Here is a 50,477-nt window from a genome sequence, read left to right on the forward strand (position 1 = left end):
ACTTCCCTATTTCTGTTCTTCCTTCTCCAATTCCACCACCACCATTTCTCTCCCCATTTCTCTATCCTCCCCTATTTTCCTTATTTTCATTATCCTCGCTCTCGCCTCTATCTCCTCTAACAATTTTTCGGCTCCCTCTCTTCTTTTCCCCTCTTTGACTAATAAGCCTTTTATTACTATATTCTTTCTTTTTTCCTCTTTTTCTAATATCTCCCATTTCCTTTCCATTTCCCCTACTCTCTTCTGTAAACCATTCCCTGTGTGCTCTCTTCTTTCTCTCTCTCCCTCCTCCTTTTCCTCCATCTTCCTCTCCAGTCCCTCTATCCTCCTCTTCAAACCTTCCATGTTCTCTATCATTTCTTTCTTCTCTCTTTTCCATCCTTTCCATCTGTATCTTGTAATCTCTTCTTATCTCCTCCATCTCTCCTCTTATCCTCTCTCCCTGTTCCTTTATTTCCTCCCTGATCTCCCTCATTTCTTGCCACATATCTTGCAACAATCTTTTGATCTCTTCCTTCTCTCCATCCTCTTCACCACCTTTTTCCGGTGATCTCGTTGTCTTGTTGCTTCTCTTATCGAGAGAAAAAATTATTTATGTTATACCCTCTCGTATAGCCTCTCGAAAAAAATTATTTATGTTATCGAAAATAAAGGACTTATGGAAAATTTCGTGACTATTAAACTAGAGCAGTTAGAAAAAATTGTTATGGGATTGCCGAAAAAGAAAGGTACGGAAGAGGGAATAACTAGCGATATATTGAGGACAACTTTTTCTGTAATAAAAGAGGAATTTGCGAATATAATAAACAATTCTTTAAGAGAAGGTCTCTGTCCGGAAGGTTGGAAAACCTCTACGATAATACTGATTCCAAAGATAGATAAAGCGAAAAAAGCGAGCGATTATAGGCCTATAAATATGTTACCAATATTTGAAAAAGTGTTAGAATTAGTAGTAAAAGAACAACTTGAAATGTATTTGGAAACTAACGATATTATAACATAACATCAGTCGGGGTTTAGAAAATATTACTCGTGGGAAACAGCGATTCAAACTGTCATTGACAAATGGAAATTAATAGTAAGCGAAGGAAAAATGGTAGGTGTAATTTTCATGGATCTTAAGAGAGCGTTTGAAACAATAGACAGAGAAAGATTATTAGGAAAAATGTATTATTATGGAATTAGAGGAATGGCCTTAGAATGGTTCAAATCATATTTAAATAATAGGAAACAGCAAGTGCGTTTCAATCATACATGGTCTAAATTATTGACAACAGAATACGGAGTGCCACAAGGCTCGGTACTAGAACCTTTACTATTTATAATATATATAAATGATATAATCGAAGGCTGTCCAGAAGGGTGCAATATACAAATGTTTGCAGACGACACGCTTATATACGTAAGTGGAGAAAGTAGCACGGATATAGAGATAAAATTGAACACGGCTTTTAATATAATCGAACGTTGGATGAATATAAATAAGTTAAAAATGAATGCAAGTAAAACGAAGTATATGATAGTTAGAAGTATTCGAAAAGAATTGAGAGGTAATACTATTTTGAAATGTCTGGACGGAATTGAAATAGAGCGTGTAGAGACTATGAAATATCTAGGTATAATTATCGATGACAGACTTCGATTTCAAGATCACTGTGATTATATGTTAAAGAAAATAGGTAAAAAAACGAGTTTCTTAAATAGAGTAGGTAATTACATATCAGTGTATACTAGATGCATTATATATAAGACAATCATAGCTCCTCATTTTGAGTATTGCGCGACGATATTAATAGGCATGGGGGAGACGCAGATAACCCAACTGCAGAAGGTACAAAACAGAGCTATGAGGATAATACTTCAATGTGATAGATACACCAAAGTGGAAGACATGCTAGAGGCGTTGCAATTTATGTCAGTAAGACAAAGATTACAATATAATATATGTATATTTATTTTCAAGATATTGAATAACCTGTTACCAATTCAGTTAAGAGATAAGTTACAAATAGTAGGGAACAAATGCGATAGGGAAACAAGACAAGCGGGTAATATCGAAATTCAATTTCGAAAAACAAGGAGTGCACAGAAAAGTTTGTTTTATGAAGGAAGTATATTGTATAACGTCCTGCCAGTAGAAATTAAAACTTGCGATAGGCTCGAATTATTTAAAAGAAGATTAAAAGCGCATATCTTACATATGTAAATGTTAAAATGTATAAGAAAATAGCTGAGAAAGCTAAATAAAAGCTCATCAATCAATCAATCTTAAAGATCTCACCGCTCCCTTCTCCCGTTTTTTCCTCTAACTCCCTTTTTTTCCTCTTCAGTAGATCTTCTATATTCCCTAGACTTCCACTTCTTTCTTTTCCCTTTTTACCTACCGATCCTATTATTCCTCCTCCCTCCGCTCCCTTGCCTCCCTCTTTCTTCCCGCTCCACATGCTTTCTAACCCTTTTAATCCAAATCCTCTCCGCTTTCCTCTCTATACTCTTCCTTTCCCCTGTCCCTCTCTTTGCCTACTTCTCGCCACTCTACGTTCTTCCTAATCCTTGCTTCTTCTTTCCTAAATTCCCTAGCTATTCCCTAGCACCTTTACTCTATTTTTCTGCACCCCGCTTTCTTTCTTTATACCCTATACTCCCTGCCCACTCTCAGCTGTCACCAGCCTCCTATTTCTCTCTTTCCTACTTTCTCTGTCTAACTATCCTCTCTCACACTACTCTCTCACCCTCTCACTCTTCTCCCTCTTCCTTTTCAAACTATCCTCTCCACTATCTCTGTGCTCTAACCCCTTTAATCGCCCTCAACTCTTCACTATCACACACCACGTGTACTCTAATTCTGCACCGGAAACGGAAGTCCAATAGTATTTTTAGTTATGTTTATGATTTTAATATTTTTTTTTCTTCATTAAATTTAATTATATTTTATTTAATATTTGAATTAAGATTAATTCCTACTTTTATTATAATTATTTATTGAGGTATAAATTATGAACGATTAAGTGCATCATATTATTTAATTATATATACAATATTTATTTCTTTGCCATTATTTATTTATATTTTAAAATTATATAAGTTTAATAATAGATTAGATTTTAGTATATTAAATATAAATTTATTAAGAAATTATATCATGGGATTTTGGGATTATTTAATTATATTTATGGCATTTTATATTAAAATACCAATATTTATATTTCATGTTTGATTACCAAAGGCTCATGTGGAGGCCCCAGTTTATGGATCAATAATTTTAGCTGCTATTTTATTAAAATTAGGAAGATATGGGTTGATTCGGTTTATAGAAATATTTATAAGAAGAAGCCTTAAATTTAGTTATATTATTTTTAGAATTTGTATTGTCGGATCAATTTTAGTTTCTTTAATTTGTTTAGTTCAGATTGATATAAAAAGATTAGTTGCTTATTCATCAGTCGTTCATATAAATATATTAATATGTTCTATGTTAACATTAATAAAATTGGGATTTATTAGAGCATATATTATAATAATTTCTCATGGTTTATGTTCTTCTGGGCTGTTTTACGTGGTAAATTTATATTATGAGCGTACTCATAGACGGTTAAGGTCATAATAAATAAATTGAATATTTAAATAATAATTGTTTAAAGAAAATCCAGTTATTAATGGATATCAGTGGATGAATCTTGCAATGATTGCAAATACAGCTTCTATAGATAAAACATAATGAAAATGTGCTACAACATAATATGTATCATGAAGAATAATATCAATTGATGAGTTAGATAATATTACTCCAGTTAAACCTCCTATAGTAAATAAAAAAATAAATCCTATAGCCCATCAGAGAGAAGAATTATTATTGATTTTAGTCCCATGAAGAGTAGTAATTCAACTAAAAATTTTAATTCCAGTAGGAATAGCAATAATTATAGTAGCTGATGTGAAGTAAGCTCGTGTATCTACATCTAATCCAATAGTAAATATATGATGAGCTCATACAACAAATCCTAAAAATCCAATAGCTATTAATGCGTAAATTATTCCTAAAGATCCAAAAGTTTCTTTTTTTCCTCTTTCATTTATAATAATATGGGAGATTAAACCAAATCCTGGTAAAATTAAAATATAAACTTCTGGAAAGTGGTAAAGAATTGGATCTCCACCTCCTGAGGGATCAAAGAAAGAAGTATTAAGATTTCGATCTGTTAATAATATAGTAATTGCTCCAGCTAAAACTGGAAGGGATAAAAGAAGAAGAATAGCTGTGATAAAAATTGATCAAACAAGAAGAGGAATTTTATCAATTGAAAAATTTTTGTGATGTATATTTAAAATTGTTGAAATAAAGTTGATTGCACCTAAAATTGAAGATATTCCAGCAATATGTAATGAAAAAATAGCTAAATCAACTGATGGCCCATTATGAAAAATATTAGATGCTAATGGGGGGTATACAGTTCAACCTGTTCCTACACCGTCATTAATAAAATTTCTTAATAAAAGTAAGGAACTTGAGGGCGGTAATAATCAAAATCTTATGTTATTTATTCGAGGGTAAGCTATATCTGGTGAACCTAGTATTAAAGGTACTAAAAAATTTTCAAATCCACCAATTATAAATGGTATAACTATAAAAAAGATTATAATAAAAGCATGTCTAGTAACTATTGAGTTATAAATTTGATCATTATTAATTAGAGGATTTGGTGATCCTAATTCTAATCGAATAATTATTCTTATAGAAGTTCCAATTATTCCTGCTCAAATAGCGAATAAAAAATATAAAATTCCGATATCTTTATGGTTAGTTGAATATAATCATTTATTCATAAATAAGATTTGAACTAATAAATAGATAATTATATATAAAAATATTATGTCTGATATAATAAATTGTAAATTTATCTAAGAAAATAAAAAATTTTCTAATATTAATGTCTATTTTCATATTATAATAATTTTAATATTTTTATTATGAGCGCTTCTGGCATTATTATTTTTATTATTCTTTGTATCACTATATTTGACATGATATTATTATAATTTGTATAATAGATATAATTTTTATAAAATTTATAATTTTTATAAATATTATTATAGATATTATTTCTTTCATTATAATAAATATTATTATTATAATCATTATGAATATTATTGTTATTTTTATTACCATAATTATCACTATTTCTTAGGTTATTACTACCATTATTTTAATTATATACATGGTTTTTATTATAGATATTATATTTTTTATTATTATGTAACTTTTTTATTATTTATAATTATTATTTTAGTTATTATTCTTATTGTTCTTTTAACAAAAAAGAATAATAAATAATATTTTATAACTTATAAGAACATTAAGTTATAAATTTTAAGAAATTAATTAAGATAATATTTTATAGTTTATAAAAATATTAAATTGCAAATTTAAAGAAGTTAATTAAAATTTAATTAAAATATTAAAATTTATAATAGTAAAAATTATATTATAAACTTTGAAGGTTTAAAGTTTTTAAGAATTAACTTAAAATCTTGATGTTATAAAATAATAAAATATAAAGAAGAAAATAATCTAAAAAATAAAATTAAGTAAGTATTTTTTTTCATGAAATTATTATTCATTATATTAAATTTGAATTTATTTATACAGAAAAATATTATTAAAGATAATAAATTTACATAAATATAAATGAGAATAAAAGAATTAATCATTAATAGAATAAAAATAAAAAATATTTTTGAATTGAATAAAAAAAGGTAAATTGAAAATCATTTTATTAAAAAGAAAGAAAGAGGAGGAATTCTAGCTAAATTAAATATTAAAAAAATTGATAAAAAATTAAAATTTAACTTATTGATAAAATTAATGTTAAAATTAAATGAAAATTTAAAATAATTTAAATAGGAAGAAATTATTAATAAAATAATTCTATAAATAAATATATATATTAATCAAAATATATTTTTAAAAAAAATTAATATTAATATTCATCTTGATTGATTAATAGATGAGTAAGTTAAAAGGATTTTAAAGTTTAAAGTATTGAATATTTTAAAAATAGGAATATATGAAGATAAGATAATTAATAAAATTAGAATTCAAATATTAATTTTAATTAAAGAAAATATATAAAATGGAATGATTTTTTGGATTGTTAAAAAAATAAATAAAATTTTTCAAGGTATAAAAGATGATAAGTAAATTATCCATAAATGAAAAGGAGGAATACCAAGTTTTTAAATTATAGATAAATAAAAATTTAAAATTGAAATATTATGATTGTTAATTAAAAAAAAATTATTAATAATTAAAGGAAAAATAAGAAGAAGTGATGCTAGAACTTGAATTATATAAAATAAAAAAATATTTTTTTTTAATTTTATTTCCATGCATATAAAACAAATAAATATAAAGTTATTAATTTCTATAAAAAATCAAATAATTAATAGATCATGAGTAAATAAGGAAATTATTGTTAAAGAAATTAAATTAAATATAATAAAATATTTAATAAATAAATTATTGTTAGCAGAAAATACACCTTTTACCTTTATCTATATAACTCAAAGGATAGGTGTATATGAATAACGCAATGACTTAATACATATATGTTGTACTTTAATGAATGCTTACGGCTATGCGTAATAATAGAAAAGACACAAGTGAAGAAAGAACAAAAATGGACGTTACATCCATATCGATAGTACAATCGATAATAGTTATATCGAGATCTAATGTTCGATACGTCTAATATAATTGCAGTGTGTATCAAACACCTATCAAATCCCCCACTATGATCACTCTGCAATTAGTTGTAATCCCAACTTCTCAATATGTTTATTTATTACAGTATGAGGTAATGGCTTTGTGAAGATGTCTGCCACGTTATCATTAGATGAGATATATTTTAATTCAATTAAACCGTTTTCATGCATTTCTCTAGTAATATGATAAGCAATATCGATATGTTTCGTGCGTGATCTCTCTATTCTATTTCTTGTAAAGTCAATTGCCGATTTATTATCACATCTAATGACATATGGCTTACATGGTATGTCTAAATCAATTGTCTGTGATAATTCATTGAACATCATATCCAACCATATAACTTCTTTTACAGCTATTTCTAACGCAACGTATTCAGCTTCCATAGTAGATGTTGGAATTGACTTTTGTTTGTTCGATTTCCATATTATTGGATTTCCGTATAAAAATACTACCATACCACTATAAGAGTGTCTATCATCTATATCTGATGCCCAGTCTGCGTCACTAAAAATTTCTATTTCATTTGTACCAGAAGTATACATTAGGCCAATGTCTTTTGTCGCAGCCAAGTATCTTAATACTCTTTTAGCTTGTAACCAATGTGTTCTTCCTGGGTTAGAACTAAATTGTGATAATTTCGTTACTGCATATAATATATCTGGCCGTGTTGCTAACGCTACATACATTAATGAACCAATTAATTGTTTATATGGGATATTACTCATTTCGCTCCTTTCAATATCGCTCTGTGGACCGTCACATTTCGATAATTTTATCCCTGGTTCAATCGGTGTTTTACATGTTTTACTATCATTCATTCCATAATCGCTTAACAATTTGTTTATATATAACGCTTGCGATAGTCTTATTTTATTTTCTTCGTATTCAATAGTTATACCTAATAAGTATGATGCTCTACCTAAGTCTCTTATTTCGTATTTAGACGCAAGTAATGATTTAATTTCATTTACTTTGTCAATTGATGGAGCAAATAATATAATATCGTCTACGTACAATGTAAGAATAAGATTATTATCATAAACGTAAACGCAATTGCTTGCTTGCAATCTTTTAAATCCGTGTTTTATTAAGAATTCATTAATTGCATTATTCCAGTTATGCCCTGCTTGTTTCAAACCGTATATTGGTCTTAAAAGTTTTGCTACTTTCATTTCATAGTCTTTATGTCCTGGTGGCAATTTCATATAAATTTCTTCCTTAAGATTTCCGTAGAGATATGCACATTTCACATCTAAATGATGTATTTTCCAATCATGTAATACTGACATAGATATTAATAATTTAATTAATGAAATATTTGCGACGGGTGCATATGATTCTGAATAATCAATGTCTTTCTTTTGCGAAAAACCCTGTGCAACTACTCTAGCTTTATATCTTGCTATTTTTCCTGTTGAATCTGTTTTAACTTTATAAACCCATTTGCTTCCAATACAATTAACATTTTCAGGTTTATTTAATATTTCCCAAGTATTTCTATTATTCAAACTTGTTAACTCTTCATCCATTGCTAACTTCCATTCTTCCGATTGTGGTGACATTTCCGCCTCTTCATATGTTATCGGTTCAATTATTTCTGTTAAATTGAATTCTACGTTTTTAGGTTTCCCTGCACGACCCCAAGGATTTTTAATTACCTTCTTCGGTCTACCTACTTTACGTTTTGTTTCGGATATTGTTTCATGCGAATTAACAAATTCTGTATTTTTATTCGCGTTTTCTTCCTGTGTTTCACTAGTTACTGATTCTTTATCTTCATCTACAGTATTTACATTATCGGTGTTAGTAAACGGAGTTTCCAATGTCTTTTTACTATAAATATGCTCATACCCACAAACGTTTTCAATGAACTCTATATGTTTTGTTTGTATTACGTCACATTTAATTGGATCCCACAGTCTATATCCTTTTGTTTGATTAGAATAGCCAATTAGTATACATTCTTTTCCTCTAGAACTAAGCTTGTTTCTACCTTGTTTATTTATATGTGCATAGGCTAAGCAACCATATACTTTTAAGTGTTTCACGCTTGGTTTATTCCCTGTCCAAATCCTTTCGGGAATATCATTAACAAATGAATGTATGACTCTGTTTTTAATATAACACGCGGTTACCACGGCCTCGGCCCAAAATCTTTCAGGTAATGCAGCATTTATAAGCATCGCTCGTACTAAATCTAATAACGTTCTATTGAATCGTTCAGCAACACCATTCATTTGTGGTGTATATACATTTGTTCGTTCATGTTTTATACCCATTTCATCAAACATTTGTTCAAGAATCTTATTACAATATTCTAATCCATTATCACTTCTAAATCTTTTTATTTTTCTATCCGTTTCTCTTTCTACCCTAGCTACATATTTACGAATATATTCAACTACTTCATCCTTAGTTTGTAAGCAATATACTGTCGCTTTTCTGGAATAATCATCAGTGAATGTTAAAAAATATTTTGCTCCACCAATTGATTTTATTGGCATAGGGCCACATAAGTCTGAATGAATGAGCTCTAATACATTTTTTGTTTGTCTATGACTTACTTCTTTACAAGGTGCTTTTGTTGATTTTGCAATGCTACAACTACTACAATGCGCATCGTTTATATTTATATTTACGTTGTCTAGACCTCTAACCAAATTTCCTTTTGATAGCTCATGAATAGTTTTCATGTTCACATGACAAAATCTTTGATGCCACTTAACAGAATCTGTTAACTTATTAGTATACGTAATATGCGCTTCGCTTTTAGTCACATTATTTATATCATTCATGACTTTTGCTTTGACAATATATAAACCATTTTCGCATAGAGCTTCCCCCACTATCATATTATTTTCTTTATCTTGAATCTTAAGTTTTCCGTTATCTATCAATAGTCTTTTGTATCTTTTTTCTATTTGAGAAACTGACAATAAGTTACGTCTTACATTTGGAACGTGATATACATTTAGTAGCGTTAAATCGAATTTTTTATTACCAACAAAGGTTCGTATTTTTATATTACCTACACCTACAGCTTTCAGAGTATCACTATTTTTACTGTCTGCTGAATAAATTATTTCGTTAGCTATTGTTTTATATTTATCGAACCATTCTCTATGTTTACATACGTGGTGGGTTGCTCCACTATCTATCAACCATGCATCATCTAGCTGAGTATTATTTAACTCTAATAATAACACATTACTATTTTTATGTGTATTTGATCCGTAACGCTTTTTAGTTCCTTTCGCATTAAACAATTTTGCATTACAACTATTTGCTAAATGCCCTATTTTATTACATCTAAAGCACCTTCTTTTTTCTTCTTTACTAGTTTCCTTGCTAGTTGTTTGATGGTATGCCTCTTTTGATGGTTCCTCAGGCTGTCCTCCTTCCTTCAGTGCTCGACGTTCATATTCGTTCATAAGTATTTCTTTGATTTCGGTCGATTTAAATTTTTCGTCATCCAAATTTGCAAGCGCCATTACTATTCCATCATATGTATCCGGAAGACCTGATAACATAGCGTATGCTAAATCATCATCTCTAAATTCATATCCTACCTCTTTGAGACTGTCACTACATGTCTTCAGTCTTGCCAAATATGAATTCATCGTCTCGGTCGATTCCAGTTTTATAGACAACATCTGCTTCTTTAGTTGTAGAATCCTTGCACGAGATTTCGGTTCAAAAATTCTTTGTAATGCCTCCCATGCATCAGATGCCTTGTTACAGTCCAGGATATGTATTTGATGTTCAGGTTCGACACCGAGAGCAATTGTCGCCAAAGCTTTATTTTCTTTATTCCGGAAACGTTCTCCATCTTCTTGCGTGTGGCCGTCCGGCAAGGCGGCTTCGCCGGTTACATGCTGCCACAACTCTCTTTGTACCAGGGTCATCTTCATGTTAAATTTCCATGACCGATAATTTGCACCATTTAATTTGTCAATGCGATCAACAATCTGTGATAACGAGGACATTCTGAATGTGTGTTTTATTTGCCTCGATCGAGAACCTTCCACTAAGAGTTAGGTTATTTTTACTTTTCTCTCGACTAATGTGATTATTTACTTATTTACCCGTCCTGGGCCCATAACCTTGTTAGCAGAAAATACACCTTTTACCTTTATCTATATAACTCAAAGGATAGGTGTATATGAATAACGCAATGACTTAATACATATATGTTGTACTTTAATGAATGCTTACGGCTATGCGTAATAATAGAAAAGACACAAGTGAAGAAAGAACAAAAATGGACGTTACATCCATATCGATAGTACAATCGATAATAGTTATATCGAGATCTAATGTTCGATACGTCTAATATAATTGCAGTGTGTATCAAACACCTATCAATTATATAATGTGATTAAATTAATATTTTTAAAAAATGAATAATTAAATCATTAAATAAAAAAAATATCTTAATTAATAAAAAGAATAAATAATAATTTTTAATTAATATTTATGAAAATTAGTTATATTTTAATGTAAAAGAATGCATGGGAATTTTTGAAATTTTTTGAGATAGTTTAATTCTATTAAATATAAAAAAAATTATAATTTATTAAAAAAAAAGATAAATAAGAGAAAAAGTATTTGAAAATTTCTATATTTAGGGTATGAACCTAAAAGCTTAAATTAGCTTACTTATTTTCAAAAATAATGAAAACATATTTGTAAATTAAAATGTATGATTTATTCTATCAAAATAATCCTTTTTCAGGCATATCATTAATTTATAAATGATAGTTATTTGATAAAATAAAATAATTATCTAAAAATAATTTTTATTTTAAGATAATTGGAATAAATATGAATAATATATGAATAAAAAAAAAGATAATTATTAAAATTTTGTATTTATTAAATTAAATTAAAGATAAATATAAATAAAATAAAATTTAATAAAAAAGGAAAAATAAGAATCATTAAAAATTTTATGTGAATTTTTTAAAATTTAATAAAAATTTATACATCTTTGTTTGAGATGTTAAGTAAAATTTTTGTAAATTCTAGAATTTTCCATCCGCGTCAATAATAAAAGTCACGGTCTTTTTTGTATGTTTGTCACGGAAAAAAGTTGTCATAAATTAAACCTGTCATCTCATAAACATTTTTTGCACACAAACAATTAACGGTATCACAACCGTTCCGCCGAATAATTATTTTCAGTGAGCATGCGCGGCTTACCACGGGCGCCTCTTTTCACCAATAATTATCGCGATCGCCCGCGCGCGCATGCTTTCTGCCAGCCGTCTTCCGTTAATTTTGACAGCGGCCAATAATGAGCTGTGCCCTCGAGTCACCTCGAGCACACTTAAAATTGCTCGCAATAATTGGCGCTTCCCGAAAAAGTGGGTTTTCTTCGGAAACCCATAAAAGAGAGCTCGCACCCGAAATCCGGGCCTTATCGCTTTCCGTAGTGACCGCATAACGCAAACCGCATATTATTCTGATCCGCTAAAATCTCGTTGACGACCGCCGCTTATTCCGCACTTTGTTCTCGATTAGATTTTCACTGAAATATTTAAATGTTATAAGTCTTGTTCAAGTATTTTGTAATTAAATGTGTATTGAAATTAAACTTTTTTAATACAAAAGAAAGGGTGACTTATCCTATTGTGTCGCGCGATCCTCTCTCACGCAGCGCGTTCGCGAACATATTTTTGGTCCTTCGAGCCGGATCCATCGTGCCGGCATCCGCAAGTTTGTGAACGTGTCTCTTGGTGCGGTCAGTGAGCTCGTAGTTCGACATGGATGTGAACACCTTGATCGATTGCCAACGTGAGGTCCAAGTCCGTATTTCACGCTCCGTGGAATACTTGAAGAAGCTGGGCACGACCAACATCATCGCCAGTGCCGTATCTACGCGCATCAGGATCCTAGATCAGCTGTGGACGAAATGTGAGGCCCAGCATGATCTCATTCGCGCGGCTCTGAAAGAGAAGTTTAGTGACAGCGAATACTTCAAGTCGGAGTTGCATGGAGATACTGAAAATCTTTACGTGGCACAACGCAGTATCCTGGATGGCTACGCTGAACATTTCCGGAAGCCAAACGTATCTCCATCCGTCGACGTCGCATCAAAGTCGTCGCTGCCGCGCATCAAGTTGCCGCCGTTTTCTGGCGCCTACGCTGATTGGCCGTCATTTCGTGATCTCTTCCTGTCCGTTGTGAGCAGCAATTCCATCTCAAACATCGAGCGTCTTCACCACCTCCGCTCGTGTTTGACAGGTCAGGCTGAAAAATTGATAAGATCACTACCTGTCACAAGTGACAATTACGATCGCGCTTGGGCAATCTTGAACAAGCATTACGACAACAAAAGAGAATTAATCCGCTCCAACTTTGCCACGTTTACCGCCGTGCCAAAGATGAAGGGAGATACCGCCGAGGAGCTGAGCCGCATCCACAACGCTGTCACCGCCGCCATCAATGCACAGGAGAGTATTGGACGTCCTATCAACTCGCACGGGATGGACCTGTTCAATCACCTGGTCATCGAATTGTTCGACGCACGCACTCGTCTCGAATGGGAGTCAGCCTACGTCAGACTCCACCGAACCACCACAGAACGAGGCACTTCTCGACTTTATTAGTCGACGGGTATTGACCCTCAACGCCTGCACGACCGAGGAGTGTCACAAAGGGAACTGGAGAGGCATCGCGATTCGCCAAAGCGCACGTCACCAGACATCAAGGCACAGATTCGCCTCAGTGTGCACTGTGTCGTGAAAAACATACACTGATGACCTGCAAGGAGTTCAAGGCCAAGACCGCGGTCGAACGGAAAACATTCGTGGAGACCAACCGACTGTGCTTCAACTGCCTGGGCAATCACTTCTTGTCACGGTGTCAATCGAAGAAGAATTGCCTCACTTGCAACGCACGACACCACACCATGCTGCACGGGGCATCCACGTCACCACCGTCCGCTGAGGCCACTTCACTTGCCACCACACTGGCCACCTCACGGCAGTGTGAGAGTCACAAGGCCGTCCTTCTTGCAACTGCCCGCGTCAAGGTCGCGGACCGCTACGGACCACACGAGGTTCGAGTCTTGATCGACCAGTGCTCCGAGGTGTCCATCATCTCTGAAGCGCTGGCTCAACGTCTTCGTCTTCCTCGAGCTTCGACGAATCTGTCCATCTTTGGCATCGGAGGGACTCGCTCTGGATCGGCTCGTGGCAAAGTCACCCTGGACATCACATCCGACGTGACCAACGCCGAGCTTCGCGTGGTCGCCTTTGTGTTGCCTCGCATCTCACTACAACAAGGCACCGCTCAACGCGAGAATTGCAGCTGGCCTCACATCCAGGGACTCCGGTTGGCCGACCCGCGGTACCTGGATGACGACCCTGCGGAGCTACTTCTTGGTGCAGAGGTCTACTCGTTGATCCTTGAGGAAGGCCTTCGCAAGGGCGACTCACGCATGCCGATCGCCCAGCAGACCAGCTTGGGATGGATCCTGTCCGGAGGCTACGACTCAGCAGTCACCGACGGACATCGCCGCACGTTTCAGTGCACCGCCGACAACGACCTCGCTGACCTGGTGCAACGATTCTGGGAGCAGGAACGCGAGCCAGCAGCTGGGATCGTGCTCACCGCCGACGAAGCCAGATGCGAGGACATCTATGTGCGCACAGTCACACGCACGTCCAGTGGAAGATACGTGGTGAGGCTGCCATTTGCCTCACCGCCGACATCACTCAGCGAAACTCGTCGACCTGCAGAGCGCCTCCTGGAAGCAATGGAGCGGAAGGGAGCCCGTGATGCTCGGTTCGGTGATCTCTATCGAGACTTCATGGACGAATACGAAGACCTGCAACACATGGAGAAGGTTAGTACGTCTACTACAGGTTCTGGCCCCAGGTGCTACTTACCGCATCACGGGGTCCTCAAGGAGTCGAGCACGACCACGAAGCTCAGGGTTGTGTTCAACGGCTCCCAACGCACACGGTCCGGAGAGTCGCTGAACTCGCACCTCCTCACTGGAGCTAATCTCTTGCCAGCACTCGCTGACGTCTTACTCCGTTGGCGTTGGCATCGGTACGTTTTCGTCACGGACATCGAGAAAATGTACCGACAAATTCTTGTGCATCCGGAGGATTGTCGCCTGCAAACCATCCTGTGGCGCCACAACAACTCAGACAACATCCGCGAGTACGAGTTGAAGACCGTGACCTACGGACTGGCGTGCGCACCCTTCCTCGCCATCAGGACGCTTCACCAACTTGCTGCAGACGAAGAGGCACGATATCCACGCGGAGTCAGGGCGCTGCGACAAGACTGTTACGTCGACGACGTGGTCACCGGTGCTGACAGCCTGGCGGATGCCATCAAACTCCAACAGGAACTACAGAGTCTCTGCATGGCGGGCGGATTTCCTTTGCGAAAGTGGGCTGCCAACAACCAGCAGGTGCTCACCGGAATTCCGCCGGAACATCGGCTTCAACGCGGACCGCGCTCGTGGGAAGGAGAGAGCCACGCTACCCTGGGTCTTCGATGGCATCCTCAAGGGGATTGGTTCTCCTTCACCATACGTCCGCGTTCAACCACCGACCTCACGAAGAGACGAGTCTTGGCCGAGACAGCTCGACTATTCGATCCGATGGACTGGCTAGCGCCTGTCGTCATCCGAGCCAAAATTCTGATCCAGTCTACGTGGCTTCAACGGCTGGATTGGGACTCTCCGCTGCCTGATCAGGACGCACACCGCTGGAGACAACTGTTGAATCAACTTCCGTTGCTGGATCACATCCGTGTGGATCGTTGGCTCAGCACCGGAGATGACCAGTCGCAATTGCAGCTCCATGGGTTTGCCGATGCATCGGAGCGAGGATACGCCGCCGTCGTGTACATCCGCAACGCTGCAACAGAGAAGACATCAATTAATCTGCTGATGGCAAAATCGAAGGTCGCACCAGTCAAGCAGGTGTCGTTACCTCGATTGGAACTTTGTGCCGCTGCATTACTCACCACGCTCATGCTGCATGTACGCACTACCCTCGGCTTGGCTGCTACGCCGGTGCACCTGTGGTCTGATTCTAAGGTCACCCTTCACTGGATTCGCGGACACTGCACCCGCTGGAAGACCTTTGTTGCCAACCGAGTGTCGCAGATCCAGACCCTGCTTCCAGACGCTCATTGGAGACACGTCGCCGGACGAGAAAACCCTGCAGATTGTGCATCGCGTGGTGTTACACCTGAGGACTTACGCAATCATAAACTGTGGTGGACAGGACCTACCTGGCTGTCAGGAGACGAGGCTGCCTGGCCTGGTGCAGACATCGACGTCCCAGAGGATGACCTCCCTGAGCAACGAGTCACCAGCCTGGTAGTCAAGGCGCCAGTCACTACCGAACCGGACCTTCTTCTGCGGTTCCCGACGCTGCAACGGCTGCTGCGAGTCACTGCGTGGTGTCGTCGATGGCTCAACCCGGTGAGACGTGACGCCAGACCTGGCCGTCCATTGCAGCCTGACGAGCTGGACTCCGCGCTGTTTCGATGGCTGCGAGTGGTGCAGGCGCTCCACTTTCCGACGGACGTAGCCGCGGCCTCTGCTGGACGCACTACTCCACCGCGAAGCCACCTGGTGAAGTTGAGTCCGTTCCTCGACGATCAAGGCGTACTGCGCGTCGGAGGACGTCTCAAAAACTCTCAACTTCCGCTCGACGAGAAACATCCGATGATCATCCCGGCGGCATCCTGGCTGACTCGGCTGGTGATCGATTCCTGCCATCGACGGACACTGCACGGGGGTGTGCAGCCGACACTCGGCCTGCTCCGCCTGCGCTTCTGGGTACCTCGAGGAAGAACCGCCGTCAAGCAGCAGCTACATCGATGCGTTACCTGCACTCGATGGCGTGCTGCCACGCCACAGCCTCAGATGGGTAACCTTCCTCGGGACCGAGTAACGCCAACCCGACCGTTCCTCAGCACCGGCGTGGATTACGCAGGACCCATCCTCCTTCGGACCAGCAAGGGACGTGGACACCGCGCGCACAAAGGGTACATCGCAGTCTTTGTCTGTTTCTGGTCGAAGGCCACTCACTTGGAAGTCGTCTCCGACTACACCTCCGAGGCTTTCATCGCCGCTCTGCGCCGCTTCGTCTCCCGCAGGGGCCTCTGTGCTGAGATCTACAGCGACTGCGGCACGACATTCATCGGGGCAGATCGTACGCTGCGAGGTCTCTTCGATGCAGCGACAGCCGAAGGTCATCGTATCGTCCTCGCCGCCACCGCTCAAGGAATCCGCTGGCACTTCAACCCGCCAGCGGCCCCGCACTTTGGTGGTCTTTGGGAGGCTGCAGTGAAGTCGACCAAGTTCCACCTCCGTCGGGTGATCGGCGAGACGACCCTCACGTTCGAGGAGCTGAGCACACTCCTCGCCCAGATCGAAGCTTGTCTTAATTCTCGTCCATTGCAGGCACTCTCAGATGACCCAGAGGACGTCTCGGCGTTGACTCCCGGTCACTTCCTCGTCGGGGCGCCGCTACTCGCTGTGCCGGAACCGTCATTGACAGGGCAGACGGTATCCACCTTGTCACGCTGGCGTCATTTGCAGCAGATGAGAGATCACTTCTGGCAGCGATGGTCGTCCGAATATTTGCACGGACTAGCCTCGCGCACCAAATGGCTCAAGGACGAAGCTGCACCCCACGTCGGCGATCTCTGTCTCGTGCGCTCCGAGCTCACCCCACCGAGCCGATGGCCACTGGCTCGCATATCGCGACTGCACCCCGGGGACGATGGGATTGTACGCGTGGTGTCAATCCGAACGGCCACGTCCGAGCTTGTGCGCCCACTCGTCAAGCTTGTTTTCCTCCCGGGCGTGAACGACGCATCTACACCGCACGCTGACCCTTCGTAACGTCACTCATTACACAATCATCACATCATGCATCATAGCATCTGTCGCACGTCACTCATCTCATCCACCACCGCACAAAAAAATTATTTCGTTATCACCGCTCACTGCATTACACACTCGCCGTTCACATCAACCACGCGTTTTCACCGGATCAGCTGATTATTTCACACCACGCGTTCACCACATGCTCTCATCGGCTCAGCTGATCGATTCACACCACGCGATCACCACGTGTATTTCACCGCGCCGGCGCGCCCGCCCCACCATCGATCGCTTTCGGAATGTGATCCGCGCCGGAACCACCACCAACCTTTGTCACGTTGCGACAAGGCGGGCGGGAATGTTTGAGATGTTAAGTAAAATTTTTGTAAATTCTAGAATTTTCCATCCGCGTCAATAATAAAAGTCACGGTCTTTTTTGTATGTTTGTCACGGAAAAAAGTTGTCATAAATTAAACCTGTCATCTCATAAACATTTTTTGCACACAAACAATTAACGGTATCACAACCGTTCCGCCGAATAATTATTTTCAGTGAGCATGCGCGGCTTACCACGGGCGCCTCTTTTCACCAATAATTATCGCGATCGCCCGCGCGCGCATGCTTTCTGCCAGCCGTCTTCCGTTAATTTTGACAGCGGCCAATAATGAGCTGTGCCCTCGAGTCACCTCGAGCACACTTAAAATTGCTCGCAATAATTGGCGCTTCCCGAAAAAGTGGGTTTTCTTCGGAAACCCATAAAAGAGAGCTCGCACCCGAAATCCGCGCCTTATCGCTTTCCGCAGTGACCGCATAACGCAAAACCGCATATTATTTTGATCCGCTAAAATCTCGTTGACGACCGCCGCTTATTCCGCACTTTGTTCTCGATTAGATTTTCACTGAAATATTTAAATGTTATAAGTCTTGTTCAAGTATTTTGTAATTAAATGTGTATTGAAATTAAACTTTTTTAATACAAAAGAAAGGGTGACTTATCCTATTGTGTCGCGCGATCCTCTCTCACGCAGCGCGTTCGCGAACAATCTTTAAGTTTATTTATTAATAATTATTTAATAATTAATAAAATTTATATTTATTTTATATATATATATAAATATTTTATTAATTAATAAATAATTAATAATTATTTTAAATTTATTATAAATCATTTATTTAATTAATAATTAATTATTTATTTAATAAACATTATTATAATCAATGATAAATTATTAAATTAAGGCCATGTGTAACGAGCAATACGATATTATTTTATTATTTAGAAGAAAATTCTTAATTTGAAATATGAATTACACAAACGTTTCGAGCTCTACTTGCTCCTCTTCAGTGCGCAAAAAAAAAAAAAATGACTTAACTATATAACTTATATTGACTATGTATTGCGGATTTTTTATTAGAATTTTATGTATTTATTTATTATCGTTATTTATTATCACTATTTTTTTTTTTTTTTTTTTTTTTTGCGCACTGAAGAGGAGCAAGTAGAGCTCGAAACGTTTGTGTAATTATTATTTCAAATTAAGAATTTTCTTCTAAATAATAAAATAATATCGTATTGCTCGTTACACATGGCCTTAATTTAATAATTTATCATTGTTTTTATTGTCATACGAGCTTAAGCATTGGTATGTGATGGTTTAATTAGGTATTAATTTTGCATTGCATTATTATAATATTATATAAAATATTTATTAATAATTAAATATTTATTTATATAAATATATATATATTTTTATTTTAATCAATATATAAATTAAATATTTATTAAATTTAATAATTAAAAAAATTACATATTGATTAAAAAATAAATGAGTTAAATAAATATGAAAAATTAGTTAATGAGGTAGGAATTTTAATATTTTTATTTTAATCAATATATAAATTAAGTTATGTGATATAATAAAAGGCCAACTTAACGAGCTTATATGCTATTAATTGAAAAATTTATTTATTAATTTACGTCATACTATACAAGAGTTAAGATAAACGTTTCGACTGTACGACAGTCTTTCTCAATATCCTAATAATATGTTAAAAAATTAATTTAGCCATTTCGACCTTATTATAAATACAACAATTATGAGATTATATGACGAACGCAGTACAAAATTCATGTTTGTTGGCATGAGTTAGAGCGTCAGATGCTGTTATATTATGTAACGACACTGTGAACAAATTAATATATCCGCTCAAATATTACATTTAGATTTTTAATAAATAGTATTAACTTACTTTTTTGTCAACGAACATAACACTTTTTTTATAAAAATTATTTCTTTTTACTTAACATAATCACAATGTGTACTTTTTTAAAAAACAAATCGATATCTGTATCTTACAATGTCGGCGCGCTGTATATATACCCAATTTTTAAGATGACGTAGACAATTTTTTTAGAATATCATAATAAGAACCGTCAAGACGCTCGGTATCCTTTTTTAGGTTGATACTGTTGTTTTCTTCTTTAATATATATCATTTCTGATATCAACCTTTTATAATAATTCTTTTCATAATCTAGGATTTTTGTGTCGTTCCAATTGAAATTGTGTGTAAATTTTACAATATGATCAGAAACCACCGAGTGCCTTGCTGAATCTAATCTAATATTATTTTTATGTTCATTTACTCTTGTACCTAATTGTCTTTTCGTCTGTCCTACATATGTAGCATCACAATTATTACACGAAATCTTATATATGACCCCCGAATTATTTTGGAGCTTATCTCTGTCTTTTTGCGTTTTTATGACTCTGTTTAATTTCTTTAGACATCTGTAACCTACTGTTATATTTGATTTCTTTAATTCTGATGCTACTAGTTCCGAGATTCTTTCAATATAAGGTATCGCTATGAATTTTTTATTATTGTCATTATTTATGATTTCGTTATTTATATCTTGAGTCATTTCTTTGTTTAATCTATTAACAATAAGGAACTTCAGTCTATTATTGATTTCTGAGAAAATGAGATCAAGAGGATAACTATTGCTCAATAAAATCTCTATGATTAATGTTAAATTTTTACTATGAAAACGGGGATGTGATAATAATATTGACCGGTCTACTAAATTATATATTACACTTTTTTTGTGGCATATAGAATGATTTGAATGATATGAGAGTGTTCTACCCGAAAATGTTTTTTTCTGAAACCAATCTATGTATATTATGTTATTTATAATTTTGAGTGAAATATCTAAAAAACTTATGCTACGGTTATCTTCTCTTTCTATTGTGAATTTTAATCTATCGTGACATTATAATATATATTATAAATAACATATTATACATAGATTGGTTTCAGAAAAAAACATTTTCGGGTAGAACACTCTCATATCATTCAAATCATTCTATATGCCACAAAAAAAGTGTAATATATAATTTAGTAGACCGGTCAATATTATTATCACATCCCCGTTTTCATAGTAAAAATTTAACATTAATCATAGAGATTTTATTGAGCAATAGTTATCCTCTTGATCTCATTTTCTCAGAAATCAATAATAGACTGAAGTTCCTTATTGTTAATAGATTAAACAAAGAAATGACTCAAGATATAAATAACGAAATCATAAATAATGACAATAATAAAAAATTCATAGCGATACCTTATATTGAAAGAATCTCGGAACTAGTAGCATCAGAATTAAAGAAATCAAATATAACAGTAGGCTACAGATGTCTAAAGAAATTAAACAGAGTCATAAAAACGCAAAAAGACAGAGATAAGCTCCAAAATAATTCGGGGGTCATATATAAGATTTCATGTAATAATTGTGATGCTACATATGTAGGACAGACGAAAAGACAATTAGGTACAAAAGTAAATGAACATAAAAATAATATTAGATTAGATTCAGCAAGGCACTCGGTGGTTTCTGATCATATTGTAAAATTTACACACAATTTCAATTGGAACGACACAAAAATCCTAGATTATGAAAAGAATTATTATAAAAGGTTGATATCAGAAATGATATATATTAAAGAAGAAAACAACAGTATCAACCTAAAAAAGGACACCGAGCGTCTTGACGGTTCTTATTATGATATTCTCAAAGAATTGTCTACGTCATCTTAAAAATTGGGTATAAATACAGCGCGCCGACATTGTAAGATACAGATATCGATTTGTTTTTTAAAAAGTACACATTGTGATTATGTTAAGTAAAAAGAAATAATTTTTTTAAAAAAAGTGTTATGTTCGTTGACAAAAAAGTAAGTTAATACTATTTATTAAAAATCTAAATGTAATATTTGAGCGGATATATTAATTTGTTCACAGTGTCGTTACATAATATAACAGCATCTGACGCTCTAACTCATGCCAACAAACATGAATTTTGTACTGCGTTCGTCATATAATCTCATAATTGTTGTATTTATAATAAGGTCGAAATGACTAAATTAATTTTTTAACATATTATTAGGATATTGAGAAAGACTGTCGTACAGTCGAAACGTTTATCTTAACTTTTGTATAGTATGACGTAAATTAATAAATAAATTTTTCAATTAATAGCATATAAGCTCGTTAAGTTGGCCTTTTATTATATCACATATTTTAATTGTATACGAGCCAAAATTTAATTTATAAAATATATATATAAATTAAGTATTTATTAAATTTAATAATTAAAAAAATTACATATTGATTAAAAAATAAATGAGTTAAATAAATATGAAAAATTAGTTAATGAGGTAGGAATTTTAATATTTTTATTTTAATCAATATATAAATTAAGTATTTATTAAATTTAATAATTAAAAAAATTATATATTGATTAAAAAATAAATGAGTTAAATAAATATGAAAAATTAGTTAATGAGGTAGGAATTTTAATATTTTTATTTTAATCAATATATAAATTAAGTATTTATTAAATTTAATAATTAAAAAAATTATATATTGATTAAAAAATAAATGAGTTAAATAAATATGAAAAATTAGTTAATGAGAGAAATAATTTTTTTCTATAGATTTATTATAAAATTTGAATATAAATAAATTTTTATAAAAAGAATATTTATTAAAAAATTTAAATAATTTTTAATAATTTTATTAATATTTAAAATAATTATTTTAATGGAAATTATGATAGATAATTTTATTTAAATTATTAATAAATTTAGGTGCCAGCAATTGCGGTTATACTGATGATAAAAATAAATAGTTTTAATAATTTAAAGAATATGAAAGAAAAATTTAAAGTATTTTTTTTTTTAATTTTTATATACACATATAGTGAAATGTAATAATTTTGATTAGTAAAAAAGATTATTTTGAAAATTTATTTTTAATTAACAATAAGTTTAAAAAGAAAATAGGATTAGATACCCTATTATTTAAATGAATGGATGTAAATTAATTAAATATTAAATGTGAATCATTAAAATTAAAAAATTTGGCGGTGATTTATTTAATTAGAGGAACTTGTTGATTAATTTGATAGCCCACAAGTAGATTAACTTAATATAAATATTTTATATATTGTTGTTGATAATTGAATTAAGAGATTTTAATTATAAATTTATTAAATATAATATAAATTGAAGTCAAATCAAAATGTAGAATTGTTAAGATTTAAATGAGTTATATTAAAAAATATTTTTTTGTAAATAGTATTTAATTTATTATTTAAGTAGGATTTAAATGTAAATTTATAAAAATTTATAGGTTGAATTTTATATAAATTATGTACAAATTGCCCGTCATTCTTATTAAATATAGTTTGTAAGAAAAGTCGTAACAAAGTAAATATATTGGAAAGTGTATTTAGAATAAAAAAAATTTTAGTTTATTTAAAATATTTCATTTACATTGAGAAGATTAATAATGATTTAATGAATTTTATTAAAATTTTAAAAGAAGAATTAAATTTGATAATTATGAGAAATTTAATATAATTTAAATATATTATTTTAATTAAATAAAATTATAGTAAAGATTAAATGGAGTTTATTTTTTAATTGTTAAAGTATGGAGAAAAAAAAATTAAATGAATTATATATATAATAATGTAAATGAAAATTTAAATTAAATGAATTAATTAGATAAAAGTAAATTTTATTAATTGTACCTTTTGTATCAGGGATTATTAAATTTTGTTGTTTATTGAATAATTTAAATTTCTCGAAATAAAATGAATTAAATGAAATATAAGAGTTAATGTATAAAAATTATTTTTAATATTCATTTGGAGAAGATATTTTAATCAATTTTTATGATATCTAGTTTTTTTTTATATAAATTTAATTTATATATAAATAATTTAAAATTAATTAAATTAATAAAAATTAGTTAAATTTAATTAATAAATTTATATAAAAAATTTATGGGATTAACTATAAATTATAATTAAAATATTTAATAGTATAAAAAATTTAAAATAAAAAATGTTTTTAATATTAAAAATTTTTTATAAAAATTTAATAATTTATTATTATAAAATTGTTTAAATTAGGATGTAATAATAATAATTTAAGAGTTTAATTTAATTAAATAAAAAAATATTTTAAATAAATTAATTATTTTAGGAAATAATGATAATATAAGTATAAGTATAATATAAATAATTAATTATATAAAAATTTTTAAATTTAAAATAAATAATATTTATAGTTAAAGAATTAGGCAAATGTAGTTTATTTAATAAAAATTTTAATTCACCTGTTTAACAAAAACATGGTTTTTTGATAATAATTTAAAATTAATTCTGCTCAGTGATTTTTAAATAGCCGCAGTATATTGACTGTGCAAAGGTAGCATAATCAATTGTTTTTTAAATGAAAACTGGAATGAAGGAATTGATGAAATTAGAACTGTTTCAATTTATAAATTTAAAATTTAAATTTTAAGTTAAAATTCTTAAGAGAAATTATGGGACGAGAAGACCCTATTGAATTTAATATAATTTTTGAATTTATTTAAGGTAAGATAAATTTTATTTTATAAATTATATTTTATTGGGAGGATAATTAAATAAAATGAATATAAATTTAACGTATAAGACGGGCAACAAGAGCCAAATCGCGGATGACAATGCGTTATCCTAACGAAACTAAATAATTTTCCGTTAGAATTAAATACCGGTGCACAAGGCACCAAATTTTACTTGGACACGGCCAAGATTTTAAAATATGAAATAATCTCATATTTGAGATTTAATTTCAATACCCCCTTTAACCCCCCTACGGAAAATAAATAAATGAATGCAAGAGAAAAATATAGATCCGAAAATCGCTGAATCGGGAAGCGAAAGGTCTCGGGTTCGTTTCCCGATTCAGAGATTTTGATATCAGCGAATATTTTTAATTATGATTGACAAATAAACATAATCGGAGGTTTTCCTTCTTTCCTCTTCGATGACGATAAATTAAACCAATACACAGATCAATTTAAAAATATTCTTATTACATATTCTTGTTATAATTTTATTAGTTTCATGAATAAATTATTTTATTCAAAAAAATTGCAAAATTATAAGTCCTGGGCCCTGTTCAGGGATTATCAACCTGGTGCTGTCGGCAATGCTGAATATATATATGTATATATATATATATATATATATATATATACATATATATATAATATTTTTGTATTGTGTTAGGCCTTACGCACAAAATAGAAAATATAAAGGGTAAAAATACATATTATAAATTAGTAAGAGAGAAAAGAAAGTCTTTTACTTTCTTTCTTGTTTAATAATTATTTTTATTTCTAATAATTTTTCTGTTGCGTTGAGCCCTATTAGTACCAGAGATATATACGAATTGATACGTGTCTGTTGATCACGTGTTCAACATGTCCTAGGGTGCGTTCCGTTATGCACTGCAAGTACTGACACTATGACGTCATGCAAGTGTACTGTTGACAGCGTTCCTTTTTAATTTTGTGCACTTTGAAGTTACTGCAAAATAGTAAAACGGAACGCACTACAGTACGCTTTCAGCAGACTTTTAACTAACCTTTTTCGCTAATAATCATCGAGTGAAAAATTGGTGAAATGGATAATACCATTATTGCATTAATTACATATAATTTAATCGAGAATATATATTCGAGTGAGTCATCAAGTAAAAGCGATTTGGAAATGGAATTAATAAATGAAATGAGACGACAAATTAAAATACCTAGAATAAAATGTAAAAATTACGTTGAAAATATTGTATCATTATATTCAGATATGGAATTTAAAAGTTAGTTCCACCGTACACATGGAGGTAGCCATCTTGATTACTGCGAGTGCTTTACCTCGCTGGTTGCAGTAATCGCAACAGGAAATAACGTCAAAATTAATGACGTCATATACTCATGATAGTACTTTCGCAGTGCACTGCTATCTATATCGGAACGCTATTGGTAGTACTGTCAGTACTTGCAGTGCATAACGGAACGCACCCCTAGAAATATAATATAAAATAATAAAATAAAATATAATACAAAAAAATATAATTAGAACGCGAGTAATATAAACTACAACACAAAAGGATATAATCAGAACGTTAGTATAACAACATATAATACAATCCTAAAAAAATCATAAAAATGAAAAGGTCAGGCCATGTTCAAAACAAGGTACTCAAAAATTTAAACCTTTCAAAATTTAAACGATCAAATAATAAATTATCACGAAAAGTAACTGATATGTTATTCAAGGTGCCAGTTCAAAGTGAACATACGTAAAGTGTATATTATCTAAATTTAGTAATAATATATTACCATAAAAAGTAACTGTGATATTTTATTCAAGGTGGAAGTTCACATTGAACATACATACATATAAGTAAAACTGATTACAATTTGATTCTAGAAAATAAGTGCGATATGTTATTCTTAGTGCACAAAATATAATAGTCGTTTATAGGGATTTGATTTGAAATTCATACTAGCCCGTACAATGAAAAATAATTGCTCGTAATTCCAGAGTACCAATTTGTTAATGACTCAGAAAAATAACATGGCGGCCTGCTCTCAAAAAACTTTTGATGGATAGAATAAATAATTGAAATAATTGTAAAAATTGTATAAATTAAAAATCTCCAATCTTTCTTTAGTAAAATTTCCCGTTAATGACCATCATTAACCTAGACAAGGTGGCATATGTGATTGGGATTTAACATTATCAGTTGAACAGACATAGAAAAGTTTTGTTGTATGCATCGGTTCAGTGTTTGAAATAACCATGTACTATCCATATACTGTAAAGCACAAATTCTTTATTTCTATCATAAATAATATCTATTTATTAAAATTTTAGCAGACGTCTTTTAAATAGAAAATAGTGTCTTGCGATCATGAAGAATAGGTTTTGAATAGCAAGGTTTCATTTGACTTACAATTTTCTTCAGAAACACAGAAGAAAAAGGTATTTGTATATAGTTTTGTATATTCACTTCGTTGTGTGTAGAGCTTTTAAAAATACAACGTTGAATCCTTATTCTAATCTAATCTTCTTCTAATGTAATACTTTTCGTACTTCAAATGTTGTAGTAATTATTCTGTAAGAGCTTCGACATTATTTCTAAATGGACATCGAAAAACATCATAGTTTTTTGAGAGCAGGCCGCCATGTTATTTTTCTGAGTCATTAACAAATTGGTACTCTGGAATTACGAGCAATTATTTTTCATTGTACGGGCTAGTATGAATTTCAAATCAAATCTCTATAAACGACTATTATATTTTGTGCACTAAGAATAACATATCGTACTTATTTTCTAGAATCAAATTGTAATCAGTTTTACTTATATGTATGTATGTTCAATGTGAACTTGCACCTTGAATAAAATATCAGTTACTTTTCATGGTAATATATTTATTGAGATGAAATATTTTTATTGTGTCTTGTTTACGCCCGAATGAGGTGTTTGTCATGAGGGCAAATTGGCATATTATTCGCGAGGAGCGCTGTTGCCGCCGGTAAGCGCTCGATGCTTCGTCTTGTACTGCAGAGGCAGTCTCTATTGTGCTCTCGATATCCGTGTATCGAGCATTTTGTCAAGTCACATTACACGAGTTATATACTGTGCTCAATAAACGTGCTTCTTTCTTTTTCTTTTTCACTTATTACGCTTTGTCTTATTCACTTTCCCGTCAGAGTTTCCACTCATGTTGTATTAATATTGCCAACATGGTAGCAGAACGTGGTTCTCTGTAAAAGTGAATAATTGCGTGTAACCGTAGTGAAACGAGCAGTGCCATTTCACGAGTTTCTTTGCTTTCTCGAGTTTCATTGTCGCGTCGCCATCAGTGAATCGGACAACCGGAAACATGGAATCGATGTTCCACGGTATCGAGAAATTGAGCGGGGCCGAGAACTGATGTACGTGGAAATTCGCAGTCTGCAATTTACTGCGAGGTACGGACAATGCATACGAGGTATGCATCGGTCAAGTGACTAAACCGGAGACATTGAGACAAAATGCTAATACGATAGACCAAGCGACATATAGTGACGCACTCAAGACGTGGGACAAGGCTGACCGCGCGGCAAGCCAAATCCTCATCAAAACACTCGAGCCGAAGGTCATAGCATTACTGGTGTCATGCGATACTGCGCGAGACATGTGGATGAAGCTCCACGCGACGTTCGAACAGAAGACGAAACAATCAGCACACACAGTGCAGTCGGAATTCTTCAATTTCCGCATGTGTGCTGGCGACAACATGGTGGAGCACATCACAAAGTTTGAAAATGTCGTTTATCGCATGAGACAATTAAGTGTTGCTCCGGATGAGGCATCGCAAGTAGTGAAACTGGTGGATACTCTCCCAGACAGTTTCGATGGTCTTCGCCAAACATGGTGGGCAAGACAGGAAGAACAGCAGACATATTCAAATTTGGTTGAGCTCTTGACTTCCGATGAGCGCAGTCGTAACGACCGGAAACAACGTAACGACGAGTTGGTGGCGCTCGTTGCGGCCACTACCGCTAAAGCTAAAGAGGAAAACTCAACGAAGGGCGCTACTGGGCAGCAACGGAAGTCTGCGAAGAAAAGTGGGCGTGGCCCGCGGTGCTACAAATGTAATGGTTTCGGCCACATTAGTAAAAATTGCTCCACACAGGCAAAGAAGAGCAATACGAGCGAAAAATCGAAAAGTGCTGTCACCGAAGCGTTAAATGCAGAAGTGCTTTGTGCGAGAAGTGAATGTGATTCGTGGGTGCTCGACTCCGGAGCATCGTATCACATGTCGCGACATCGCGAGTGGTTCACAAACTATAAACTGTTCGATACTGCAATCAAAGTGTATCTCGGAGATACTAAGGCTACTATGGACGCTGTTGGAGCAGGACGCATCGATTGTGAGGTGTCGATCGACGGGAAGTGGCTGCCGCGTCATCTTGAATACGTGCTACACGTGCCGTCGTCGCGGAGAAATTTATTTTCTCAATCTTCTGTACTCGACAAAGGAATGCAACTGAAATCTTCCGATCGAGAGTGCGAGTTTACAAAAAAGGGCAAGGCCATGGTGCGCGGTGTACGGAGCGGGCGCTTATTTAAAATGTTGTTGCGGGCCGTCCCGCAGAGTGAGGTGTGCGAGTCAAATGTCGCGGAGCCGCAGTCGCTGCAAATGTGGCATGAACGACTCGGGCACCAAAATAAGCAACACGTAAAACAGTTTTTAAAGGAACGCGGTGTTAGAGTACTTGATGATGACATTTTCTGTGCTGCATGTGTGCAAGGGAAGCAAAAACGGAGCAGTTTTAAGTCGCGACAGCAAAGAGCAACAACACGAGGTGACGTTATTCACGCCGATCTGTGTGGTCCCATGGAGGTGGATTCCTTGGGTGGGGCGAGATATTTTCTGTGCTTCACGTGTGACTTTACGAGACATCGCATCGTTGATTTTCTCAAGGAGAAATCAGAGGCAGCTGCGAAAATCGACGAAATGGTAAGATTAGTGTCTAATCTATGTGGTCGATCCGTGAAAGCGCTGCAATGCGACGGCGGACTAGAATTTAATAATTCTAAAGTAAAGTCGATTTTGAAGGCGCATGGCGTACAGTTAGTCATTACGAATCCATACACGCCAGAACAGAATGGATGCGCCGAGAGGACCAATCGGACTGTGGTGAAGTTGGCACGGACAATGATGTTGGCCCGAAACATGCCAAAGTTCCTGTGGGCAGAAGCAGTGAATACTGCTGTGCATGTTCTAAATCGTACGGGACCCAGTCAAGTCGTCGGCAAATCACCGTACGAGGCATTTACCGGGAAGAATGCTCGGCTCGAAAAACTTCACGCGTTTGGTGCCACGTGCTTCGTGCATGTTCCCAAGGAGAGACGAAAGAAGTGGGATTCCAAGGGACAGCGGGGCACGTTTGTCGGGTACAGCGACGACATCGACGGCTATCGCATCTACATACCGGGGGGCAAGAAAATCGTTCGCAGCAAGAGCGTTGTCTTCGAACCGGAGAAAGCAGGCACAGCGTTTGCCCTGTTTCCAGTGGAGGAGACAGTGGAGGATGTCGCTACTCAACGTGATCCGGAACGCAACGATGACTGGTTCGATGCCAACGATGCAACTGAGCAAGATGGTGACAAGACACTGAGTGAAGAATCTCTCCTTGAGTCACCAGGCATAAGTCCACCGAATCTGCGCGATAGAGCAACGATCAAAGCGCCTGATCGTTTTGTTCATGCTATGCTGACTGAGATTCAAGAGTCGATTAATTATCAAGGGGCTATCAGGTCAGCAGAGGCGCAGAAGTGGAAAGAGGCGATGAAAGAAGAGATGGAATCGTTGGAGGAGAACTCGACGTGGTCCTTGGTCAAGCTGCCAAAGGGTCGAAGGACAATCTCCAATCGATGGGTGTTTCGAGTAAAGCGCGGTCCTGATGGCGAAGTATTGCGTCATAAAGCGCGACTGGTGTGTCGTGGCTTCAGCCAGAGAGAAAGAGTCGACTTTAACGAGACATTCAGCCCTGTCGCTCGTTTCGACACAATTCGAGCAGTGTTGAGCGTCGCGGCTGGTGAAGGTCTCAAGTTGGCGCAGTTTGATATAAAAACTGCATTTTTAAATGGACTCCTGGAAGAGGAGATATACATGGATCAGCCAGAGGGATTCTAAGATGGCACAGATCGCGTCTGTAAGCTAGAGAAGAGTCTCTACGGACTCAAGCAGTCGCCGCGCTGCTGGAACAAGAAGTTCAAGGAGGTGCTACTACGCTTTGGACTCGGTAAAAGCCAGGCTGATCCCTGCCTGTATTATCGACGAGAGGAACGTCGAAAGCTGCTGGTTGTCTTATATGTTGATGATAGCCTAGTAGCAGCTTCTAACCAAGAAGACATCGACGCACTGCTGAAGTGCCTCAAGGAAAACTTCAAGGTTACCCACGAGCCGCTTGGGTATTTCTTGAGCGTAAACATTACGCGCAGAAGTGATGGCTCCATTTTCATCAATCAAAAGCTGTATGCCGAAGAAGTGCTGCAACGATTCCGCATGGCAGAGGCAAAACCAGTGTCAACGCCAATCGTGCAGTACCTGCAGGCAAATGAGGTTGAGAATCCGACATCAACTTCTGCACCGTATAGAGAGGCAATCGGCTGCCTCATGTATCTGGCTGTCGCCACGAGGCCTGACCTCGCATTCAGCGTAAGCTACATGTCGCAGTTTCTCGAGCAACCATCGGAGTTGCAGTGGACACTGGTGAAGAGGATCTTCAGGTACCTGAAGGGATCGACGGACAAGGGCATCGTCTACAGGGCAAATGAAGCAGGGTTGCTTCATGTTTACAGTGACGCCGACTACGCCAGCGATCCAGTGACAAGAAGATCTGTGAGCGGAATGGTCAGCCTGTACAGTGGTGGTGCCGTATCATGGGCCAGTCAAAGGCAAAAGTGCGTGAGTCTGTCTACAACAGAGGCAGAGTATATCGCGGCGAGTGAGGCAGCTAAAGAAGTAGTCTGGCTGTTTCGCCTGTACGACGAAATTGTCGTACTGCAATCAGTGCCCAAGTTGTTCGTCGATAACGCAAGTGCGATAAAGCTGGTTAAAAACCCCGAGTTTCACAAGCGCACAAAGCACGTTGACGTGCGATACCACTTTGTGCGTGAAAAATTGAGCGAAAACCAGCTAGCGGTTGAGTTTGTTAGCAGTGAATACCAAGCAGCCGATGTGTTTACAAAGCCAATGTCTCGCATTAAATTCGACAGACTGTGTGCATTGATTGGTATGATAAATGAGTAATTATTCCGAAATTGGGTGCACGTATGATTGTTGTTAGTATGTACCACAGTTAGGCACCGATCTGAAGGTGACAAATGTATGGGCTATGCAAGCGGTTCGTATGTACGTGTGAGACGTTTGTCAAGCCTCTTAAATTAAATGTAAAATTTCAGGGGAAGTATTGAGATGAAATATTTTCATTGTGTCTTGTTTACGCCCGAATGAGGTGTTTGTCATGAGGGCAAATTGGCATATTATTCGCGAGGAGCGCTGTTGCCGCCGGTAAGCGCTCGATGCTTCGTCTTGTACCGCAGAGGCAGTCTCTATTGTGCTCTCGATATCCGTGTATCGAGCATTTTGTCAAGTCACATTACACGAGTTATATACTGTGCTCAATAAACGTGTTTCTTTCTTTTTCTTTTTCACTTATTACGCTTTGTCTTATTCACTTTCCCGTCAGAGTTTCCACTCATGTTGTATTAATATTGCCAACAATATTATTACTAAATTTAGATAATATACACTTTACGTATGTTCACTTTAAACTGGCACCTTGAATAACATATCAGTTACTTTTCGTGATAATTTATTATTAGATCATTTAAATTATTAAAGGTTTAAATTTTTGAGTACCTTCTTTTGAACATGGCCTGACCTTTTCATTTTTATGATTTTTTTAGGATATAAATTATCCACAAAAATTCCGTTGACGAAGCAGATGAACAGCAAATCGGAAAGAGCTTTCTTCTCAGCAACACATACGAGTACATACACACACAGGACACGGAAATACTTGTTGCGCGGCAAAATTTAAAAGTGATGCTTATTACAAAATATGTTATATAACATTTAAATAATGCTAACGCAACGCTCGTTATATAACATGTTATATTTTCATTTTATTGTTGTTATACTGTTATAACTAGAAAATACCAAAAAAATATAACAGTTTAAAAATACAGTTAAATTGTAGTTACAAAAGAAAATTATGTAACATCAACATTAATAATTTATAACTTCTGTTATATTACGTGTTACTTGTAGATTATATAATAATTATAATCTGTGTTTGCTGGGATATATGTATATGACAGTAAGTTAACAATCAGTTAACAATCGGTTCGGTAGTTGTCTAAAGTTGTATCGACAAGTCGTATCATATTGCATTGCATGCAGCAAATAAGTCACTTTTATTAAATATTGCAACGTCGCGTAACATTTGGTCACATATGTATACGGCGTGCGAAATCTATCTAGGTATACATGAGTGTATTAATGATCGATATCCTTTTACAACGAGATTGCCTTAACGATCGAAGCTAATGATAAATCAACAGATCTATTATAGAATACATGTATATAAATATATCACTCTTGAGTCTCAAGTGCTAGATGCACTTTAAGCTAATGAATCAATGTATGTTTTATATTTATGCCCGCATATCCTTCTGTCTACAATAATTCTGAACTTTTAATAAATCTCCATCAATTTGACTTGTAAAGAATTATACCACATAAAGAGTTTATTTAAAAATGGCTCAGTAAAGTGAGAATATATTATTTTGTATTATTATTATAATTATTTTGGAAAAAAGCATTTAATAGTAAAATAAAATTATCACATTTATATATTCGTTAGAATTAATTGTATAATATACAAATAATGTGTGTGCGTATGTGTGTTGTAATTAATGTTTTACACACATTTTACATGAAAAATGTATAAACGCAAGTGACTTAAGTTTATTAAGACTCGTTTATCGATTGAAATACACGTGTAATTATATTTTTGCGGTGTGTATTATGAGGCACTCAAAAAATCATGACCATCGAGAATTTCAACGCATGGTATTTTTATCAGACTTCATTGAAAAGGCGTCAGTGGTAATATACTTCCTACTGAGCTGCAAGATTGGTCCATTGCTAAAAATAAAGGTGTACGATTCGGTAGGCTACAAGAGTTCGTTCGTTATTCTATAAAACGTAAATATTTATGGAACATCGAATATATATACATTTAACTTCGCGCTGGAAATCTCGACGTTTCCGAAAACAAAAATTCGAATGCACGAATAATTATTTTAGAATATCATCGGAATGTTGCATCTCGCTTTTTATCTCTTTTTTTTATTGCGCGTGTCTTATATAACACTACTTAAAAATATATTTAAAAATAACTGTGAGACGACCCAACTGGCTGAAATTGATTTTTATTATTAGTTTGATGTCATATACAAGAAAAGACTTTTCTTGTATATGACATCAAACTAATAATAAAAATCAATTTAAGCCAGTTGGGTCGTCTCACAGTTATTTTTAATTTTATTCATCACTGGCGGTACAAGATACCTGCTATTAATTAAAAATATATATATTCAAAAATTGAACATTGCGATTGCAATTGTAAATATAAGAATAAAAAATGTATTATAGAAAAGAAAATATATAAATTTATTAATAATAAGGTTTTTAAAAATTTATCTGAAGAAGAAAAATGTTTGAAAATTTCTCAAAATCTCGATCAACAACTTTAAAGACGTCAACGTTATGGATAATTATAATTATAATTTTTAATATATTTAATATATTTATATATATTTATATATATTTATATATATTTTGTAATATATTTAATAATATTTAATATATATTTTAATATATTTTGAATTATAATTATAATTTTTAATTTTATATTATAATTTTTTTCACTCTCTTTTTTACCATCTTTTGTTACTTTTGTACCATCTTCTGCAAGTCTATTTTCGTCTATGACTTTGTTCTCATCTACGACTACATCATCTAAATCTATTTGGTCTTTTAATGTTTCTGTTTCTTCTACGATATTTAACATATTTTTTTTCTTTTCTTTGGATTTATTTATATTTTTCTTCCGAGATTTATTTACTGAATCGCACTGTTCTCCTTCTATGTCTTTTACTACTTCACTTTCATTATCTTTGCAACTATTTTTTAAATCATTTTTACAACTTTTACTGTGAATCGTATCCTTGGTCATGTTGATAATCGATGAAACCGATGATTTAGTTGTTTCGTTATCGTGCGCCGTTTCTTCATGAACATGATCTTCGTCGTTATTAGACTTTCCTTTTTCTTCAGTGGTTACTTTTGTACCATCTTCTGCAGATACATTTTTATTTTCTTCTTCATCAAAATTGTTAAACAATGAATGACTACATTTGGATGTAGAGGAAGATGTTTCCTTCGCTACAATATCATTCTGTATATCCGTGTCTTTACTATTCAATGTGTCAATGTCTCTGTCCGTTGATGCCTTTCTATTTTTGTTTTTTGTATTTTTTTCTTCTGTATTTTTTGTTTCTCCTGTATTCTGTTCTATTTCAACAGAAGTTACTGTTCCATTTGACACAGACGATTCTACACACTGTTCAGATTCCTCCATCATCTTTTCATCGCTTTGATATTTCGCAGATTCGTCTACACACAATTCATTTTCTGTGTCTAGTTTGTCAGTCACATTACAACTTTCACTATTTGTTTCTTTCTTTTCTACATCTTCCTTTCTCGTTACACTTGACATTTCTTCGTCCGTATCTTCGATATTAATCTCATCTCTACATTTTTCAATTACGGTTTTTTTCGCTTCTTCGGATATTTTATCTTCTTCCGAATCGAGTTTCAATTCTTGTTTCAACTTAATATTTGAAATAGTTAATCTTTCCAATTTTAACAAAGTTTGAAGGAGATGCGTTGGTCTGTGTTCTGCGCTTTCCAGCTTGGTGTCAAATTTCTTACCGCACATGTCACAAGTGTGGCATTTTTTCTTATCTTCCGGCGATGATACAGATTTCGGACTTTTAAGTCTTTCCGCCAATGATACCGTTTCGATACTAGAGATAGAAGATGATCTTGTTCTTTTGCGAACGTTCTTTTCCTTGCTCGCGCGCGCAGTTGAAGCTTTTCTCGTCATTCTTTTCGAATTTGTATCTTTCGGGGATGATTCATTGGTAGATTCTGAATGTACATTTGTAGATATTCCTTCAACAATAGTTTTCAATTTCTTTCTATCTGGCTTACTTGAGGAAGGTGACAGACTCTCTGTCTGACTTTTTGATTTTTCTTTTAAACTCGATGGAGAAGTATCAAAGTCAGAACTAATAGCGGCTGCTCTTTTACGTCGTTGTCGCGTCGAACAAGTGGTAGACTCCAGTGGTTGCTCCATGTCAGACGATGTCTTTGCTTCAGTTGCATTTGCAGGTTTTTTGCTTAATTTTGTTACTTTCGTTGGTGTGCTCTCGACATCCTCGTTCTTCTCAGCGTTGATTTGTCGTTTCTTTCCTTGTTTTCTGTTATCGTTAACAGCATCCTCACTCTTAGGCATGATATTTAAAAAACTTCCAGATAATCTATCTTCTGAATTGTCATTAGATTTATTATCTTGATTTTTTTCTATCTTAAATTCTTTTTCACTCTTTTTGTCAAGCACATCTATCAAAAAGACTGCACATAATTTTGTTTCGGTCAAATTGGGTTCTACCTCTCGTGATCGCAGTTTTAATTTGTCTTTACTTGGATCCATTGTTATCCAACAATTTCTGCATACTGTTAGACGCGAACGATTAAATCTATACATATCAGTACCATTCGGAACAATATTATGACACTTGTCACACTTCCGGACTTTTAATTTCACATTGTTTCGTGATTTAGTTTGTGCATTGCTTCGCTCCGTGCGATTTTTAGCACGCGTTTTATTACATTTCATATTCTCACTATTTTTGCTATCGGAATTTATTAGATCATAGAATATAATATCCGGAAATATTGTAACAGTTGTTTTCCGATTTACAACATCTGTATATATCTGCAATTTAAAAAATGTAATTTTGTAATACTTTGTTTAAAAAAGATGTTTGATCGAAGTAAAAATAATATCAAGAAGCATACGTATATTATTCGTAATAAGTCCTTATTACCTTTGGAAAATTTGAATAATCTATTTTGTTATTAATCAAGGCCTTCAGATTGATAATTACTTCCTGGTATACTTTTCTCAAATCATATAAAACATCCAAATTATATCGACATGTCAGACATATCAGTTTAGAATTGTCATTCTTCTTAAGCTGCATGTAAAAAAACAATATATAAAGTTAATTTCTTAATTAGTTAATTTAATCTTAATATAGAATAATAGTACATATTATTTGTCATACAAAAGATAAAAAAATAAGGATTTAAACTTACGTCCTCATTAAAGATCTTGCGGATTTTCTGTAAAGGATTAAAGATTGCACGATTGTCCTTGGTAATATCAAATATGCGGTTATTTTCTATATGTTCAAAGCACAAACAGCAACACGGCATTGATGTTTCAGCTTCCGGTTTTGAGGCATCATGTGATTTCTTATACTTTTGCACAAATTTGGCGCACTGACCTAATTCGTACGCACATTTATAGCATATCTTGTTCGACAATTTGATGTTTTCATTTACCTATGATAAAAGAACTGATTAGAATCGTTTCAACTCTTTCTTTCTCTCTCTCTCTTTCTTAATTTTTTAATCATTATTTTTAATAAATTTAAAGTGTAAGACAGACAATAAGAGCCAATTGCGGAAGACGGTGCGTTATCCCAACAAAACTAAATTTTTTCGTTAGAATTAAATATCTGTGCACAAGGCACCAAATTTTATTTGGTCATTGCCAAGATTTTAAAATATGAAATAATCTCATATTTGAGATTTAATTTTATTAAAGATAGTATTAAAAGTGTTTAAGTTCAGCGCGTTTTTTTTTGTTTCTCCCTAATGTATAGATACGTAACTCCCTATGAGATTTCCTCAGTAGGCGAGTCGAGTGCAATTCAGTTCCTTACTGCACACACGTCGTACGACACAGTCCGAGTTACGAAGCGGATCAGAGAGATTGTTAGAAAGACAAAATAAAGTTCTATACGTGCTTCATATATCGACTTGAGATTTTTTCTCAGCCCATTCACACAATCCAGCTCCAACAGGTTATGGGCCCAGTCGCGGTTTAACTGCGCGGAAAATTGTGTGAACGCGGCGAGAACTTTGTCGGGAAATCGCACGTGGCGAGAAGCAAAAAAGGTCGGCCATTGTTCGAGTGCCGGTGTCAACGTGCAACAAGTGCGCGAGTTAGTAAAACTTGCGATGTCTGTCGGAATCTCGGTGAAGGGTGTGAAGCCTTTTGATGGAACGAATTTCCAGGGCTGGAAACCACAAGTAAAAGCATTATTTATCATGAATGATGTTCTGGATATGGTAGATGGCACGAGGGGAGCGCCAGCCGCGGGAGCCGGACACGCGGCCGCGTTGAAGAAAAATGTTAAAGACGATGCGACAGCAAAGTATATAATCCTGTCGAATCTCGACGAAGCCCAACAAGTGTGCGTACTATCGTGCATTTCCGCGAAAGAAATGTGGGACAAACTGTGTTTAATCCACGAGCAAAAGACAGTGACTAACAAGCTGGGTTTGCTAAAGAGGTTCCACGAATATTGGATGAGCGAAGCGGACACGGCGGTACAGCACGTGGCCAGAGTAACGAATATGGGGAGTCAGCTCAAAGACGTCGGCAAAGACGTGTCGGATGCCATAGTAATAGCGAAAATTCTCGCGAGTTTGACCACGAGGTTTAGTACGCTCTAAGTGGCATGGGATAGCGTAGATCTCGCACGCGCGGACAAACTCTTGACAATCTCCAGGAAAGGCTGATTAGAGAGGACGCGAGAATCAAGAACGACAAAGATTCTTCAGAAGCGCTGGCCAAAAATCGACGATCGCAAGGAGCGAAAAGTGCCGGAAACAGGAAGAATAAAAATAAAAAAAAACGAAGGACATACAGTGTTACAAGTGTCAAGGTATGGGACATTTTGCAAATCAGTGTCGTAATAAGCGGAAGCCTCGTAAAGACGGCGAAAAATCCCGCGACTGCACATTCGCAGCGGAAACGAATAAAAGTGTGATCGCGTCGAGTTCAAGTAGTGCCGATAACGCTCGTGTACTGTGGACGCAAAGTCAAGTAATGGCCGCCAATCAAAGTAAAGTCTGGCTTATCGACAGCGGTGCATCTAGGCATCTAACTTACCGACGCGACTGGCTAACCGACTACAAGACGGATAAAGCAGGTGCTACGATATCACTCGGTGACAATCAAATCTGCAACGTCGCTGGTGAAGGCACGGTGCAAATCAAAAAATTTATCGACGGCATGTGGCACGACGCGCGAATTGAGAAAGTGCTGCATGTTCCGAAATTGCGCAAGAACTTATTTTCCATCGGAATGTGTACGAAAAAGGGATTCGAAATGCAATTTAAGAATAGGATCGAAGTGGTGCGCGATGGTGAAGTGCTCGCGACGGGCATGAAACAGAGTAACGATGTGTATCGTATGTTCTTCAAGGTCGCGAAACAAGGAAGTACCGACGAAGCGAACATAGCCATAACAAATTTAACTGTGTGGCACGAGAGATTGGGACACATCGGGAAGCGCGCGATACGCAAAATGGCCGAAAAAGGACTGGTAAGTGGAGTGTCTATTACCGATAAAGATGACGTTTTCTGCGAACCATGTAAATTGGGGAAATCACACAGGCTGCCGTTCAACAATAAATTAGGAGCGTGATAAGAAGATAAAACCTGGCGAAAAAATGCACTCGGACGTATGCGGGCCGATGTCAACAAATTCGGTAGAAGGCTCGAGGTACTTTTCAATCTTCAAGGATGAAGCGACCGGCTACAGACAGGTATACTTCATGAAGAGGAAATCTGAGGTGTACGATAAATTCAAGATCTTCGAGAAGATGATCGAGAACAAGTTTGGTCGGAAAATGAAAACATTACGCTCGGACAACGGTAAAGAATTTAGCAACAAGGACATGATCAATTATCTCGAGAAACGCGGAGTCAAGCGAGAAACGACCGCGCCGTACAACCCTGAGCAGAACGGCAAGGCCGAACGCGAGAATCGAACAATAGTCGAAAGCGTACGCACGATGATAATTGCAAAAAATCTTCCGTTGTGTCTGTGGGCAGAAGCAGTGAATTGTGCGGTATATGTTCTCAATCGGACCGTGTGGACGAGAGGTGCAGTAACACTGTATGAAGCGTGGACTGGAAAAACCCCAAATTTGAAGCATCTACGAATTTTCGGTTCCGACGTGTACGTGCACATTCCCAAACAATTTACGCAGAAATTCGATGCGCGAGCGAGTAAGATGTTCGTTGGATACACGGAGGAATCGACGAACTACCGAGTATATGACCCTGAATCCAATAAGGTCAGCATAGCACGCAATGTCGTGTTTAACGAAGAAATCGGAGCTCCATCGGTGAGAAAAGATGAGAAGAAAGAAAAAGACGAAATAATTCTACCACGAACGACAGCCGAAAGTGAAAACAGAAACGTGACCGACGCCGAAGAAGAAGTTGACAACAACGAAGAGGAAGAAGAAGAGGACGACGACGAGTTCGAGGAACGAGTGAACAAGCAAGCACAAAAAGTTGCAGTAGTCCTGCGGGATCGCTCGAGAATCAAGACTCCGAGCAGGTACCGGCACGACGCCAACGCTGCCGAGTACATCGCACCGACAACGTATGATGAAGCCACGAATAGTACGGAAGCCCTGTAGTGGAAAGATGCGATTAAAAACGAACTCTCAGCCCACGAGGAGAACAACACATGACAACTTGTGAAAAGAACGCCGGAAATGAGACTGATTGACTCGAAATGGGTGTTTCGAGTAAAGAAGGATGAAGACGGGAAGTCACATCGATTCAAAGCACGTTTGTGTGCGAGAGGATTTCTACAGCGTGAGGGGATTGACTTCAAGGAAACCTTCTCTCCAGTGGTGCAATATGACTAATTGAGAGTATTGCTGAAAATAATAGCATCAAAAGATCTTGAAGTAATGCAGTTTGACGTACAAACTGCATTCCTATACGGAAAACTGGAAGAAACGATATACATGGAAATTCCGGAAGGACTCCAGATAAAAGAAGATCCCAGGAAGGTAGCATGCAAGCTCGAGAGATCTCTCTACGGGCTAAAACAAGCTCCAAGATGTTGGAACCTAAGATTCACCAAGTTTTTGAACGAGTTCAACTTTGAAGAGTGCGAGGCAGACAAGTGCGTGTTCACAGGAAAATTCAAAAATGACACAGTATATTTAGCGATATTCGTCGACGACGGCCTGGTTGCAACGAGCAATGTAGAGACTCTTGAGATAATAATCCAACGGCTAAGCGAAACGTTCAAGATAACTGTAGAGAATTCAAATGTTTTTGTCGGGCTGTAAATCAAACGCGATAGAGAGCGAAAGACGTTACTAATTCACCAGAGTTCGTATACGCGAAGGATAATTGAAAAATTTGGAATGGCGGACGTAAAAACGGTGAGTGTGCCGGCGGATCCTCACGCAATACTGACCCCAGCCGAAAAGGATGACGATAAATTAAGTAACATGCCGTATCGCGAAGCAGTCGGGTCACTAGTCTTCTTGGCGTCCGTATCGAGACCGGACATCGCGTTCGCGGTAAATTCAGTAAGCAAATACTTGTGTAAGCATAACGCAACACACTGGCGAGCGGTAAAAAGAATATTTGCGTATCTTAAAGGCACAATCAATTTCGGTATCGAGTATGTAAGCGGCGGTAGCGAAGTAGCATTAATAGGTTTTTCAGACGCTGACTACGCTAGAGATATCGAAACGAGAAGATCCACAACCGGATACGTTTTCTGTATTGCAAATGAAGCTGTCACGTGGTTGTCGCAGCGGCAACGACTGGTGACGCTAAGTACGACGGAAGCCGAATACGTTGCTGCATATCTGCAGAAGCGCGAGAAGTAGTATGAATAAGAAAACTGTTGTCGGACATCGGATGTCTCTGTGACAAGCAGACGACTCTATACATCGACAACCAAAGCGCAATCCAACTAGTCAGAAACCCAGTGTTTTACAAAAGGACAAAGCATATAGATGTCCATTTTCATTTTATTCGGGAAAAGGTAAACGGAAAAGAAATTAATGTCAAGTATGTTCCGTCCGAGAATCAACGCGCAGATATATTTACGAAGGCGCTGCCGCGAGATCGTTTTAGAGACATGTGTTCCAAGTTAAATATGGTAATGAGTCACGATAAACGCTCGAACGGCGGTAGTATTAAAGATAGTATTAAGAGTGTTTAAGTTCAGCGCGTTTTTTTTTGTTTCTCTCTAATGTATAGATACGTAACTCCCTATGAGATTCCCTCAGTAGGCGAGTCGAGCGCGATTCAGTTCCTTACTGCGCACACGTCGTACAACACAGTCCGAGTTACGAAGCGGATCAGAGAGATTGTTAGGAAGACAAAATAAAGTTTTATACGTGCTTCATATATCGACTTGAGATTTTTTCTCAGCCCATTCACACAATCCAGCTCCAACAAATTTCAATAATCCTTTAACCCCCCTACGAGAATAAATAAATGCAAGTCTTCCGCGATTGGCTCTTATTGCCTGTCTTACATTTTAAATTTATGGATGCCGGAGCGTTGGCCAAACTCCGACGGGTTAACGCCATCATTTAAGTGGAATTGTCGATAATTACCGACAATTTTAATTCCGCTATTATCGACAGTAATATATATATATCTCAAAAAGCCATTTTAGTGTGTTCAACATATTGAAATTAGACAACATAATATATTTTTACTGTCGAATCATCTCGCACACGCATCTAAGCGTGTCAATGACAGTAAAACATACATATATAAATGTGTCTCTTTATGACATAGTTGAACACAATTTCAATATTGCTCTTTTATATATTTTGATGATATATGCATATTTTCATGTATTTTTCAAAGGAAATATACAATCTACCATATACATATATATATATATATATATATACAGGGTTTGTCCGGAAAGTAATGCGTCGCATTTTTTTGTGACGCGACTATACATCGCAGAGCGATGGGACCGGTTGGGGAGGAAGGGGGGTACCCTTAGCTTTCCAACGGTAGGTCGCTCAATTGTTTCCATGCGCTTGGAGGGTTAGGACGGCTTATTCTGTGAACCTCTGCTTAGTGGTCGCGTCGAACTTGTGATGGAGAGAACGATAGAGCAACGCTATGCGATAAAGTTTTGCGTGAAGCTGGACAAGACGCCGCTGGAAACTTTTGAAATGCTCAAGAAAGTTTTCGGGGACGATTGCCTTTCCAAATCGCAGTCAAACAGATGGCACAAGATGTTTAGAGAAGGTCGGAAGGAGGTCGCCGACGAGGCCCGCGCAGGACGCCCGTCAACATCGCGAACGGACGACAATGTGACTCGTGTGCGCCAATTATTGAATTCAGACCGTCGAATGAATGTTCGCAAGGAAGTGCTTCAGAGACTGAATCACAGGTTCGCCCGCGTCCGAAAGGAGATCCGCGCTTCATGGAAACTCCATCACGACAACGCGCCGGCTCACACCGCCTTTGTTATTACGGCCTACCTGACCCGGATCGGTGTGGCAACGGTGCCGCAGCCGCCCTACAGTCCCGACTTGGCCCCGGCGGACTTTTTTTTATTTCCTCGGCTGAAAAGGGAGCTCAAAGGACAACAGCTCGAGTCGGTTGACAACGTACAAGCTACTTCGACGGCCTCCCTGAACAGCATCCCAGTCAAGGAGTTCCAGAAATCTTATGACGCATGGAAATCGCGTTGGCAAAAATGTATTGACGCAGAAGGGTCATACTTCGAACAATTTTAAGTTGTTTTACCTATGCGATCAATAAATTCTTTTTTAAAAAAATGCGACGCATTACTTTCCGGACAAACCCTGTATACAAGGTGGTTCAAAAGTCCGGCAACGGTCAATTATGTCCAAGAAATAGTGGTCTTATGAATAAAATATAAAAATTGCAGGATTCAACCCGGGAAATATTTTTTATATATAATTATATCTAAATAATTATATAATTATACATAATTATATGTGAAATATGTTCATTTTATATATAATTAAAAAAGAGTTTGTAAGGTTGGGGAACGCTCCTTAAAAAGCGCCTTCAATCCCTTAGGGGACGAATAAAGAATTGAATTGAATTGAAATATATAATTAAATTTATTTATATATAAATTATGAAGTTCATGTATAATCTCATGTCAAGTTATATATAAAACATTATATATATTTATATATGTAAATACTTATTTAGTATATATATATATATATATATATATATATATATGTATATACATACATACATACATATACAATGTGTATATTTTTATATTCGCTTTGCTTTTTATTTCCTAATTTACTAGCGGGAGAAATCACGAAGTCGTCCGCTGTTGCGGAGAATCCGGAGTGATTTCTGGGATAGAGGGTAAAAATCACGAAGTCGTCCGCTGTTGCGGAGAATCCGGAGTGATTTCTGGAATAGAGGGTAAAAATCACGAAGTCGTCCGCTGTTGCGGAGAATCCGGAGTGATTTCGGAAGAAGCGGATAGAAATCACGAAGTCGTCCGCTGTTGCGGAGAATCCGGAGTGATTTCTGGGAGAAAGGTAGGAGAAGGATCAAAGGGTGTGAGGTAAATAATTGGGTTATCGAATCCAACGGCGAACCCAAAGACTCTAGTTTTTATGATTTGATTAAGCTCCCGAGAATTGTACGAAGTATCGGTGTGAATGTGTTAGGTAGACTTACTACTTATCAAGAAGAACCTTGGTCAGCTAGAGGTGGCTCGGTGGTTGACGACGGCTGGGATTTAGTTTTGCGAAATTAATACTAACAGAATTAATAATTCTTTCGGTTGAACACTCAAATAAAACTAGTTGAAGTTTGCGAACGAGATGAGACTGACTGAATGAGAATGAATAAGAATCAAGAGAAAAAACCTGTGTGTCGCTCGCACGGTGTTACTCGTATATAAACCTCCTTGCTCCTCCTTCTCCATTAGTTGTTAATATCCCCGACGAATAAGGAAATTTTCAATGACGCTTTTTAGGTTTGGAGGCGTCCTTCGATTTTGAAAATTAATATGATTGGTTCGGGCTTTGTTTAGAGTCCTGAGTTTCGACCAATGGAGAATTTGTTCTTATAGAGAGAGATTAATATTTTATTGCTCCTCTAGTTGTGACTCAAGCAGATATCGCGTCCGGTGATCTGTCAGGCGAGGATTGTTTAGGTTATCGGAAAGTTTTATTGATTCTCAAGGGCTCTATTGAAAGGAATAGGCACCAAAAATTGTTTTCCCTCGCCTGTCACATCGTGCCCTATCTGCGGGTCTGCGATATTTTGAATATCATTTTACACTCTCCGAAAGGAAAGAGATTCGTAGATTCCACGATTTATTACGTTTACTTTGATTTTCGGGTCGTTCTCTATCCGCCTTTGATGTTCAAGATATCGCTTTGCGTTCTTCGAAAGAAAAGAATCGTGAAGACCGCAGGACGTAACAGTTACGTGGAAAATATATGGCCTTTGCAATAACGATGCTGTTTCGTGTTACGCTAATGTAATATTACAATGTGCGTTTTATTGCGTACGTATTAGGCAACAAATACTGAAAAATAAAGCATCGAATGCATTGACTAATGCTATCTGCGCGTATGGTAAACGTAAATATTGCAACATTCAAGCGGTTAGAAGATCTGTCGGAAAACGCTTCGAAGAACGAACACAACAAGATGTTTCGGAATTTTTTACGGCTCTAATGTCGAAGTATTTCGACATCAATGATGTATTAGAACTCGAATTAAAGCACGTAACATGTTGCTCGAATGTCAAATGTAATTACAATGTAACTAAGGTGGAAAGCAGTAGTTTGTTAATATTACCTATACATTCGACATTAAAAAGGAAAAAAGGTGTCACTCTACAAAGTTTAATTAATGTAGAATTTTTTAAATGGGAAACGATAAACGGCAATTGTAACGAATGTAAGGGTACCGTGTTGAAAAAGAAAACCGTAATCGAATCAACTTTATCCGTCGTAGTAATACAGCTCAATTTATATACTTTTGTAAACGGTGCTTCTAAAAAAATTATCAACAATTGGATTACCGCCGTGCCGACGAGTAATATCACGATTAATAAAAAAAAGTACAAGGTAATAAGCGCTATATTTCACGAAGGTGAAGAAATGAATCGTGGTCACTACACGTGTATGTTGAGAGCTGACACAAAATCGGAATGGTATTACTCTAATGATATGGAAGTGTTCAAGAAAAAATGGCCCAAAGGAGCACAAGGGGCATACATATTGTTCTTAGAACAGATTAAATAATGGCGCTGTATAAAGGCTACCGTAAGCGCCGAAATAAAACATCGGCTGCTCTGGCGCTGTATAAAGGCTGCCGTAAACGCTACATTAAAACATCAACTGTTCTAGCGCTGTATAAAAGTTGCCGTAAGCGCCAAAATAAAATATCGGCTGCTCTGGCGCTTTATAAAAGCTGCTGTAAGCGCTGCATTAAAACGAGTGCAATAAGTTTCTTATTTGACCTAGGCTTCATGACATTTCAAAAAGTATCATAAAAAAAAATTATCAGACAGAAATATGTATGTCGTGTTAAAATCGGAGAGACGAAGAAAAATATATGGTTGCGTTCTCACGAGAATGGGCGATGGAGGGGCCCATTCTTTATTTTCAATATTTATACAAGAATATAAATTCATTCTGTTGCAATTGAAATAAATGTGCAATGTATCGTTAAAAGTTATTACAATTATACAAACATTTACATATATGATTAAATAAAATATATATGTATACTATAATATAATTATATATTTTATATATGTACATATATACCATATATTTCAATTATTTTGAACTGTATTGCATAAATTGTTACTTATACAAAGTTATGTGATAAGAATCGAAAATACATATATTTGTGATACTTGAATTACTAGAAAGCTGCTCTATATATCTGTACTTTAAAAAGTAAGTGATATCCTAAAAAAATCATAAAAATGAAAAGGTCAGGCCATGTTCAAAAGAAGGTACTAAAAAATTTAAACCTTTAAAAATTTAAACGATCTAATAATAAATTATCACGAAAAGTAACTGATATGTTATTCAAGGTGCCAGTTCAAAGTGAACATACGTAAAGTGTATATTATCTAAATTTAGTAATAATATATTACCATGAGAAGTAACTGATATTTTATTCAAGGTGCAAGTTCACATTGATTTGAAATTCATACTAGCCCGTACAATGAAAAATAATTGCTCGTAATTCCAGAGTACCAATTCACAAGAATGATATCCATAAAAAAATTGAACATACATACATATAAGTGAAACTGATTACAATTTGATTCTAGAAAATAAGTGCGATATGTTATTCTTAGTGCACAAAATATAATAGTCGTTTATAGAGATTTGATTTGAAATTCATACTAGCCCGTACAATGAAAAATAATTGCTCGTAATTCCAGAGTACCAAGTTGTTAATGAATCAGAAAAATAACATGGCGGCCTGCTCTCAAAAAACTTTCGATGGATAGAATAAATAATTGAAATAAGAATTGTGAAAATTGTATAAATTAAAAATTTCCAATCTTTCTTTAGTAAAATTTCCCGTTAATGACCATCATTAACCTAGGCAAGGTGGCATATGTGATTGGAATTTAACATTATCAGTAATTTATTGAACAGACAGAGAAAAGTTTTGTTGTATGCATCGGTTCAGTGTTTGAAATAGTCATGTACTATCCATATACTGTAAAGCACAAATTCTTCATTTCTATCATAAATAATATATATTTATTAAAATTTTAGCAGACGTCTTTTAAATAGAAAATAGTGTCTTGCGATCATGAAGAATAGGTTTTGAATAGCAAGGTTTCATTTGACTTACAATTTTCTTCAGAAACACAGATGAAAAAGGTATTTGTATATATTTTTGTATATTCACTTCGTTGTGTGTAGAGCTTTTAAAAATACGTTGAATCCTTATTCTAATCTAATCTTTTTCTAATGTAATACTTTTCGTACTTCAAATGTTGTAGTAATTATTCTGTAAGAGCTTCGACATTATTTCTAAATGGACATCGAGAAACATCATAGTTTTTTGAGAGCAGGCCGCCATGTTATTTTTCTGAGTCATTAACAAATTGGTACTCTGGAATTACGAGCAATTATTTTTCATTGTACGGGCTAGTATGAATTTCAAATCAAATCTCTATAAACGACTATTATATTTTGTGCACTAAGAATAACATATCGCACTTATTTTCTAGAATCAAATTGTAATCAGTTTCACTTATATGTATGTATGTTCAATGTGAACTTGCACCTTGAATAAAATATCAGTTACTTCTCATGGTAATATATTATTACTAAATTTAGATAATATACACTTTACGTATGTTCACTTTGAACTGGCACCTTGAATAACATATCAGTTACTTTTCGTGATAATTTATTATTAGATCGTTTAAATTTTTAAAGGTTTAAATTTTTGAGTACCTTCTTTTGAACATGGCCTGACTTTTTCATTTTTATGATTTTTTTAGGATATATATTATATATATATATATATAATCCTGATGACGTCAGCGGACGCGGACAGAGAAGAAGAAGAAGACGACATTACTTCATTTTTCATGAAAAACGTCACTTTTTGACCGCTTATATCTCCAGAACGGCTTGACCGATTTTATTCATTCTTGGCTCAAATTACTCGTGGCGATGCCGCCTTTCAGGTTATATTACGTGCAATTCAAAATTTTTTATATTTTAGTAGTTCTACACCCCCAAATGGACTTTAATGGTGCAGGATAAGGAGACTTGTAGTGTCTTTTAAGGTCTTTTAGGGTTTGAACATGGCCGGAGACACTACCGCGTCTCCTAATATACTACAAACAAGAATGATATCCATAAAAAATTTACCTTTAAAACAAAAAGTAAAAAAGGCGACAAGTTTACGCGCTCACATAAAAGTGTTATAAAAAAAGTGTTTTTAAATTTAATGTAAAAACTGCTCTAAGAAATGTCATTTTAATTTTATACAATATATTTTTACTGTACAAAATGATTAAATATTTCTAAAAAACAATAATGATATCAAAAGATTGCGACAAATAAATAAAAAATCCTATAAAATCTTTTATTATTATTTTATTAAATTAATTTTTTAATAGACATTTTTATAAAAAAATGTTATTTAAAAAAACTTGGTGCTAAATTAAACAGCGCTATAAACAAAATTACATGTATACTAAAGTTAATTTCAAAATTTAGCAGCGCCAATTTTTTTGAATTTAAATGTTTTTCCAATATTATTAATAGCAGTCACTAGTGCTTAAATAGGAGTTGTAGAAATTAATCGACCAAACTAGCGAGTAAATGATTTATTCAGCTTCACGACGTTTCGACCATGTGATTGTGGTCCTTATCAAGTGAAATCTGAAGATTAGAATCTGACGATCCTTCGACGGGTTATGATGTTTAATGTTTCGCTTTGCTTTATTGATTGACTTATATAGTTTTAAGAAATGTGACTGACAAAATTTATATAATAATGTGTTAACTTTAATTGAATTATTTTTATTTTACTTGATAAGGACCACAATCACATGGTCGAAACGTCTTGAAGCTGAATAAATCATTTACTCGCTAGTTTGGTCGATTAATTTCTATAACTCCTAAAATTTTTGATTCAAATATTCCGATTAAAAAATTAATTTAATAAAATAATAGATTTTATACGATAAACTCTTATTCATTAGAATAAACTTATTTATTTGTCGCAATTTTTTAGTATTATTTTTTTGGTAAATATTTAATTATTTTGTACAGTAAAAATATATTATATAAAATTAAAATGTCATTTTTAGAGCAGTTTTTTTTACAATAATTTAAAAATAAATTTTTAGCTGTTTTTTTATATAACAGTTTTTCACGTGGATGTATAAACTTGTCTTTTTTTTCTAAAAAAGTAAAACTGTTCTAAAAATTGTCATTTTAATTTTAAACAATATATTTTTACTGTACAAAATGATTAAATATTTACCAAAAAAATTATATCGAAAAATTGCAACAAATAAATAAAAATTTATTCTATAAATTCTTTTATAATTATTTAATTAAATTAATTTTTTTAATAGAAATATTTTAACCAAAATTTTATGAATATGTAATAACTCTGCGAAAAAAAATTGTACGAACATTTTTTTGAAGAGTGATGGCAAATTTTGCCAATTTTCTGGACTTTGAATTTCAAATTTTTTCATGGTAAATAGTACTATTAGATGAAACATTAATCCCAGTAAAATTTCAAAATGAGCAATAGGCACGGTTCCGGAAATACAAGAGAGAAAATTATGATTTTTAGTCAGTTGTATCAGAAATTATCATTTTCACTTTTTCATATCTAAGGAATCGTGCCTATGTTCATCTTGAAGTTTCTCTGGGATTAATATCTCATCATATAGTACTATTTGGCATAAAAAAGTTTGAAATTTGAAGTCCCAAAATTCAACTTTAATGGGCGAAAATACAGGTCTTTTTGCCATCACTCTTTATATGATAATCATAAAAAGTATACTACATTCATATCACTTGTCATAATCACTTGTCACCCCTAGTTTCTATGCAAAACGTTTTGCCACGCGTTAGCGCGCTGCAAACGCGTGCATTCGTAGTATATCGCGTGGTTTTGTT

At 35.3% G+C, this 50,477-nt stretch overlaps 4 protein-coding genes across 4 annotated transcripts; 2 read left to right on the plus strand and 2 right to left on the minus strand.

Annotated features, from left to right (window-relative positions):
• The first annotated feature begins 13,526 nt into the window (after window positions 1-13,526).
• Window positions 13,527-15,988, plus strand: LOC114944063 (uncharacterized). Its single transcript, XM_085484689.1, has 2 exons — window positions 13,527-15,814; window positions 15,919-15,988. The coding sequence occupies exons 1-2, from the start codon at window positions 13,527-13,529 to the stop codon at window positions 15,986-15,988; spliced, it is 2,358 nt and encodes a 785-aa protein (XP_085340815.1).
• Window positions 15,893-16,810, minus strand: LOC114942391 (uncharacterized). The gene is made up of 2 exons (XM_085484688.1): window positions 16,028-16,810; window positions 15,893-15,954 (listed from the first exon to the last, which is right to left on the minus strand). The coding sequence occupies exon 1, from the start codon at window positions 16,518-16,520 to the stop codon at window positions 16,035-16,037; it is 486 nt and encodes a 161-aa protein (XP_085340814.1). The 5' UTR covers window positions 16,521-16,810; the 3' UTR covers window positions 15,893-15,954; window positions 16,028-16,034.
• Window positions 16,668-17,651, plus strand: LOC146722494 (uncharacterized). Its single transcript, XM_085484690.1, has one exon. It carries the CDS (start codon window positions 16,668-16,670, stop codon window positions 17,649-17,651), a length of 984 nt encoding a protein of 327 aa, XP_085340816.1.
• A 16,878-nt stretch (window positions 17,652-34,529) lies between these two features.
• Window positions 34,530-37,244, minus strand: LOC114943254 (uncharacterized; the record flags this gene model as incomplete). The annotated part of the gene is made up of 3 exons (XM_029318846.2): window positions 37,052-37,244; window positions 36,781-36,930; window positions 34,530-36,668 (listed from the first exon to the last, which is right to left on the minus strand). Coding segments are annotated over exons 1-3 (2,409 nt in total), but the record flags the coding sequence as incomplete, so codon positions are not given.
• Between the last annotated feature and the right edge of the window lie 13,233 nt (window positions 37,245-50,477).

Source organism: Nylanderia fulva, unplaced genomic scaffold, assembly GCF_048542155.1.
Source record: "Nylanderia fulva isolate GAGA-0341 unplaced genomic scaffold, ASM4854215v1 Scaffold308, whole genome shotgun sequence".
Classification (NCBI taxonomy): Eukaryota; Metazoa; Arthropoda; class Insecta; order Hymenoptera; family Formicidae; genus Nylanderia; species Nylanderia fulva.

Excerpts from the sequence above, each read along its gene's own strand:
- LOC114942391 (XM_085484688.1), bottom strand. The coding sequence starts at position 16,520 with ATGGCAGGAATCGATCACCAGCCGAGTCAGCCAGGATGCCGCCGGGAT.
- LOC114944063 (XM_085484689.1), top strand. The coding sequence starts at position 13,527 with ATGACCTGCAAGGAGTTCAAGGCCAAGACCGCGGTCGAACGGAAAACA. Across the intron at positions 15,815-15,918 it reads GCTGCTACGCCGGTGCACCT|ACGCTCATTGGAGACACGTC; the intron begins GTGGTCTGATTC and ends CCCTGCTTCCAG.
- LOC146722494 (XM_085484690.1), top strand. The coding sequence starts at position 16,668 with ATGGGTAACCTTCCTCGGGACCGAGTAACGCCAACCCGACCGTTCCTC.